General features: G+C 47.8%; 1 protein-coding gene across 1 annotated transcript; it reads right to left on the bottom strand.

Annotated features, from left to right (window-relative positions):
- Positions 1-49,549: 49,549 nt before the first annotated feature.
- nmur1 (neuromedin U receptor 1) lies at positions 49,550-53,800 on the bottom strand. Its single transcript, XM_033032242.1, has 3 exons — positions 53,687-53,800; positions 51,600-52,532; positions 49,550-49,893 (listed from the first exon to the last, which is right to left on the bottom strand). Exons 2-3 carry the CDS (start codon positions 52,510-52,512, stop codon positions 49,550-49,552), a joined length of 1,257 nt encoding a protein of 418 aa, XP_032888133.1. The 5' UTR covers positions 52,513-52,532; positions 53,687-53,800.
- Positions 53,801-72,089: the final 18,289 nt, after the last annotated feature.

Below are 72,089 nucleotides of genomic sequence, written 5' to 3'. Positions count from 1 at the left end.
TAAGACATGTTGCTGCTGGAGTAGAGATTTGCAGTGGAGGCATAGAGGAGTAGTGTGGAGCGATTGTAAGATGTGATTGTCGTCGTCACGGCTATCCTTCGAGGTCGAGGACGATGGTCTACATTCTGTTGTTTTTATGGACTCTCAGGTGGCTTATGAGTACAAGTTTTGTGCTGCTCACAGAACGAAGACGCCTGTGCATGTGTTTGCTTAACGTGTACTTGATGTTGCACTCCAAGAAGCACACGGTCCTTCACAAATCAATCAACTCATTCCAATGGCAAGGGGAACCAATACGATTGGAGCTGATAGATCTGTTGCAGCCTTCATCCGCCTTCACAGCCGTTGAGTTCAAGATCATTTTGTCCGCCTGGTCCGCCGTTGAGGTCTTGTAGGTTGGATCGTTCTTAGTCTGGACCCTCGTCCTCGACCTTACTGCCATGGGTGGCCCTACCAGTAGCTGGTGCTTCCGACAGCATCGCTCTCGGAATCATGGGGGCACGCAAGCTTCTTCACCACGACAAGGTAAGCAAAGAGGTATGTGATTGTACATCTGCGCCTGCGGCCAGCACGCAACTAGTTGTCTGGGTTGGGCGCCATCTTGGAAGTGTGATCCATACATCGGTCTTCCTCAATACCCAATGGTGGGTTACTCGTCACCACCATTAAAACGTCAGCCTCTCAGTCGAACAAGTACCCCTCAACTTCCTGTGATAGCCCATCATTTTTTTATTTTTTTTTTATGATGGCTTCTCTTAAATCTTTCCCCTCTCAACTTAAACCAATACCTGCTAGTTCTTGATTCCCATACCCTCTATGCCTCCACCCTAACCTACAAACCTGCACATCTTTGGAGTGTGGGAGGAAACCGAAGATCTCGGAGAAAACCCACGCAGGTCATGAGGAGAACGTACAAACTCCGTGTAGACGGCACTCGCAGTCGGGATCGAACCCGGGTCTCCGGCGCTGCATTCGCTACAAGGCAGCAACTCTACTGCTGCCCCACCATGACCGCCCCGTCTCCCCTGGTCCTTCTAAACTCCAGCGAGTAGAGGCCCAGTGCCTTCTTACGCTCACCATATGTAATTGTAATGCTGGTAGACACAAAATGCTGGAGTAACAGCGGGTGAGGCAGCATCTCTGGAGAGAAGGAATGGGCGACGTTTCGGGTCGAGACCCTTCTTCAATTGTGATGCTCATCCAATCATTCCTTGGACTTGTTTAAGAAAGAACTGCAGATGCTGGAAAAATCGAAGGTAGACAAAAATGCTGGAGAAACTCAGCGGGTGAGGCAGCGTCTATGGAGCGATGGAATAGGTGACATTTCGGGTCGAGACCCTTCTTCAGACCCTTCTCATTCCTTGGACTTGGATTCATTGGATTATATGAACTACATCTTTGGTTGCACTAACGACTGTGGGAAAAAGCTGAGGAAGAACTCATTGGATAATTTTGCAAACAAAATTGGCATTCTCAATGGGTCATATCATCCTTTTCTGTTTGATAAGATCCAATGATGAGGAAGCCAATGCAGTAGAAATGAAAAATGCGCCTTGTCTCTGGCAGAGACTGTGTGAGAATTAATCTAGAAGCAAGGGTGTTGTTTATGTTAGCCTGATGCAATTTCCAACTGCCTGTGATCATTTTGTCCATCAAAGTGAACAACTGTTAACTCAGACATGACTTCCACTGCATATTGTGTCAACAAGAAGTCATTTATATCCAAGATCCTTCCAAAAGCTACAGCAAAACAAAATGTCTCTGGTAGTTACAAGTATCTTTCAGGAATCCTTGCAGATAACTTTTCACTATATAATATCGTCAAGTCAAGAATATTTTTCCTTCACCCCAAGACTCAAGTCAAAGAACATCCAGGTTCAGGAACAGCTACTTCCCCACAGCCATCAGGCTATTAAACACAACATCAAATAAGCTCTGAACAATAAGAGTCTATTATTACTATTGCACTTTCATCTGTTTAGTTATTGTGTGTATATATGGTTTATGGTATATAGACACACTGAACTTTTATCTCCTGTTCTGTATTATGTTTACATATTCTGTTGTGCTGCAGAAAGCAAGAATTTCATTGTCCTATCTGGGACATATGACAATAAAACTCTCTTGACTTGGATATTTTTTTTACTTCCCACTATGGATGGCACGGTGGCGCAGCGGTAGAGTTGCTGCCTGACAGTGCCAGAGACCCGGGTTCGATCCTGACCACGGGTGCTGTCTGTATGGAGTTTGTATGTTTGCCCCTTGGCCTGCGTGGGTTTTCTCTGGGTGCTCCAGATTCCTCCCATACTCCAAAGACGTACAGGTTTGTAAGTTAATTGGTTTAGGTAAAATTGAAGGGCGGGAGAGTGCTAGTATATGGGGTGAGTGGACGGTGGGCCGAAGGGCCTGTTTCCACGCTGTATTTCTAAAGTAAAGTAAAAACATGTAAAACTGGAGCTGTAGGCATTTAGCATGATAAATTATTATTAAATTTGAATAAACATGTCTTACTACTAAACCCTCTGCATAACACACATCCCTGAGAACAGAGATATAAAGGTGGACAGAAAATGCTGGAGTAACTCAGCGGGTGAGGCAGCATCCCTGGAGAGAAGGAATGGGCGACCTTTCGGGTCGAGACCCTTCTTCAGACTGATGTCAGAGGAGGGGGCGGAACAAAGATAGAATGTAGGTGGAGACAGCAAGACTAGTGGGAGAACTGGGAAGGGGGTGGGGATGGAGCGAGAGAGAAAGCAATGGCTATCTGAAGTTAGAGAAGTCAATGTTCATACCACTAAACTACCCAAGCAAAATATGTGGTGCTGTTCCTCCAATTTGCGCTGGGCCTCACTGACAGTGGAGGAGGCCCAGGACAGAAAGGTCAGAATGGGAGTGGGAGTGGGAGTTGAAGTGCTGGGCCACCAGGAGATCAGGTAGGTTAAGACTGACTGAGCGGAGGTGTTCAGCGACATAGTGATATAAAACTATAGGCTGGAGACACAAGAGACTGCAGATGCTGGAATCATGACCAAAAACCCCTGTATGCACTGAAGTATGTAAACAGTTAGAGTTGTGTGGATGATGAATTTCATTGGACCCTGGTGTATATGTGGATGTGGAGAGGATGCTTCCACTAGTGGGAGAGTCTAAGACTAGAGGACATTATGGACGTTCCTTTAAGAAGACGAGGAGGAATTTTTTTAGTCAGAGGGTGGTGAATCTGGGGGTTTCTTTGCCACAGAAGGCTGTGGAGGCCAGGTCAGTGGACGTTTTTAAGGCAGAGATAGACAGATTCTTGATTAGTACGGTGTCAGCAGTTATGGGGAGAAGGCAGGAGAATGGGTTTAGGAGGGAGAGATAGATCAGCCATGATTGAATGGCAGAGTAGACTTGATGGGCCAAATGGCCTAATTCTGCTCCTATCACATATGAACATGTATATGACAATCAATTAAAGGTAGATACAGAGTGCTGGAGTAACTCAGGGGGTCAGGCAGCATCCCTGGAGAAAAAGGATGGGTGACGTTTCGGGTCAGGACACCACCTACAGATAAGTCTTTGTGTATATCTTTGGTATAATCACACAGAGAGTTGTGAGCCTGTGGAATTCTCTGCCTCGGAGGGCGGTTTTCTGGATACTTTCAAGAGAGAGTCAGATAGGGCTCTTAAAGATAGCGGAGTCGGGGGATATGGGGAGAAGGCAGGAACGGGATACTGATTGTGGATGATCAGCCATGATCACATTGAATGGCGGTGCTGGCTCGAAGGGCCGAATGTCCTACTCCTGCACCTATTGCCTATTGTCTCTTATCTATTGTCTAATCCAGTATCTGTGGTTCCTTGTTTCTACATACTGCCAATAAATTGATCTGAATGTGAATCTGTTTAGTTTATAACAATAATAATTCTGGATAAATATGATCAATGTTCTGTCAGCAACCGCAAGGCAGCAGTGAGATATTTTCAATTCCCACAATGTTAGCCCCAAGTTCGTGCCAAAGTGAGTGGCAAGTTCTCCCCATGACCTGCGTGGGTTTTCTCCAGGCGCTCCGATTTCCTCCCACATTCCAAAGATGTGCAGGTTTGTAGGTTAATTGGCTTTTGGCAAAATAGTAAATTGTTCCTAGTGTGCGTAGGATAGTGTTGGTGTGCGGGGATCGCTGGTCGGCACGGGCTCGGTGGGCCGGTTTCCACGCTGTATCTCTAAACTAATAAACTAAAGAGCAGAGATACGACGCAAGGTCTGGTACACTAAACAAGGTTGCAACCCAATGTGCATATTAATATCATTTAATTATTAAACTATTCTAATTTGAAAATTGAAAACAATCATGGAGATTTTTGCTAAATGAGAACACAAAAGTTAATTTAACAGCAAGGTTCGTCTTTGCATTGGGATGTTGTCAAGTGACGCACTTTTGCACTTTAATGGGCGGCAGGGTGGCGCAGCAGGTAGAGCTGCTGCCTCACAGCGCCAGAGGTCTGGGTTCGATCCTGACCTCGGGTGCTGTCTGCGTGGAGTTTGCTAGTTCTCCCCGTGACCGCGTGGGTTTCCTCCGGGTGCTCCGGTTTCCACCCACATCCCAAAGACGTGCGGATTTTGTAGGTTAATCGGCCCCTCTGCAAATTGTCCCCTAGTGTGTTGCGAGTGGATGAGGAAGTGGGATAACATAGACCTAGTGTGAACGGGCGATCGATGGTCGGCTGGCGAAGAGGTGATAACGAAGGGATGCGAACTAGCAGGAAGCCTAGAGGGGAGGGACTGCAAGGGTTACTTGAAACTAGAAAAATCATCATTCATACCACTGTGGTGTAAGCTGCCCAAGCGAAATATGAGATGCTGTTCCTCCAATTTGCGTTTGGCCTCACTCTAACAGTGGAGAAGGCCCAGGACAGAAAGGTCAGTGTGGGAATGGGAGGGGGAGTCAAAGTGTTTGGCAAGCGGGCGATCGTGTAGGTCAAAGCGGACATGGAGACACAGTTGCCTGACTTGGAGTTCAGCGCTGTTGCAACAGGGAAGGATTACAGTGTCGTCTCTGGTGCTGAAAGCCTTTCCAACCGCATACTTTCAGTATGTGCTCTGGGCTTTGTCAACTGTGCACACATCAAGCAGCGAGACACTTAAAGAGTATCTCAAGCTGTAGACACGCCTGACTTCCCCTTATCAGTGTTTGTGCCTTCTTCTCACTTCAGACTAGACAAGTGGGCTTCTCTTCATTGCAAGAAAGGGCAGTGCGTTCAGTCATTGCACTCAAGGCTGGGCATTGTCAGCATTGACACATCGAGTGCGTAGCGTTCACAGTAACAGGGTGTCACGGTGGCGCAGTGGTATAATTACTGCCTCACAGTGCCAGGGACCCAGGTTCGAACCCGACTACGGGTGTTCTCTGTGCCGAGTTTGTACGTTCTCCCCATGACCTGCGTGGGTTTTCCCCGCTATCTCTGGTTTCTTCCCACATTCCAAAGACGTGGAGGTTTGTAGGTTAATTGGCTTGGTATAAATGTAAATTGTCCCTAGTGTGTGATAATGTTAATGTACGGGGATCGCTGGTCGGTGCAGACTCGGTGGGCCGAAGGGCCTGTTTCCGCACTGTATGTCTAAACTAAAGCAGAGGTAGATAGATTCTCGATTAGTACGGGAGTCAGAGGTTATGGGGAGAAGGCAGGAGAATGGGGTTAGGAGGGAGAGATAGATCAGCCACGATTGAATGGTGGAGTAGACTTGATGGGCCGAATGGCCTAATTCTACTCCTATTCCTTGTGACCTTATAACTAAACTACAAAAGTAATCCTGGGCCCATGATCTGCTGTAGAACAATAGTAGACAGCTTTGGAAGCTGCCACCAGCCCCTTGATGTACAACAGACCCATGGAGGTCACATCAGCATTTGACATAACCTGTGGGTGAGTCTTTGTCGACTGATAAACAAATGAACCCTTCACCTTCTGAGAGGAGAAAAAAAAGATATTTTACAGTTCTGTTTCTCCCATGTCTACCATCTCTCCAGGAAAATACGTATCAACGGTAAACATCCACAGAGTTCTGCAGAGCTAGAATCTTGTGTAGAACACAGAGTGCTGGAGTAACTCAGCGGGTCAGGCAGCATCTGTGGAGAACATGGATAGGTGGCGTTTCATGTTTTGGTGGATTGAAAGATACAGCATGGAAACGGGCCCTTCGGCCCACTGAGTTCACGCCGACCAACGATCACCCGTTCATACTAGTTCTACGTTATCCCACTTTCTCATCCACTCCCTACACACTAGGCCACGAATTTACAGAGGGGCCGATAAACCTGCAAACCCGCACGTCTTTGGAGCGTGGGAGGAAGCCGGAGCACCCGGGGAAAAACCCATGCTGTCACGGGGAGAACGTGCAAACTCCGTACAGACAGCACCCATAGTCAGGATTGAACCCGGGTCTCTGGCGCTGCGAGGCAGCAACTCTACCGCTGCCCAGATGTACATAAGCCTCTGCTCGTTAAGTCTCTGTCACACACTGTTTCCTCTACGGTACTGTGCTGTGTTGCACTGCTGCTCCAATCTGCGGAGGCAAATAGCTCATCTCAGCTAGCTGAGGAAGGAGAGGAAGTCGCATTAATATACTTATCCCAGCATCTCGATTCCTTCAGGATATCCCCCTGTTTTATTATTGCTTCTGATCCTTCACAGCTCATTATAACTCTTCCTTTTCCAACCAACTTTCCCACTAGTTAGTTCCAAAAAAGGTTTCCTCTTGTTAAAATGTACATAATTGTTTCTGTCGAGAGGAAAGATATATTAACTCAAGTGCATATTTCTCAATGAGCTGTAAGCCAGCTTTTAAAAACATTTTTCCACCTCTGACTCAGACAAACTGTTTAGATTACGCAGCTCTTCTGATGAAGATAGAGTTAGGATCGGACAGGATTGGAGGGATATGGACTAAATGTGGGCAGGTGGGACTGGTGTAGTAGCTGGGACATGCTGGCCGTTGTGGGCAAGTTGGGCCGAAGGGCCTGTTTCCACGCTGCATCACTCTATGACTCTATAATACAGACTACTCTACATGTGACTGGAATTCAATTTCAGCTTCTGAAATATCAAGGCACAAAATGCTGGAGTATCTCAGCAGATCAGGCAATGGATAACTCACTGAATTACTCCGGCACTTTATGAACATATTTCTATACACGTAATATTCTACTTGGGCAACTTACAACCCGGCAGAATGAGGAATGTTTCCGATCTCAAATGTCACCCAATGTAGGCGGCACGGTGGCGCAGCGGTAGAGTTGCTGCTTCACAGCGCCAGAGAAGCAGGTAAGATTCTGACTGTCTGTACGGAGTTTGTACGTTCTCCCCGTGACCTGCGTGGGTTTTGTTCAGTTGTCTCCGGTTTCCTCCCACACACCAGAGACGTGCAGTTTTGTAGGTTAATTGGCTTGGTATAAATACAAATTGTCCCTTGCGTGTGTAGGATAGCGTTAGTATATGGGGTGATCGCTGGTCGACGCGGAAATGGTGGGCCGAATGGCCTGTTTCTGTGCTGAATCTCTAAACTAAACTTGTGTGAGGGGGATGGGGGTGATCGCTGGTCGGCGCGGAAATGGTGGGCCGAATGGCCTGTTTCTGTGCTGAATCTCTAAACTAAACTAAATTTAACCGAGGGTGAACTTCTAACTTCCTGAAACGTTGAATGTTTTTGAAAGTGTATTTCTAGCATTGAGCATTTGGCAAAATTAGTTTTCCTGCTAAAAGCATCTTGAAGTGCAAACAGCGTTTGCTTTAAGAAGCACTTCAAACCCGGTACAACCCATGGATAGTTCAATGTCGGCAGGGCCATTGTCCAGTTTGCCGGGGGGGGGATTAGGTGGAAAGACCACCGTGCATGTCTATAAGCCAGACATGGATCCTTCAGCGACGTGAGTGCCAAGACAGTTTAAATCAAAGACAAACATCGGAAATTTTTTTAAAACTTTTCCTGGGCTAATGGAAAGAAAGTACAAAAAGCTTCCAGAATCTGAATTATTTTGTGTGCAGACACTCAAGCCCTTTAAGAGTTCTTCTTTGTGATGTTGGCTCAGTGACAATTGTACCGAAATGTGCGGTTCGACCTCAGCTGACCTTTAGCAGAACGTTTAGTTTCACGCCACGTGGCTGTCGCTGCATCGTTCAACGGCCGTGTCGGATGCAAAAACCAGCGCGCGTCCTCTCTAGACACACCAAACTTTTATCTCCCGTTCTGTATTATGTTCACATATTCTGTTGTGCTGCAGCAAATATGAATTTCATTTGTCCTATCTGGGACGCATGACAATAAAACTCTCTTGACTCTGGACTCCCTGAGATGAGGGGGCGTGTGATGGGTTGCGAGAATCGAGGCGGGGTCCGTTGTCTGTCTGACTGGGCAGGAAGGTCACGGCGACTTCTCCCCCAGTATCGGCAAGCCCTGTCTCTGGCATGCCCCGCCGTGCAGAGGGAACAGAATGGGCCGGGCGACCATCGGCAGACCCAAACGCTGAGATACTGCAAAGGAAAGTGTCTTCTGTTTGTGAACTGGAGCCGAACTGAAAGGAAATGTAATCTCCACCTAGACATCCACATTGTATTCTAGCATGGTGAGCTCATGAGTTTTAAATGAGCTCGAGACTGTAAGCGAGTGCCTGAGGATTTCATGTAGAAACAAAGAATTGCAGATGCTGGTTTATACCAAAGATAGACACAAAGTGCTGGAGTAACACAGCAGCTCAGGCAGCATCACAGTTTAGTTTACCAAGGTACAGTGAAAAGATTTTGTTGCGTACAGTCAGCAGAAAGACTGTACATGATACTGTATATACTGTAGATATATGATTAGAGAATAACATTTAGTGCAAAGTAAAGCCAGCGAAGTCCGATCAAGGATAGTCCGAGGGTCAACAAAGAGGTAGATAGTAGTTCAGGACTGCTCTCTGGTTGTGGTGGGATATTCCGTTGCCTGATAACAGCTGGGAAGAAGCTGTCCCTGAATCTGGAGGTGTGTGTTTTCACACTTCTGTGTCTTTTGCCCGATGGGAGAGGGGAGAAGAGGGAGTGACCGGGGTGTGACTGGTCCATGATTATGCTGCTGGCCTTGCCGAGGCGGCGTGAGGTGTAAATGGAGTCAATGGAAGGGAGAAGGTACACAAAATTACTGGAGAAACTCAGCGGGTGTAGCAGCATCTATGGAGCGAAGGAAATAGGTGACGTTTCGGGCCGAAACCCTTCTTCAGACTGATGGGGGGTGGGGGGGAGAAGGAAGGAAAAAGGGGAGGAGGAGGAGCCCGAGGGCGGGCAGATGGGAGGGTGGGAGGAGACAGCTAGAGGGTTAAGGAAGGGGAGGAGACAGCAAGTGCTAGCAAAATTGGGAGAATTCAATGTTAATGCCATCCGGACGCAAGGTCCCCAGGCGGAATATGAGGTGCTGTTCCTCCAATTTCCGCTGTTGCTCACTCTGGCAATGGAGGAGACCCAGGACAGAGAGGTCGGATTGGGAATGGGAGGCAGAGTTGAAGTGCTGAGCCACCGGGAGGTCAGGTTGGTTATTGTGGACTGAGCGGAGGTGTTCGGCGAAACGATCGCCCAACCTCCGCTTAGTCTCCCCGATGTAAATCAGCTGATATCTAGAGCAGCGGATGCAGTAGATGAGGTTGGAGGAGATACAGGTGAACCTTTGTCGCACCTGGAACGACTGCTTGGGTCCTTCAATGGAGTCGAGGGGGGAGGTGAAGGGACAGGTGTTGCATTTCTTGCGGTTGCAACGGAAAGTGCCCGGGGAGGGGGTGGTGCGGGAGGGAATGGAAGAATTGACGAGGGAGTTGCGAAGTGAGCGGTCTTTGCGGAAGGCAGACATGGGGGGAGATGGGAAGATGTGGCGAGTGGTGGGGACACGTTGGAGGTGGCGGAAATGGCGGAGGATTACGTGTTGTATTTGCCGGCTGGTGGGGTGAAAGGTGAGGACCAGAGGGACTCTGCCCTTGTTGCGAGTGCGGGGATGGGGAGAAAGAGCAGTGTTACGGGGTATGGATGAGACCCTGGTGTGAGCTTCATCTATGGTGGCGGAGGGGAATCCCCGTTCCCTGAAGAACGAGGACATTTCCGATGCCCTGGTATGGAATGTCTCATCCTGGGAACAGATGCGGCGTAGGCGGAGGAATTGGGAGTAGGGGATGGAGTCTTTACAGGGGGCAGGGTGGGAAGACGTGTAGTCCAGATAGCCACGTGAGTCAGTGGGTTTGTAATGTATGTCGGTCAGGAGTCTGTCCCCTGCGATGGAGATGGTGAGGTCAAGGAATGGTAGGGAAGTGTCGGAAATGGTCCAGGTGTATTGGAGTGCCGGATGGAAGTTGGTGGTGAAGTGGATGAAGTCAGTCAGTTGTGTGTAGGCGCAGGAGGTGGCCCCAAAGCAGTCGTCAATGTAACGGAGATTTGTTGAGGGTGAGGACCAACTCCGCTAAGCGGAGGAGAGTGTCAGTGGCTGGGTATAGGTTGCTCCTCTGGTCGAGGAAGAACCGGAGGGCTCCGAGGCCATCCTGGTGGGGGATGGAGGTGTAGAGTGACCGGACATCCATGGTGAAGATGAGGGGGTGAGGGCCCAGAGAGTGGAATGCGTGGAGGCGGCGGAGAATGTCTGAGGTGTCTAGAACATAGGTGGGAAGGGATTTGACCAAGGGGGATAGGATGGAGTCAAGGTATGTGGAGATGAGTTCGGTGGGGCACGAACACGCAGAGACAATGGGTCTGCCGGGAGAGCCGGGTTTGTGGATTTTGGGGAGAAGGTAAAAACGGGCCGTGCGGGGCTGGGGAACGATGAGGTTAGAAGCTTGGTCGGGCAGGTCATGGCCTGGGCTGCTTCCACAATTCGCTGCATCTCTGGAGAGAATGAATGTGTGACGTTTTGGGACGAGACCCTTCTTCAGACTGAGCACAATATTACAATAACAGTAAGAGCAAAATGCACAGGTGATATTAGAAGTTTTGAACTGTGTGAAATGTTAACCAGGTCAAAAAATACCTTTATAAAACAGGTAAATCGTGCATTTAAATCTGATAATTCAGCAATATCTCATTCAGAGGTGAAACGCAGCAGATCTTCAACCGTGTTCAGCAAACAAAAGATGTTTTCACTGTAGAAACAAAGAACTGCAGATGCTGGTTAATACACAAAAAGACACAGAGTGCTGGGTCAGCAGTGGGTAACGCAGTGGGTAACGCAGTGGGTCAGGCAGCATCGAGAAGGGTCTCAAGCTGAAACGTCACTTTACAAGAGCAACTCAACTGCTGTTTTAAAGATAGCGGAGTCAGGGGATATGGGGAGAAGGCAGGAACGGGGTACTGATTGGGGATGATCAGCCATGATCACATTGAATGGCGGTGCTGGTTCGAAGGGCCGAATGGCCTACTCCTGCACCTATTGTCTATTGTCTATTGTTTTAACACAGCAGACAAAAATCATGAAGGTAGTTGGATCGGTACGTAGGTAGGAAAGGTTTAGAAGGATATGAACAAATGCAGGCAAGTGGGCTAGTGTAGATGGGGCATCTTGGTAATTTAACTTAGTTCAGTTTAGTTTAGTTTAGAGATACAGCATGGAAACAGGCCCTTCGGCCCACCCAGTCCCCGCCGACCACCGATCCCCGCACACTACAATCTAAGGACAATTTACAATTTTACCAAGCCAATTAACCTACAAACCTGTAGGTCTTTGGGATGTGGGAGGAAACCGGAGCACCTGGAGAAAACCCACGCGGGGAGGACGTACAAACTCCGTACAGACAGCACCCGTGGTCAGGATTGAACCCGGGTCTCTGGCGCTCTGAGGCAGCGACTCTACCGCTGCGCCACCGTGCCGCCCCATGTCGTTATGGACAAGTTGGGCTGAAGTCGTCATGGCGACCCCTCGAGGTCGAGGATGATGGTCTACGTTCCGTTGTTTTCATGGTCTCTCAGGTAGCTTATGAGTCCAATCCTGGCTTTGAAAGTTCTTCGGCAGTCAGGACAGGTAACTCCAGATGGCAGATCGGGCTTTCGTTGTTACTGCCTCTCTTTCCGTTTTCTTCTCTTTTCTTCTTAATTCTGCGTATCTCTTGGCTTCGAAGGTCGCTGTTCCTTCTAGGATGATGGTTCGCCAGAGTTTCCTGTCCTTGGCATTGGTTTCCCAATTGTCGATGTCGATTTCACATTTCTTCATGCTGGCTTTTAAGGGGTCTTTGAATCTCTTCTTAAGTCCGCCTCGTTTACGTGTGCCTTCTTTAAGCTGGGAGTAGAAGGTTTGCTTTGGTAAACGCTCGTTTTCCATCCGAACAACATGACCGACCCATCTTAGTTGGTTCTCGATGGCGACGACTTCGATGATTGATGTTTTCAGTTCATTCAACACGCTGACGTCGGTTCTTCTGTCTTCCCAACTGATATTTTAACTGCTTCGAAGACAGGTTCCATGCTGTATGGAAATGACTCTATGACAAGTTACAGGCCATTGGAACATTAAAACTTCATGCTGAATGAATTAATTTTTAAGAAGTCCTAAAAAATGTTGCCTGTGCAATATTCATCATCAGTACTCAGTTACAGTCGGCGCAGGATGGCTTATTGGGGCTGATTTTAAGTTCAAAGTTGGTTTATCTTTATGATGTTGAATGTGGTTACATTTTTAAAAAATAACCATAAAAAATAACAAGCAATAAAAAAAATAGCCATAAAAAATAACAGGCAGTAAAAATGTCTCAATAGCAGCAGGAACGAGTTCAGTTTTAACAGGTGTTAAAAATCTGTGCAATCCTATATGTTATAAAATTAAATTTATTGGAATTTAAGTTATGTCACAACAGAAGGAGGAATGTAAAGTTTAACGTGACACTTTGGTGCTGGAACAGCTGAGGTACTTGCCAATGGTATTTAGTTTAAGTTTAACTTAAGTATGTCAAATAGGACCTCCTCCACGTGCATCTGGAGTAGTCGTAGAGTGATACAGCGTGGAAACAGGCCCTCCAGCCCAGCTTGCCCACACTGACCAACATGTCCCAGCTATACTAGTCCCACCTGCCCGCGTTTGGGCCATATCCCTCCAAGCCTGTCCTATCCATGTACCTGTCTAACTGTTTCTTAAATGTTAGGATAGTCCCAGCCTCGACTGCCTTACTATGGGTGCTGTCTGTACGGAGTTTGTACGCTCTCCCCGTGACCTGCGTGGGTTTTCTCCGGGATCTTTGGATTCCTGCCACACGCCAAAGACGTCCAGGTTTGTAGGTTAATTGTCTCGGTATAAATGTGAATTACTCTGTGTGTGTGTGTGTGTGTGTGTGTGTGTGTGTGTGTGTGTGTGTGTGTGTGTGTGTGTGTGTGTGTGTGTGTGTGTGTGTGTGTGTGTGTGTGTGTGTGTGTGTGTGTGTGTGTGTGTGTGTGTGTGTGTTGATCGCTAGTCGGTGCGGACTCGGTGGGGCCAAAGGGCCTGTTTCTGCACAGTATCTCTAAACTAAACTAAACCTAATAGAGTTAAGCCCCTGTCCCACTTAGGCGATTTTTTAGGCGACTGCAGGCAACTAGGCTGTCGCCATGTGGTCGTCGGGGTGTTGCCTGTATGGTCGTGAGTCGTCTCCTCAGTCGCCCAAAGAATCGTAGCGTCTTTCTGGTCGCCGCTGGATTTTGAAATGTTCAAAACTTTTTGGCGACAGTTGGCTTGACGCCAATGAGCGTAGCTTGACTTCTCCTCAGTTAGGTGCTGTCGTAGGTTGTCGCCAGAATGACATTGGTTGTCGCCGGGTGCTGACTTTGGTGAATTCCATTGGCGACTACCTACGTCAACCCATGTCAACCGGCGACAGGTGCCGGCGACTGAACTGTCGTAGCTTGTCGCGGGTGGACACAGGTTGTCGTAGGTGTGGTCGTAGGTGGACGTCCTAATGGGTCGCCGGTTGTCGGTAGCTTGCCGTAGCTGGACGTCGACTAAGTGGTAGGTTGTTGTAGACATTGCCGTAGGGGGGTCCAGTCACCGGCAGTCGCCTAGAAAATCGCCTAAGTGGGACAGGCCCAATGCACCAGCATTTGGTGTCTCAGTAGTCAATAGTGTGTTATTTGTCACATATGCAGCTGCGTATGTTATACATGCAGGCACCGTCATGTTTTGGTGCCATTTCCAAAGTCCTGTCGGCCCGCGCGCTCGATATACTGGAGCAGTTCCCGGCAACCGGCTCTCCTCTCCTGTCCTCTCCTCGCCCTGCCCCGCCATCTTTGTATCCCAGGGGCGCCCCCTGCAGCTGACCTCGAAGGATCAGGAGGCATTACCCCAGTTCACCCTCCCACCGGCCCTTGCCCCTCACGTCCCATGTCTCAGGCTCCCTCCCGGTTAGGCAGGCCGACCGACCGGCGAACCATCGGGCGGGTTCCCGGTTACGCGGGAGACCACAGTGGGCGAGCCCGGCCTATCGGGTGGTTCCTCCAAGGCCCTTCGGTCCTTCAGTCCTTCTATCTTCAGCGGGATCGCTGGCCAGTACGGACCAGGTGGGCCGAAGGGCCTGTTTCCACTCTGCATCTCTAAAGTCTAAAAGCCTAAAGTTATGTAGAAGAGATACATGGGCATTCAGCAAAATAGAGTCATGGAGTGATACAGCATGGAAAATGGCCCTTCGGCCCAACTTGCCCACAGCAACCAACATGTCCCAGCTACACTAGTCCCACCTGCCTGCGTTAGGCCCATATCCCTCCAAACCTGCCCTATCCATGTACCTGACTAACTGTTTCATAAACGTAGGGATAGTCCCAGCCTCAACTACCTCCTCTGGCAGCTCGTTCCATACACCCACCACCCTTTGTGTGAAAAAGTTACCCCTCAGATTCCTAGTAAATATTTTCCCCTTCACCTTGAACCCGTGTCCTCTGGTCCTCGATTCGTTTCATTGGATTAATTTAAAATAGTTTCATTGAATGATTTATATATCTGATTGTTACTTAACAACCATTTAATGTCATAATATTCAAAGTGCAGAACAATATATATATTTTTGAAATACCTCCATCTAGATGCAGCGAGCAGTTAGGCACTAATGATCCATAAATACCCGGTGTAATGAGAGAAAATTACATTTAATGGCATTAACAAACAACCACTGAACTTCAACAATTGGGCTGTTATTCAATTGCTGCTTCAACGCAAAGGGAAGCCTTCACTATTTGTTGATCCTCAGTTTTCTCCACTCTTTCCCAGGGCTCGATCTGAATAGACAATAGGTGCAGGAGTAGGCCATCGGCCCTTTGAGCCAGCACCGCCCTTTTGCTCTTTGCCCTTCTGGACCAAGACATTTCTGTCAGTGATCCACGCACGTACGTCCTGCTATCACAGCTGATAGAAGCGACCTCTTGTTACACACAGGCAAATTGCTCCACACAACTCATGCCAAGCTTCCACCCTGCAGCCATCACCACGATTATTGTTTTTATATGTGTATATTTATATAAATGCGTGCATATAATATACACACACACACACAATATATACGTAAATTGTATATATAATATGTGTACAATATTATACACATATAATATATATAATATGTGTACAATAATAATAACTATAATGTACATATATAATTATATACATTATATGCTGGGACAAGTCTAAAATCAATGCACGTTACTGTTTGAATCACTATCTGAATGTATGTGTGCGTGTGTGTCTGTGTCTGCGCCTGTGTGCGACTGTGTATGTGTGGGTGTATGTGTGTGCATGTGTATGTGTGTGTGGGTGTATGTGTGTATGTGTGTGTGTGTGTGTGTGTGTGTATATATGTGTGTGTATATCTGTGTGTGTGTGTGTGTGTGTGTATATGCGTGTGAGTGTATACGTGTGTGTGTATGTGTGTGTGTGTGTGTGCGTGCGTGCGTGCGTGTGCGTGCGTGCGTGTGTGTATATGTGTGTGTGTGTGTGTATATGTGTCTGTATGTGTGTGTGTGCGTATGTGTGTGTGTTAGTGTGTGTATGTGTGTGTATGCGTGTGTGTGTGTGTGTGCGCGTGCGTGTGTATGTATGCGTGTGTGTGTGTGCGCGCGTGTATGTCTGTTCATAAGGTCATAAGCGATAGGAATTGTATTAGGCCATTCGGCCCATCGAGTCTACTCCGCCATTCAATCATGGCTGATCTATCTTTCCCTCCTAACCCCATTCTCCTGCCTTCTCCCCATAACCCCCGACACGCGTACTAATCAAGAATCTATCAACCTGTGTCCTCACCATAATTGGCCTCCACATCCGTCTCTGGCAATGAATTCCACAGATTTGTTTATTATGTGTCACTGCGTGTATATAAGAATTTGCAAAACCCTCTTTGACGCCACTATCGTATTTGCTGCAAGTTTGGAACATGAATGCCCGCGTCTGGAGTGTCAGAAGAAAGAGGATATTAAATACTCACAAGCAGCCTAAAATTGGTTCTCATCAAATTAAAACCTCTGATTTGTTTAGCCATGAAGAACCCGCTCTCCACACAAGATCCATTCCGCTCTGCAGTGCCTACGGGTCAAAGTTTAGGCCTCTGCCTCTTGAATCTCGAACACAAGGTCAACTTTGACATCGATGCACAATGCTGGGATCGTGAACAGAACACAAAGTGCTGGAGCAACTCAGCGGGTCAGGCAACATCTGTGGGGGAAATGGACAGGCTGATGCAGGAGGGTGAGAAAGTTGGAAAAGAGAGGTGGGGGTGGGACCCAAGCCTGGTGAGTGATAGGTGGATACAAGTGAGGGGGGTACAAGTGCGGGGAGTAAATGACAAAGGCTAGAGATTTAGTTTAGAGATACAGTACGGAAACAGGCACTTCGACCCACCGAGTCCGCACCGACCAGCGATCCCCGCACACTAACACTACCTTACACACTCCAGGGACAATTTGCATTTAGACCAAGCCAATTCACCTCCATGCCTGCACGACTTTGGAGTGTGGCAGGAAACCGAAGATCTCGGAGAAAACCCACGCAGCTCACGGGGAGAACGTACAAACTCCATACAGACAGCACCCGTAGTCGGGATCGATCCCGGGTCTCTGGCACTGCAAGCGCTGTAAGGCAGTAACTCTACCGCTGCACCACCGTGCTGCCCCTGGTGAAAAGGAGCCAAGAGGGTGTCAGATATGGTGAGGAGAGGAGGAGTGAAATGTTAAGGCAGAGAGAGAGAGAGAGATATTCTCCCCTCTACTACAATCAGTCTGAATAAAGGTCCCGATCTGAAGTCTGACCATTCCCTCCATAGAAGTTACCTGACCCATTCAATCCCTCACCATGCTGACAATAACATTAGTTCTTTGAATATAAAAATTGGCGCACGGGTACAGCGGTAGAGTTGCTGCCTCATAGCGCCAGAGACCTGGGTTCGATCCTGACTACAGGTGCTGTCTGTGTGGAGTTTGTACGTTCTCACCGTGAACACGTGGGTTTCCTCTGGGTGCTCCGGTTTCCTCCCACACTCAAAAAAGGTACGGTAAGGGATAAGGTTTGTAAGGTAATTGGTTTAGATAAAATTGAAGTGCAGGAGAGTGCTAGTATATGGGGTGAGTGGACAGTGGGTCGAAGGGCCTGTTTCCAGGCTGTATTTCTAAAGTGAAGTAAAAACATGTCAAACTGGAGCTGTAGGTATTTAACATGATAAATTAATATTAAATTCTAATAAACATGTCTTACTACTAAACCCTCCGCTTAACACACATCCCTGAGAACGGAGATATAAAGGTATAGACTGGAGACTAGTTGTAGGTTATTTGGGTTCTGTAAAATTGCTCCTCGTCACAGAGTCATGTATTGCGGAAACAGGCCCTTCAGCCCCATGTGCCCACACCGACCAACATGTCCCATCTACACTAGTCCCACCAGCCTGCATTTGGCCCATGAAAGTAACCATGCAGGTACAGCAGGCAGTGAAGAAAGCGAATGGCATGTTGGCCTTTATAACAAGAGGAGTTGAGTATAGGACCAAAGAGGTCCTTCTGCAGTTATACAGGGCCCTGGTGAGACCACACCTGGAGTATTGTGTGCAGTTTTGGTCTCCACATTTGAGGAAGGACATTCTTGCTATTGAAGGAGTGCAGCGTAGGTTCACCAGGTTAATTCCCAGGATGGCGGGACTGTCATATGTTGAAAGAATGGAGCGGCTGGGCTTGTATACTCTTGAATTTAAAGGATGAGAGGGCATCTTATTGAAACATATAAGATTATTAAGGGTTTGGACACACTAGAGGCAGGAAACATGTTCCCGATGTTGGGGGAGTCCAGAACCAGGGCCCGCTGATTAAGAATAAGGGGTAAGCCATTTAGAATGGAGACGAGGAAACAGAGTATCCTCTCCTATGGAATCCTGGTGTGGTTTGCTAGCTGTACTGTGGCTGAGAGGAGGGCGTTGCAGGGAATTATAAAAACTGCGCAGAACATTACAAACGCCCAACTGCCCTCCTTGGATGACATATATAGGGCCCGATGCTTGCGCCGGGCCACAAATATCAAGCAGGACACATCCCACCCTGCCAACCACCTTTTTACTCTGCTACCCTCTGGGAGGCGATTCAGGACTCTGAAGGCTCGCACCGGTAGACTAAAGAATAGTTTCTACCCATGTGCGATAAAAGAGCTAAATTCCAACAGAGAATGCTGGGGAAGCAAAATGTAATTCTAAGAAATGCCGCCAAATTCTTTTAAATTCTTTTAAATTCTTTTAAATTCTTTTAAAATACCTATGTATTTTTTACTAATAAGTGTACATATGTGTCAATGGTTGTCGTGTTTGTATTTTTTTAACCGGAGGAGATGTAATGGAATTTCGTTGCACAGTATTGTGCAATGACAATAAACGTATTCATTCGTATTCATTCATTCATTCATTATTCACACAGAGAGTTGTGAGTCTGTGGAATTCTCTGCCTCAGGCCGGTTCTCTGGATACTTTCAAGAGAGAGCTAGATAGGGCTCTTAAAGATAGCGGAGTCAGGGGATATGGGGAGAAGGCAGGAACGGGGTACTGATTGTGGATGATCAGCCATGATCACATTGAAGGTTTGTAAATTGATTGGGTAGAAATGTAAAATTGTCCCTAGTGGGTGTAGGATAGTGTTAGTGTGTGGGATCGCTGGTCTGCGTGGACCCGGTGGTCCGAAGGGCCTGTTTCCGTGCTGTATCTCAAAACTAAACTAAAGAAACTCTTGTCGCAGAAGAAAGGATGTTGCTGAACGCTGGCCGGAGTAGGGAGTAGAGTTCTCCAGTCTGAAAAAGGGTCTCGACCCGAAACTTCACCCATTCCTTCTCTCCATAGATGCTGCCTGACTCGCTGAGTTAGACAATAGACAATAGGTGCAGGTGTAGGCCATTCGGCCCTACGAGCCAGCACCGCCATCCAATGTGATCATGGCTGATCATCCACAATCAGTACCCCGTTCCTGCCTTCTCCCCATATCCCCTGACTCCGCTATCTTTAAGAGCCCTATGTAGCTCTCTCTTGAAAGTATCCAGCGAACCGGCCTCCAGTAGCGAATTCCACAGACTCACAACTCTCTGGGTGAAAAAGTGTTTCCTCGCCTCCGTCCTCCAGCATTTTGTGTCTGCCTAAAGAAACTCTTTCCAGCTTTACATTTCACTCCTTTGCTGAGCCCGTAGCTGCGCTGTTCACCACACGCCACTTTAAGCAAAACTAGATTAAAAAATAACATAGCTAAATAGTCCCTCCACTTATACAACGAATAAGGGGTAAAATTGGAGCTGAGGGTTGTGAATACAAGGAGTGAGTTACAGTATAATCAGCCCTGGCTAATTTAAAGGCTGCACCACATGCTGGCACCTATCCTTGCTCATTACGTATGGTAATTACACAAATTATACTTTCTGTACCCAGCTCTTTCAGAGTAAAATAACTATGCTGGAGGACTTCTTTTTCAATCAGTAGAAGGCTTGAACAATGTCCTGTGGCAACCCCAGTGTGGGCGGGAAATGCCACTGTTCTTTTATAACCAGTTTCCTCATTTACATTCCTATCAAAATAGAGGGTTGTTCTGAAAGAGTCACAGGAACATGTAATTCATTTCATAAATGATCACGAGCTCGGCGGAGTGTTTGGGGCTAATGAAGGCATTGTTGGCAAGGCCAAGATAAAGCATTCACCCCCACGCATTGTTCATTCATTGTAATATACGTCGGTGTTGCAGGCACTGTCGGTGTTTATACCTGCGCACGTACCAAAGGCACTGCACGCCCACACACCGCCCTGCACAGCTACTTGAGTTGAGTTGAAGACAGGCACACAAAGCTGGAGTAACTCAGCGGATCGGTCAGCATCCCCGGAGAAAAGGAATAGGTGACGTTTCGGGTCGAGTCCATTCGTCAGACTGAGAGTCGAGAGGGGAGAGGGAAACGAGAGACGTGGGCGGCAAAGCCGAGAGATACAGAACAAACGAATGAAAGATGTGCGAAAAAGGAACGATGATAAAGGAAACAGGCCATTGTTGGGGACGATCAGCCATGATCACATTGAATGGCGGTGCTGGCTCGAAGGGCCGAATGGCCTACTCCTGCACCTATTGTCTATTGTCCATTGTTAGCTGTGCGCTAGGTGAAAACGAGTTATAGACAATGAGACGACTTTGAAGCTGGTACAACTTGGGTGGGGGAGGGATGGAGAGAGGGGATGCAGGGGTTACTTGAATTTAGAGACATCAAGATTCATTGAGTTGAGTTGAGTGCAGTTTAGTTTAGGTACTATTAAAACACAAGGTATTTGTGCTATAACACCAGGATAAGCTGTTGGCTCGAAGGGCCGAATGGCCTCCTCCTGCACCTATTTTCTATGTTTCTGACAGAATTAGACCGTTCGGCCCATCAAGTCTACTCAGCCACTCAATCTTGGCTGATCCATCTCTCCCTCTTAACCCCATTCTCCTGCCTTCTCCCCGTAACCTCTGACACCCGCACTAATCAAAGGCATACGTTTTCACACTTCTGTACCTCTTGCCTGATGGGAGAGTGACCGGGGTGAGACTGGTCCTTGATTATGCTGCTGGCCTTGCCGAGGCAGCGTGAAGTGTAGTTGGAGTCAGTGGAAGGGAGGTTGGTTTGCGCGATGGTCTGGGCTACGTCCACAACTCTCTGTAATTTCTTGCGGTCTTGGATGGAGCTGCTCCCAAACCAAGCTGTGAGGCTTTGTGTTTTACTCAAGATTCCCACACCTGCAGTTCCTTGTGGCATCTATTTCCTTCCTCTCGGATTAAGGGTACATTGTTGTGGCCAGCCCAGTCCAGGGCTGTGATTTCCATCGGTTTGGAACTAACTTTTCCGTAAATATTATCACGAACGTTGGCTGCAGTTCATAAGTTCCTAAGTTCTTAGAGCAGAATAAGGCCATTCGGCCCAACAAGTCTACTCTGCCATTCAATCAAGGCTGATCTATCTTGCCCTCTCAACCCCATTCTCCTGCCTTCTCCCCATAACGCCTGACACCCGAACCGATCAAAAATTAGTATGGGTGTCAATCTCCACCTTGTGATAACAATTCAAGGAAAGACGAACAATGTTGAGAGCCTTTAGTCCCTGGAGTTCGGATGCCTGGTCCCTTTTGGACGTCGGGAAGCAGCTGTTCTTGAACCTGGAGGTCACGGTTTTCAGGCTCCTGTACCTTCTTCCCCGATGGTAGCAGCGAGATGAGAGCGTGGCCAGGGTGGTGTGGGTCTCTGATGATGCTGGCTGCCTTACTGAGGCAGCGCCTCCTGTAGATCCCTTCGATGGTGGGGAGGTGAGTACCCATGATGGAGAGGCCAGTGTCCACCATTCCTTTGAGTCGCTGAAGCAGGCCATTGATGCAGCATTTATTAACAAATCTAAAACCATTAGTGCAAACATTTTGTTTAAAAAATCACGGAGAACTGAACGTTCACGAGAAGAAGAAATACTCGTTTTAATTTTAGGTTTAGTTCTAGAGATGCAGCATGGAAAGAGGCCATTTGGCCCATCGAGCCCTCGCCGACCAATGGTCCCCGCACACTGACACACACTAGGGACAATTTACAATGAGACCAAAGCCAATTAACCTACAAACCTGTACGTCTTTGGAGTGCGGGAGGAAACCGAAGATCTCGGGTAAAACTCACGTGGTCACGGGGAGAACGTGCAAACTCCATACAGACAGCACCCATAGTCGGGATCACACCCGGGTCACTGATGCTGTGAGGCAGCAACTCTACTGCTGCGCCACTGTGCCGCCCTATATAAGTAGTTTTTAAGAAATGACAGAATGAGGCAATTAACAATATGCACATGATGAATTGCTAACCTAATATCTAGTTATCTAAGCAATCAAAAGACAAAATTACTCAGCCAGCCCACGTGCAATTAATTTAGGACGAAGTGAATAATGTGTAATTTTCTGATTAAAATTCATTTAGTGAAATGAACACTTTCTAATAAAAAAGTTACTGAAATAATTAATTTGAATATAAATAGAACCTAGCAATCCATCTGACATTGATTGGCAAACATGTAAAGGAGCAGCCAGCCATCTGCATAGTTTGCCAGTGGAGTTCCAATAAGTGTTTATCTGAGTTAAAGGGCCTGTCCCACTTGGGCGACATTTTCGGCGACAGCCTGAAAAGACGTTGTCGCGGCGCGGTCGGGTCGTGACGCTGGGTGACGCGGGTAGTGACGCGTGTAGTGTCTCCCAGCCGCCCCTGGATTTTGGAATGTTCAAAATCTTCAGGTGTCATCTGGGTGTCTCATCATGTCGTGCGCCCTGTCACACGCTGACGTACGCTGTCCTGCGGGTGACGCGGGTATCTAAATCGCCGACTTATCCATTAAAAAGTTGTTGATCCTTAGATTTATTGTAGATAAGTTCATTTCCAACGTGATTATTATACTTCAGTGTAACCTTCTTTGTGTTGTGAAGGCGGGTGACGCAGAGTGTCGTAGCTGGACGGGACGGTGGTACAACTTGACGGTTTTTAGGCGCCAGTCACTGACGTTCGCAGTCGCCAAAAAAATCGCAAAGTGGGACAGGCCATTTAGACACAAAAAGCTGGAGTAACTCAGCGGGTTAGGCAGCATTTCTGGAGAAAAGGTTATTCCTTCTGAAGGAGGGTCTCAACCCGAAACGTCACCGATCAGTCAGAAGAAGGGTCTCGAGCCGAAACGTCACCCATTCCTTCTCTCCAGAGGTGGATGCTGCCTGTCCCGCTGAGTTACTCCAGCTTTGCGCATGCGGCGGAAATCCTAGGGGAGACGGGGGGGTGGCACGTCCCCCCCAGCTTTGAGAGGTGGGGGACAATCCCCCCCCCCCCATGTTTTGTAATCCGGACTTTACCAGACGCTTTCTGAGGGCTGAATCGGCCCGTTCGCAGGGCCTTTCAGCGCCCAGCGTGGCATAAAATCAAAAACTGCTGCATCGAGGCGATCGAGGCGATCGAGGCTCCTGATGTTGAACAGTGAAAGCTGGCCGATGAAAGACCCCGTGAAAGGGCCGATTCAAGGCCCCACAATTCGGGGCGGACGAAGCTGCTGTTGCTGGAGTTGCTGGTCACCAACCAGGTCAGCTCCCATGTCCCCGTCTACAGGGCCCACGGCCGAAGCCTTGCGTGTGTGCGCATGCGCTTGCGTGGCTGCCAAGAAATCGTGTGGCCCCCATGTTTTGATAGCGATTTCCGTGCCTGGCTTTGCCTGTCTATCTTCGGTTTTAAAAACCAGCATCTGCAGTTCCTTCCTGCACAGGTGTACCTGAGTTGTTTATTACTACCTAATATCCCTCAGTCCATGCCTCTGGTTATTCCTCTATCAAGCTTCAATGTATTCAGTGGTTGACACCTTCATGAGTGAAGCTCAGAATACACGATCACCGTAGCCCTTAAACGTATCTTCGGCAGAAGGGGCAAGCTGGTTTTGCTGGTCCATTGAGTTCTGTGGCCAGAGACTGTGGCTGTAAACAAGGGCAGGCCTCAGGCGATGTAATGAGGAGATGCGTGTGGCTCAGAATACAACCTGACCACAAAGACCCATCCCGGGAACTTTGGCAGATGGCACAGTCTTGCCCACAGCACTGCCATCTGTCCAAACTATCAGACGACCAAGGTTCTCATTTGCCCTGGCTGCCTCCGACATGTTAACATTTCAGAAAATAAAGATTTAAAATCAACGAAAATGTTGAGAAAGGGTAGTAGCCAGTAACTCAAGTCATTCTATGCACATACGCAAAAAATAATGTTTTTTAAAGACACAAATTGCTGGAGTAACTCAACGGGTCAGGCAGCATCTCTGCAGAACATCCCTTGATTAGTACGGGTGTCAGGGGTTATGGGGTGAAGGCAGGAGAATGGGGTTGAGAGGGAAAGATAGATCAGCCATGATTGAATGGCGGAGTAGACTTGATGGGCCGAATGGCCTAATTCTGCTCCTTATCACTTATGAACCTATGAACATGGATAGACGACGTTTCTGAAGAAGGGTTCTGACCCAAAATATCACCTATCCATGTCCTCCAGAGATGCCGACTGACCCGCTGAGTTACTCCAGCACTCTGTGAAACGTCACCTATCCATGTTCTCCACTGATGCTGCCTGTCCCGCTGAGTTACTCCAGCTCTTTGTGTCTATCCTGGTGCATGTCTGGTGAATTATATGGGCCAGGTATCTTCTCCCTGTTTGGTGGCTAACGTAGACTGTGCTCCATCTGAAATGATCTGAACATACCAATCTTTCAAACCTCTCTCTGAACGTAACCCTAGCTTATATGAGGATCGATCAATAGTTTAGTTCAGAGATAAAGCGTGAAAACAGGCTATTTGGCCCACCGAGCGATCCCCGCACATTAACACTATCCTACACACACTAGGGACAATTTACATATATTTACATATACTTACAATTTACATATATTTAACATATATTTACAGATGCAGGAAGATTGTTCCCGATGTTGGGGAAGTCCAGAACAAGGGGTCACAGTTTAAGGATAGAGTGGAAATCTTTTAGGACCGAGATGAGAAAAACATTTTTCACACAGAGAGTGGTGAATCTCTGGAATTCTCTGCCACAGGAGGTAGTTTAGTCCAGTTCATTGGCTACATTTAACAGGGAGTTAGATGTGGCCCTTGTGGCTAAAGGGATCAGGGGGTATGGAGAGAAGGCAGGTACGAGATACTGAGTTGGATGATCAGCCATGATCATATGGAATGGCGGTGCAGGCTAGAAGGGCCGAATGGCCTATTCCTGCACCTATTTTCTATGTTTCTATGTTTCTATAACACTAAGCCTTCTTCTTCTTGTGAATGAAACATAAACCAAAGGAATAGTTAGATCTCAAGTCGGGTGTTGAGCAGCCAGGTTGTTATCTCAGTTGGCGTCAATGTCTGCCAGGCCCTGAGCTCCATTTGGTGGGTGGTAGAGCGGCACCCAGAGATGACACCAAGCCAATTAACCTACTGCACGTCTATGGAGTGTGGGAGGAAACCGAAGATATCGGAGAAAGCCCCCGCAGGTCACGGGGTGAACGTGCAAACTCCGTACAGACAGCATCCGTAGTCAGGATCGAACCCGGGTCTCCTTCGCTGCAAGCACTGTAAGGCAGCGACTCTACCGATTCACCACGATGCCGCCTAGTAGCCTGATAACAGAGAGGAAGTTGTTCCTGAATCTGGTGGCAGGCTCTTTCAGATTTATTGCATCTTCTGCCAAACAGGAGAGGGGAGAAGAGAAGATGACTGGGGAGAAATGGTCCTTGATTACAGTATGTTGCCTGCATCGCTGAGGCAGCCTGCAGTGTAGATGGAGTTGATGGTGGGGAGTGTGGTGTGTGTGATGGACTGGGCTACATCTACAATGGTGGCGAGTGTGGTCTGCGTGATGGACTGGGCTACATCAACAATGGTGGGGAGTGTAGTCTATGTGATGGACTGAGCTACATCCAAAACTCTCTTCAATTTCTTGCTGTCTTGGGTAGAGCTGTTCCCAAACCAAGGCGGTGAGGCATCCTGATAGTATGGTTTCTGTGGTGCATCTGTAGAAGTTGGTTAGAGTCATTGGAGACGTGCCAAACTTCCATAGCCTCCTGAGGAAGCTGAGGCACGGTGTGCTTTCTTGACTCCAGCTTCAATGTGGTTGGCCCAGGCCAAATTGTTGGTGATCTTTAGTCAGAGGGCAGTGAATCTGTGGAATTCATTGCCACAGACAGCTGTAGAGGCCAAGTCAATTGATATTTTTAAGGCAGAGATAGATAGATTCTTGTGTTCAAGAAGGAATTGCAGATGCTGGAAAATCGAAGGTACACAAAAAAGCTGGAGAAACTCAGCGGGTGCAGCAGCATCTATGGAGCAAAGGAAATAGGCAACGTTTCGGGCCAAAACCCTTCTTCACACTGAAGAAGGGTTTCGGCCCGAAACGTTGCCTATTTCCTTCGCTCCATAGATGCTGCTGCACCCTGCTGAGTTTCTCCAGCTTTTTTGTGTACCTTATATAGATTCTTGATTAGTACGGCTGTCAGGGATTGAATGGCGGAGTAGACTCGATGGGCCGAATGGCCTAAATTGCTCCTTTCACTTATGACCTTATGATATTCACTCCAAGGAACTTTGAGCTCTCAACTATTTGCACATCTGCATCATTGATGCTGATTGGGACATGTACTCCACCACGCTTCATGAAGTGGAGCACTAGCTGCTTCACTTTGTCAACATTGAGGGAGAGGTTGGTGGCTTGATTCCATGTTACTAACGGACAAGAGCTTCAAGGAACCCCCTCCCTATCTCATTCCTGTACTCCGTCTCCTCATAGATCAGAAGGTCATAAGTGATAGGGGCAGAATCAGGCCATTCGGCCCATCAGATCCACTCCGCCATTCAATCATGGCTGATCTATCTCTCCCTCCTAACCCCATTCTGTCTTCTCCCCATTACCCGACACCATACAATATGATATGATAGAACTTTATTTATCCCAGGAGGGAAATTTTTTTGGGGGGGAGGGAGGGGGGGAGGGAGGGGGGGAGGGGGGGGGGGAGGGGAGTCAGCCTCAGTCGACCCCACGACAGAAGGGGGAGGAGTTGTACAGTTTGATAGCCACAGGGAAGAAGGATCTCCTGTGGCGTTCTGTGCTGCATCTCGGTGGAACCAGTCTGTTGCTGAAGGTGCTCCTCAGGTTGACCAGTTTATCACGGAGGGGGTGAGCCGTATTGTCCAGGATGCTCCTAAGTTTGAGGAGCACCTCCCATCCCGCGAATCCAACTCCAACTCCGCCCCCAGGACAGAGCCAGCCTTCCCGGCGAGCTTGTTGATCCGACACCCGCACTAATCAAGGATCTATGTATCTCTGCCTCAAAAATACATCCATTGACTTGACCTCTGTGGCAAAGAGTCCCACAGATTCACCACCCTCTGACCCTCTCACACCTTCCTTCGTCGTTCGAGACCCGGCCCACCTCAGCGATGTCATTTGCAAATTTGCAAATTTGCAAATTTTGCCACATAGTCGTGAGTCATTGCAGACACCATTCCAAAAACACCATCTGTTCTTGAGTGTAAAACAACAGAAATGTGAGCTTTCTCTGCTAACAAAAGAATCATTGCCATTTTCTCTTCCTTAGAAATTTGGGAATATACTTTGGAGTGTTGTATTTTACTTCAATTTCCTTCTGATTCTTTTTATGGAATGGCTAGGGGGGTTTACAATATACGACTGGAATGTTGCTTACTATTATATTCAGTATCAATTCAGTTTAGGTTATTGTCAAGTGTACCGAGGTACAGTGAAAAGCTTTTTTCTGTCACGTGCTAACCAGTTAGCGGAAAGACAATACATGATTACTATCTATCTATTTACAGTGTACAGATACATGATGAGGGATATTCAAATATGTCTTCAAAATATCATCATCATCATCGGCGGTCACTGGAAACGAACGTGACTGTCCCTCTCCTCTCCATAGGGTCGTCTACTTGTGGGTCTGCAGATGTCTGTAGAGGCCGATCCGCGATCCACACACCTTGGTGCAACGTGGGCAGTGGAGACTGGCGGTGGTTGGTAGTCGTCGAGCCCCCTTCTCTCTCTCCTTACGGTGCTGTCGTTTAGTCTCTGCGACACGGCGTAGCTCAATTTCGTGACGTGCAGCTCCTTCCTGCACTTATTTCCTCCAGGAGCGCCTGTCCAGTGCAATGTGCACCCAGTTGCTCGATGTGATGTGGAATTTCTTCAGACAGTTCGTGATGTTGTCCTTGAAGCGTTTCTTTAGCCCGATATACAAATACATCCAGTAGTGACTCCAAGTAGAAACTGCACATGTGCAGTCAGTATATGCATTCCAATGTCAATTTTCCAAGCCCCAATGTTAAGTAATCCTTTTACTAATGTAGCTGACTCCAAAGCTCAGGGCATCTGGCACGGTTTATAAACTTGCAGCTGGAGGGAGGTGGGAGGTTTAGTTGTGTTGGGAGACCAGTGCAAAACTTTAAACCACGGTGGCGCAGCGGTAGAGTTGCTGCCTCACAGCGCCAGAGACCCGGGTTCGATCCCGACTACGGGTGTTGTCTGTACGGAGTTTGTACGTTCTCCCCGTGACCCGCGTGGGTTTCCTCCGAGATCTTCGGTTTCCTCCCACACTCCAAAGATGTCAAGTCAAGGGAGTTTTATTGTCATGTGTCCCAGATGGGACAATGAAATTCTTGCTTGCTGCAGCACAACACAATATGTAAACATACTGTAATGCAATTTCAAAGGCAGACAAAAATGCTGGAGAAACTCAGCGGGTGAGGCAGCATCTATGGAGCGAAGGAATAGGTGACGTTTCGGGTCTCCCGAAACGTCACCTATTCCTTCGCTCCATAGATGCTGCCTCACTCGCTGAGTTTCTCCAGCATTTTTGTCTACCTTCGATTTTTCCAGCATCTACAGTTCCTTCTTAAAGATAAAAGTCCAATGTGTATATATTGAACTGTAGGCCTACAGTCTGTCCGCTTTTTCCATCTTTTTTTAATTTTAGTTTGTCTAAACAGTTTTGTTTTGGGGATTCATTAGTTTTTCTATGTGGGGGAGGGGTAAGGGGGAAACCGCTTCCCAGTCGCTTCCTGGCGAACTATTTCTCCGAGTCGCGTCCTCGCCCCCCCCTCCAGCTGGATCGGAGCGGCCTTTCCTACCGGAGACCGGGGACCGGACCAGAGCTTCGGCAGCGGCGGCGCGGCATTGGATTCACCGCGGAGCAGGCGATACCCACCTGGATCGCCGTTTGGAGCTCCGGAGCGTTGGGCCCGCTGTTCCAACATCGCGGGGCTGTGGTGGTTGGGGGGCGGCGCTGACCGACATCGCAGAGTCGAGGGGCTCTTTGCCGAGGGCCGCCAGCGCGAATCTCCACCTGGGGACGCCGGGAGCCGCGGACTCTGGTGGGATCGGCCGATTTGGAGGTCCAAAGCCGCTGAGGTTAGCCTCCAGTCCCGACGTCGGAGTTCCAACATCCCGGCGAGCGGGCCTGAGTGGCGAGCTGCCCATAGCGGCAACTGCAGAGGACTGCGGAGGCCCCATCCACCGGTGAACATCAGAGGAAGATGACTGACTTTGGTGCCTTCCCTCACAGTGGGAAACTTTGATTCTGCTGTGTGGGGATGTTTTATGTTGAACTCTATCGTGTGTTGTGTCCTTCATTTTATTGTATGGCTGATCACATTTCACTGTGCCAACTGGCACATGTGACAAATAAGTGTAGCTTGTATCTTGTATAGACCATAGACCATATATACACAATAAATAAACAGATGTACAGGTTTGTAGGCTAATTGGCTTGGTATAAATGTAAAAATTGTCCCAAGTAGGATAGTGTACAGGTTTCACTGGTCGGCATGGACTCGGTGACCTGAAGGGCTCGTTTCCGCGCTGGATCTCTAACCTAAACTAAACTTGTGTCAACACCCATATTAGCCATTGTGTCCATTTCCTTTTGTCTAACAGAGATGAAACAGCATCTATTGCAGGGGTGGGCCTTGACTGGTTAAACGCTCCAGGCTTCATTGAACCAAGCTTGAAGTTCAACAAACGTTCCACCGTTCAAACAACACACACTCCAGACTTTAACTAAGAGAAGGAATTGGGGAGACAGACACGAAGGTCAGCGAACTCTTTACGAGCTTTGTTGCGAGCAGATCATTTGTGATTTTTCTCCGAAGATTATTTCCGTGGCACTGGGAGACATCGAGTGAAGAGAAAACCAGAAGTCCAGATCTTCCTTGTGGGCTCCCTCTTCTCACGCACACGAAAAGTGATAAAGAACAGAGAAAGGGCTATTAGGACCATGACTCTTCTTGCTGCTAATGGGTCTACTTGGAGACACAAGAAACTGCAGATGTTGGAATCTTGATTAAACCACAAAGTGCTGGAGGAACTCAGCGGGCCAGGCAGCATCTGTGGAGGGAATACACAGATGACGTTTCAGGTCGGGACCCTTCTTCAGACTCAGATGAGGCTTAGGAGAATGATCCCAGGAATGAGTGGGTTAACATCTGATGAGCGCTTGTCGGCACTGGGCCTGTACTCGCTGGAGTTTGGATGGATGAGGGGCGAGACTTCATTGAAACTTACCGAACAGTGAAAGGGCTGGATAGAGTGGATGTGGAGAGGATGTTTCCACTCGTGGGAGAGTCTAGGACCAAAGCACACAGCCCCAGAATTACAGAACGTTCCTTTAGAAAGGAGATGAGGAGGAATTTTTTTGGTTAGAGGGTGGTGAATCTGTGGAATTCTTTGCCACAGAAGGTTGTGGAGGTCAAGTCAATGAATATAGATAGATAGATAGATTCTTGATTAGTACGGGTGTCAGGGGTTATGGGGAGAAGGCAGGAGAATGGGGTTGGGAGGGAGAGATAGATCAGCCATGATTGAATGGTGGAGGAGACTTGATGGGCCGAATGGCCTAATTCTGCTCCTATCACTTATAATCTTATGAACACAAATATTTTAAGATATATTTTTCAGTGTACTCAGCATGAATAGCACTTCAATTGAGTCATTCTGCTTTGGGGACCATTGTGTTTTGGTCCACGTGACCGTGTTATGTGTGTCCAAAGTGCTTCACTGATTATTTTTTACAGTTTAAGCTTTTCCTTTTCCCCTTTATTATTTCCATGGCCATGAGTCTGGGCTTCCTCCCAGCGATAGGAGAGGCTTGTATTATCAGTCACTCACCAGCCAGCCATTGTGAATATTTCTCATTTCCTCCCCGGCTGGATTTAACCTCAAATAATCATGTTTCCCATTCCTAATCACACTGGAGTCCAAGAACTAACACTGATCTAGTGACCTCCAACATGCTTCATTCCAGCAAAGAACTTTCATTTGTGAGTGTGTGTGTGTGTGTGTGTGTGTGTGTGTGTGTGTGTGTGTGTGTGTGTGTGTGTGTGTGTGTGTGTGTGTGTGTGTGTGTGTGTGTGTGTGTGTGTTTGTGTGTGGGTCTGTTTGTGTGTGCGTGTGTGAGTGTGTGGGTCTGTTTGTCTCTGTGTGTGTGTGTGTGTGTGTGTGTGTGTGTGTGTGTGTGTGTGTGTGTGTGTGTGTGTGTGTGTGTGTGTGTGTGTGTGTGTGTGTCTGTGTGTCTGTGTGTGTGTGTGTGTGTGTGTGTGTGTGTGTGTGTGTGTGTGTCTGTTTGTCTGTTTGTCTGTGTGTGTCTGTTTGTCTGTGTGTGTGTGTGCACATGTGTGTGTGTGTGGAATGTGTATGTGTGTGTGTGCCTGTGTGTGTATGGAGGGTTTGTGTGTGTCTCTGTCTGTCTGTGTGGGGTGTGTGTGTGTCGGTGTGAGGTGTGTGTGTGTCTATGTAGAGTGTGTGTGTGTTGCTGAGTGTGTGTGTGTCAGTGTGAAGTGTGTGTGTGTCTATGTGTGGGGTGTGTGTGTGTGTGTCTGTGCAGAGTGTGTGTGTCGGTGTGAAGTGTGTGTGTGTGTGTGTGTCTGTGTGTGTGTGTGTGTGTGTGGAGTGTTTGTGTGTGTCTCTGTCTGTGTGGGGTGTGTGTGTGTCAGTGTGTGTGTGTGTGTGTCTATGTGTGGGGTGTGTGTGTGAGTCTCCGTGTGTACGATGGCCACAAGACTTTCACGATGTACATGTCGGTCTATTCTGGATGATGAGCAGGGTCCTGGGGCAGTGCCTCTGTTATTGAACAGAACCGACATGTTCTATATTGGTGCGTAATGCTGAAGGGGAGGAATTTCAAGTGCCTGGATTCTCCGTGACCTTGCAGGGTGGACATGTGGAGACTGGCTGGCCAGTGTCTTGTACAAAACCGGTTTCCTGCATCAAAAGCCGTTTCCCAGTGATCGTGAGGTCAACCTACAGAACGGCAGGCTGGGCGTGTTGTTCATCTGTGGATCTGTCACAATATTATCCCACTAATGAACTCTCTCTGCAGCTGACAGACATTTATCCTTCCATTGTGCAGGAAGGAACTGCAGATGCCGGTTTACACCGGCGACAGGCACAAAATGCTGGAGTAACTCAGCGGGTCAGGCAGCATCTCTGGAGAATCAAGAGAGTTTTATTGTCATGTGTTCCAGATAGGGCAATGAAATTCTTGCTTGCTGCAGCACAACAGAATATGTAAACATAATACAGAACAGGAGATAAAAGTTAAAAGTCATAGACCATATACAGAGAAAGAATGGGTGACGTTTTGGGTCGAGACCCTTCTTCAGACTGAGGCCCTGTGTCCCTGGTTACATTTTATCTCTGTATGCTTCATTGACTGCTTGTCCAAGCTAAACAGTGATCTATTCGATATTCTCCTTAATCCTCATTGCTCTTTGATGTCTCATTTTCAACACCTCACCGTTCCTTATTGCTCTCACATGACTCAGTCTGAAGAAGGGTCTCGACCCGAAACGTCGCCCAACCCTTCTCTCCAGAGATGCTGCCTGTTTCGCTGAGTTACTCCAGCATTTTGTGTCTATCTGAGGAATGCAGATGCTGGTTTAAAACTGAAGAGGGACACATAATGCTGGAGCTCGATAGGGCTCTTAAAGATAGCGGAGTCAGGGGATATGGGGAGAGGGCAGGAACGGGGTACTGATTGGGGATGATCAGCCATGATCACATTGAATGGCGGTGCTGGCTCGAAGGGCCGAATGGCCTACTCCTGCACCTATTGTCTATTGCCTATTGTCTATTGTCTATTGTAACTCAGAGGGACAGGCAGCTTCTCTGGAGAGAAGGAATTGGGGGACGTTTCAGATTTGAACCAGGATCTCGACTCGAAACATCACCCATTCCTTCTCTCCAGAGATGCTGCCTGTCCCGCTGAGTTACTCCAGCTTTTTGTATTTATCCTCTATTAATCCCCGCAGACTGTTTTATTTTAAAACAGAAGTAGCCCTTCAAGATATGAAAATTCAGGTTTCAGCCCGAAACGTTGCCTATCTCCTTCGCTCCATAGATGCTGCTGCACCCGCTGAGTTCCTCCAGCACTTTTGTCTACTTGGAGAATGTGCCTTCCACAAACACATTCTGGATCCGACTGTAAGGGTGTTGATGTACTGCCCCCTACTGGCAGTAGATGCCTCAACTACATTTATACCTCTCAGTCAGACTGAGTCTGAAGAAGGGTCTCGATCCAAAACGTCACCCATTCCTTCTCTCCAGAGATGCTGCCTGTCCCGCTGAGTTACTCCGGCATTTTGTGTCTATCTTCCGTTTATAATCTTCTCTTCATTTTTATCGTTAACTTCAGTAAAGAATGCTTTTAAAATGGATAGTCTGAAAACAGTTGGGCGGCACGGTGGCGCAGCGGTATAATCGCTGCCTCACGGCGCCAGAGACCCGTGTTCAATCCCGAACACGGGTGCTGTCTGTACTGAACTTGTACGTTCTTCCCGTGACCAGCGTGGGTTTTCTCTGGGTGCTCCAGTTCCCTCCCACACTCCACAAACGAATGAATGAATACGTTTATTGGCCAAGTATTCACATACAAGGAATTTGCCTTGGTGCTCCGCCCGCACGTGACAACATGACATACAGTGACAGTGATACATGAAACATTAAACATTAATAATAAAATTATTGATTAAACATGTGAATTAAATAAAATACCAGAGGAAAAGGAGGCTACAGATGTTTGGTTACTCAGAGTAGAACGTGCAGGTTTGTAGGTTAATTGGCTTCATGTCCCTGGTGTTTAGGATAGAAATGGAATGAGAGATAAGTATGCAATGGAGGGGAAAGGACCAGTGCGACTGGGGAGGGGGGGAGAGAGGGGGGGAGAGAGAGGATGCTTTGACGGGGATATTACTTGCAATTGGAGATTTCAATGTTCACTCCGAAGATAGACACAAAATGCTGGAGTAACTCAGCGGGACAGGCAGCGTCTCTGGAGAGAAGGAATGGGTCACATTTCGGGACTGGGAGACTGAGAGTCTGAGAAGAGGGAAACGAGAGGCAGGAAAAGAATAAGGGGTTAGCCATTTAGAACGGAGATGAGGAAACACTTTTTCACACAGAGAGTTGTGAGTCCGTGGAATTCTCTGCCTCAGAGGGCGGTGGAGGCCGGTTCTCTGGATACTTTTAAGAGAGAGCTAGATAGGGCTCTTAAAGATAGCGGAGTTCGCGGAGAAGGCAGGAACGGGTACTGATTGGGGATGGTCAGCCATGATCACATTGAATGGTGGTGTTGGGTTGAAGGGCCGAATCGCCTACTCCTGCACCTATTGTCTATTGTCTAAAAGGTTCAGAACAAACCTTTCTGATCCTTTTCATCCTTCTCATTTCTCTCTCCCTTCCCTTACCCTCTCAGACAGCATCCCTCAGTCTGAAGTTTTAGCTTCTAGAGACACAGCGTGGAAACAGGCCCTTCGGCCCATCGAGTCTGCATCGACCGGTGATCCCCACACACTCACACTATCCTTGAGACATAGAAACATACAAACAGAGACAATTTACATTTATGCTAAGCCAATTAACATACAAACCTGTAGGTCTTTGGAGTGTGGGAGGAAATCGAAGATCTCGGAGAAAACCCACGCAGGTCACGGGAAGAACGTTCAAACTCCATACAGACAGCGCCCGTAGTCAGGATCGAAACCGGGCCTCCAGCGCTGTAAGGCAGCAACTATACCGCTGTGCCACCCTGTTGCCCCAAGAAGAAGGGTCCCACCCGTTCCTTCTCTCCAGAGATGCTGCCTGTCCCGCTGAGTTACACCAGCATTTTGTGTCTATCTTCAGTGTGAACCAGCATCTGCAGTTCCTTCCAACACTCAAAGTTCATACTGTTGGGATGTAAAGACTAAAACTGACGGCTAAAACTACAGCAAAAGTCCACTGAACATTATTTACTGCATTTTCCCACATTTAGTTTTGGTTTAGTTGAGAGATACAGCGGGGAAATAAACCATTCGGCCCAATGAGTGCGCGCCGACCATCGATCCCCGTACACTAACACTATCCGACACACACTGGGGCCACTTTACAATTGTGCCCAAACCAATTAACCTACAAACCTGTGGGTCTTTGGAATGTGGGAGGAGACAGAAGATCCTGGAGAAAGCCCACGCAGGTGACGGGGAGAACGTACAAACTCCGTACAGACAGCACCCGTAGTCAGGATGGAACCCGGGTCTCTGGCGCTGCGAGGCAACAACTCATGAGCCTTTCTGAAGCTCAATACGGTCCAAATGTTTGATTCCACCAATGTCCTGTGTTGTGGATTTCTAAATGCATTTGAAATTAGCAACAGATGTGTGTAACTCTACACCTGAAGTGAGGTAACCACATCACTTAACCTTCTTCTTGTAGAAATATCACATCCGCCATAATGTATTCTGAAACTATTTTTTACAACCAATTCTAATAAGATCCATTCAAGATGTTGTAATTAACTACATGGCGTGCTGAAAACCCATGCATCAAATTGTAAACTGTCCCTTGTGTGTAGGACAGCGCGAGTGTACGGGGTGATCGCCAGTCGGCGCGGACTTGGTGGGCCGAAGGGCCTGTTTCTGCGCTGGATCTCTGTCGTCTAAAATCTAAAAAACTAATTGAAAGCTCTTCTACCTTGATAATCCTATCATAATTGCATCTAATAGAATCCATCAGGGAACCACACATTCTATGGAATGCTGATGCTTAACAATCATCCATCTCTATAGAAACATAGAAACATTGAAAAATAGGTGCAGGAGTAGGCCATTCGGCCCTTAGAGCCAGCACCGCCATTCAATATGATCATGGCTGATCATCTAAAATCAGTACCCCGTTCCTGCTTCTTCCCCATATCCCTTAATTCCTTTAGCCCAAAGAGCTAAATCTAACTCTCTCTTTAAAACATCCAGCGAATTGGCCTCCATATTCTTCTGTGGCAGAGAATTCCACAGATTCACAACTCTCTGGGTGAAAAAAAGTTTCTTCATCTCAGTCTTGAATGATCGTCCCCTTATGCTTAAACTGTGACCCCTGGTTCTGGACTCCCCCAACATCGGGAACATATGATTGATCACCCACTTATGTTTTTAGTTTTAACCCGAAAATAACTCTGGCAATCAATGCACAGACATTTTTATGTTTCTGTTTCGTTTTTTCAATGCATTCCCACAACAAAAGAAATACACAAAATGACACAAAGTGCTAGAAAACTGAAGAAGGATCTCGACCTGAAACGTCACCTATCCATGTTCTCCACAGATGCTGCCTGATCCACTGAGTTAATCCAGCACTTAGTGAAACGTCACCTATCCACTTTCTCCACAGATGCTGCCTGACCCGCTGAGTTACTCCAGCACTCTGTGAAACGTCACCTATCCATGTTCTCCACAGATGCTGCCTGACCCGAGGGTTACTCCAGCACTTCAGTGTCCTTTTGTATATTAACAGAGCGGCACGGTGGCGCAGCGGGTAGAGCCACTGCCTCACAGCGCCAGAAACGTCGATGCTGACCTCAGGTGCTGCCTGCGTGGAGTTTGCACGTTCTCCCCGTGACCATGTGACTTTTCTCCGGGTGCTCCGGTTTCCTCACACATCCCAAAGACGTGCGGGTTTGTAGATTAATCGGCCCCTCTGTAAATTGCCCCCTAGTGTGTAGGGAGTGGATGAGAAAGTGGGATAGCATGGAACTAGTGTGAACGGGTGATCGCTGGTCGGCATGGAATTGATGGGCCGAAGGGCATGTTTCCGTGCAAGTTTATGATCTCCAATAATAATATCCTGCACGTGCAGTTCTTTGTTTCTACATAAAAGATATACGCCTACTCTCCCAGGCTAGTCATTATTTGAATGTACTATTAGAGTATATAAACACAATTCCCCAGGTTTTAAACAGACCCCTTCAATATAACCAATAAAATTACCACTCGTTTAAGTTTTAAAATGCCCTGTTGGAATAAACTTACCACCTGCAGTAAACAGTGGTGTTAACTAACGTAGCTCCTCGCAGTAACATTAAAATGCTCACGTTTATCTTGACTGGTCTTCAGGTAGTTTAACACTCAATAAAGATCACTGCCGATGGAACAGGGACTGAGAGACAGGCACAAAATGCTGGAGTAAAGGGGCTGTCCCACTTGGGCGACCTAATCCGCGAGTTCTGGCGAGTTTGCCCTCGACTCATACTCGTAGCATGGTCGACACGAGGTCTTGGGAGGTCTTCGTAACTCTCCTTCACGCTCGAGAGTGGTCTCCGCGTACTCGAGGCCTCAGCGAGATCGCGGCGTTTTTCTCAATATGTTAAAAAATGCCCGCGAGTAAAAATAGGTCGCCACGGAAAAAATTGATATTTTTTTACTCGTAGGTTTAGTCGTAGTAGGTCGTAGTAGGTCGGCATGTTAGTCGCAGGTAATCGAGGGTAGTCGAAGGTAGTCGTAGATAGTCTTCATCATAGTCGAAAGGAGGTCGGCTTCATTCTCCACTATTCGGTGTCCAATTTTCCCAAAGTTAGTCGTAGCTAGTCGTAGCTAGTCGAAGCTGGTCTTCTACACAGTCGAAGGAGGTCTTCAACATGTCATTTTTTCAAACTCTTCTAAACTCGCCAATTAGGCCGCCCATGTGGGACAGCCCCTTAACTCAGCGGGACAGGCAGCAACTCTGGAGAGAAGGAATGGGTGATGTTTCGGGTCGAGCCACTTCTTCAGAGTGCGAGTCGGGGAAGAGGGAGGCACGGAGATATGGAAGGGCCAGGTGTGAAAACGAGACATCTAAGAGGAAGAAGGTCAAGGAAAATGTAAAATAGATCATTGTTGGCAGGTCAGGACACAAGTTGCAGTCTGTTGCTGGAACCCCGACACCTCGACTGAAAGGATCTCAGAACCGCTGAAATGTTACAAGGAAATCAGCTTCAGTGGCTAATCAATGTAAGTATGAATATTAATATGCAGGGAATGGAGGATATGAGTTGTGTGCATGTAGATAAACAATATAATCATGGCTGATCATCTAAAATCAGTACCCCGTTCCTGCTTTCTCCCCATATCCTTTGATTCCTTTAGCCCTAAGAGCTAAATCTAACTCTCTCTTGAAAAGATGTTGTTTTTTTACCGAAAATAAACGCAAAGCGGGCAGGTGGGACGAGTGTAGCTGGGACATGTCACAAGGTCATAAGGTCATGTGATAGGAGTAGAATTAGGCCATTCGACCCATCAAATCTACTCCACCATTCAATCATGGCTGATCTATCTCTCCCTCCTAGCCCTATTCTCCTGCCTTCTCCCCATAACTTCTGACACCCGTACTAATCAAGTTTCTATCAACCTCTGCCTTAAAAATATCCACTGACTTATTAGCCTCCACAGCCTTCTGTGACAATGAATTCAACAGATTCACCATTCTCTGACTAAAGAAATTTCTCCTCATCTCCTTCATAAAAGAACATCCTTTAATTCTAAGGCGGTGACCTCTGGTCCTAGACTCTCCCTCTAGTGGAAACATGTTGGCCGGTGTGGGCAAGTTGGGCCGAAGGGCATGTTTCCGAGCTGTATCACTCTATGAATCTATGATTCTAAATGCTGGAGTAACTCCGCAGGTCAGGCAACAATCGTGGAGAAAGAGAATGGGAGACGTTACGGGTAGGGACCCTTCTTCAATGAAAGTAGAGGGGGGAACTGGAGGTAGGAAAAAGCCAGTTCTTGTGCTGTACTGTTTGATGTTCCATGTTCTATGTTCTATGTTCTATGTTCTATGTTCTATGTTCTTTGTTCTATGTTCCATGATCTATGTTCTAGGTCCTATGTTTTGTTCCACGATCTACATTTTAGGTCCTATGTTCTATGTTCTATGTTATAGGTCCTATGTTCTATGTTCTAAGTTCCATGTTCTATGTTCTATGTTCTATGTTCTATGTTCTATGTTCCATGATCTATGTTCTATGTTCCATGATCTATGTTCTAGGTCCTATGTTCTATGTTCTAGGTCATATGTTCTATGTTCCACGATCTATGTTCTAGGTCCTATGTTCTATGTTCTAGATTCTATGTTCTACTTTCTAGGTCCCATGTTCTATGTTCTATGTTCTAAGTCCTATGTTCTATGCTCTAGGTCCTATGTTCTATGTTCTATGTTCCATAATCTATGTTCTATGTTCTATGTTCCATGATCTATGTTCTAGGTCCTATGTTGTATGTTCCATGTTCTATGTTCCATGATCTATGTTCTATGTTCCATGATCTATGTTCTAGGTCCTATGTTCTATGTTCTATGTTCCATGATCTATGTTCTAGGTTCTATGTTCCATGATCTATGTTCCATGTTCCAGGTTCTAGGTTCTATATTCTATATCCCAGCGGCTAACATGTCAGCCAGTGTACAAAGGCTGAATGTGTAGGAAGGAACTGCAGAGGCTAGTTTCTACTGAAGATATTCAGAAGATTTACAAGGATGTTGCTGGGACTAGAGGGTGTGAACTATAGGGAGAGGTTGAGTAGGCTGGGTCTCTATTCCATGGAGTGCAGGAGGATGAGGGGAGATCTTATAGATGTGTACAAAATCATGAGAGGAATAGATCGGGTAGATGCACAGAGTTTTTTTCCCAGAGTAGGGGAATCGAGGACCAGAGGACATAGGTTCAAGGCGAAGGGGAAATGATTTAATAGGAATCTGAGGGACAACTTTTTCACACATGTAAAAGGTGGGTGTATGGAACAAGCTGCCATAGGAGGTAGTTGAGGTTGGGACTATCCCATCGTTTAAGAAACAGTTGGACAGGTGCATGGATAGGACAGGTTTGGAGGGTTATGGACCAAGCGCAGGCAAGTGGGACTAGCGTAGCTGGGACATGTTGGCCAGTGTGGGTGAGTTGGGCCGAAGGGCTAGTTTCCACACTGTATCACTCTATGACTCTATGACTCTATGAGAAGAAGGGACTCGACCCAAAATGTCACATATTCCTTTTTTCCAGAGATGCTGTCTGACCCACTGAGTTACTCCAGCTTTTTGTGTCTACAAAGGCTAAATGATAGGAAAGAATTGCAGGTGCTGGTTTAAGCCGTATGTATAGACACAAAATGGTGGAGTAACTCAGCGGGACAGGCAGCATCTCTGGAGAGAAGGAATGGGTGACGTTTCGGTTTGAGGATCCTTAATCCTCATTGCTCTTTGATGTCTCATTTTCACACCTTACCATTCCTCATCGCTCTCACCCGTCTCAGTCTGAAGAAGGGTCTCGACCCGAAACGTCACCCCATCTTTCTCTCCAGAGATGCTGCCTGTCCCGCTGAGCTACTCCGCCATTTTGTGTCTGTCTAATGAAAACATGAACTGTAGTGGAGATGTTGAAATATCTGGGTCCTACCCAAAACGTCACCCATCCACGTTCTCCGGGATTGCTCCTTGACCAGCAACTTGTGTTTTTTTTAAAAATAAACAGGAAGTTTTATATTGGCAGAGCCAATTCCTGGTAGCTTTCCAGCGGTTCTGAGATCATCTCAGTCGATGTGTCAGGGTTCCAGCACCAGCCTGTAACTTGTGTCCTGACCCGCCAACAATGATCTATTTTACATTTTCCTTCGAGCTTTGTCCCCTTTGATGTTTCGTTTTCACACCTTACCCTTCCATATCTCTCTGTCTCCCTCTCTCCCCTGACTCTCACTCTGAAGAAGCGTGCCGACACGAAACGTCACCCATTCCTTCCCTCCAGAGATGCTGTCTGACCCGTTGAGTTACTCCAGCATTTTGTGTCTGTCTTCGATGTAACCAGCGAGGTGAGCTGTCGTATACGACAGCTAACAAACAACGATAAGAAGGGTCTTGACACAAAATGTCAAAGAAAAGGCCTGTCCCACTTGCCGATTTTTTCGGCGACTGCCAGCATCATTGACTGACGTATCAGGTCACCGAAAAATTTGCGGCCTGATGCGGCGTGAAGCGGCGTGTTACGGCATGATACGGCGTGATGTGGCGTGATGCGGCGTGATGCGGCGAGATGACGTACTGACGCGCGGTGATTTTTCAAGCCTCGCAACATTTTTTTTGTCGCCGCTGGGTTTTGAAATGTTCAAAATCTTTTGGCGACCCTGATATGACGCCGGCAGTCGCCGAAAAAATCGCCAAGTGGGACAGGCCCTGAAGGCTGTCAACCCGGAACGTCACCTTTGTATCTACGAAGGCTGAATGGTACATCCACCTGTCCAAGCCTCCATCTCTCCATTGTCTTTCCCCTTACAAAGGCAGAGCCATTCATCAGGACCGACGGAACATTAGCAGCCTCAGTAACAATGCCTGATCTGCTCGATCAATGCTTAAGTGGGCGACTGAATAGCTAAACTATGATTGGGCTCTTCAATACAGAGTATCTGAGTAATGATAACCCTAGACACTCAACTGTGTTTGAAAAGACAGGGAATTGATTTTTACAACAATCGTGTATTTACCAGGAAACACATTTCACTAAGTGCAACATTATACAGACAAGAGTGAGAAAATATCTATCAATTTCTCAGTGGTTCATGTCACACCATTGTAAGATCAGAAGATCATGTGATAGGAGCAGAATTAGGCCATTTGGCCCATCAAGTCTACTCTGCCCCTTCAATCATGGCTGATCTATCTAACCTCATTCTCCTGCCTTCTCCCCATAACTTCTGACACCCACACTAATCAAGAAAATTGTACTGATTATTCCCAGGAGTTTGGAGTATGTTTCTGTGATTTTAACTATTTTTCTGCCATTCTGATTGTAAATTAGAAGCTGCTCGACAGCTGAAAGCAAATTTGAGAGGGGTGTTTTGGTTAAAAGGTCGTTTTACTGTAACTTGTGGTATAGAAACAAGGAGCTGCAGATGCTGGTTTATGCCAAAGATGGACACAGAGTGCTGGAGTAACTCAGCGGCTCAGGCAGCATCTCTGGAGAAAATGGATGGGTGACGATTTGGGTCAAGTCAAGAGAGTTTATTGTCATGTGTCCCAGATAGGACAATGAAATTCTTGCTTGCTGCAGCACAACAGAATATTTAGGCATAAATACAGATCAGATCAGATCAGTGTGTCCATATACCATAGAATATATATATACACGCATCAGTAAACAGATAAAGTGCAATAGGCTGTTAAAGTTCAGAGTTTGTTTGAAGTTGTGTTCAATAGTCTGATGGCTGTGGGGAAGTAGCTGTTCCTGTACCTGGATGTAGCAGATTTCAGGCTCCTGTGCCTTCTACCTGCGAGGAGATGAGTGTGTGGCAAGGATGGTGTGGGTCCTTGATGATGCCAACAGCCTTTTTGAGGCAGCGACTGCGATCGATCCCCTCGATGGTAGGGAGGTCAGAGCCGATGATGGACTGGGCAGTGTTTACTACTTTTTGTAGTCTTTTCCGCTCCTGGACGCTCAGGTTGCCGAACCAAGCCACGATGCAACTGGTCAGCATGCTCTCTTCTGTGCACCTGTAGAAGTTAGAGAGAATCCTCCTTGACATCCCGACTCTCCGTAATCTTCTCAGGAAGTAGAGGCGCTGATGTGCTTTCTTTATGATTGCGTCAGTGTTCTGAGACCAGGAGAGATCTTCAGAGATGTGCACGCCCAGGAATTTGAAGCTCTTGACCCTTTCCACCATATAACGGGATATAAACGGGATTGTGGGTTCCCATCAGACCCCTTCCGAAGTCCAAAATCAGTTCCTGGTTTTGCTGGTGTTGAGGGCCAGGTTATTGCGCTGGCACCATTTCGTCAGTCGGTCGATCTCGCTTCTATACTCTGACTCATCCCCATCAGTGATACGTTCCACAACAGTGTTGGCGTCGGCGAACTTGATGATGGAGTTCGCACTATGTCCAGCTACGCAGTCATGAGTATAGAGTGAGTACAGCAGGGGGCAGAGCACACAGCCTTGAGGTGCTCCCGTGCTGATTGTTGTCGAGGCTGACACATTTCCACCAATACGGACAGACTGTGGTCTGTGGATGAGGAAGTCAAGGATCCAATTGCAGAGGGATGCGCAGAGACCCAGTTCTGAGAGCTTGGTAACCAACTTGGAGGGGATGGTGGTATTAAACGCCGAGCTGTATTCAATGAATAACAGCCTGACATAGGAGTTTCTGTTGTCCAAGTGGTCAGAGCGGAGTGGAGAGCCAGTGAGCCATTGATCTGTTGTGGCGGTAAGCGAACTGCAGTGGGTCGAGGTTCGTGTCACGGTAGGAGTTAATTTGCGCCATAATCAACCTCTCAAAGCACTTCATCACCACAGACGTTAGTGCTACTGGTCGATAGTCATTGAGGCACGTCACCTTGCTCTTCTTGAGCACCGGTATTATTGATGCCCTTTTAAAGCAGGTGGGAACCACAGAAGTGAGAGGTTGAAAATGTCCGTAAAAACTCAAAACACATTTTCAAAACACGCCCGGGTATACCATCAGGTCCAGGCACTTTCCAAGGGTTCACCACTCTGAAGGGTCTTCCGACCCTTCTTCAAACTGAAAGTAGAGGGGAGGGGGGGGGGGGGGGGGGGGGGATGTGAAGAGATGGAGGGGGGAAATGACCCGGACTAATTGGCCTTGAATCCTGGCAACATCCTTGTAAATCCTCTCAGGCCCTTTTGCAGCTTAACAACATCTTTCCTATAACAAGGTGACCAAAATGAACACAATACGCCAAATGCATCCCCACCAATGCCTGGCGCAGGAAGGAACTGCAGACGCTGGTTTAAACCGAAGCCAGACACAAAAAGCTGGAGGAACTCAGCGGGCCAGGCAGCATCTCTGGATAGAAGAAATGTGTGACGTTTCGGGTCAAGACCTTTCTTCACACCGAGAGTCAGGGGAGAGGGAAATGAGAGATATCAACGGTGATGTGGAGAGATAAAGAACAACGAATGAACAATAGCCGAAAAAGTAACAATGATAAAGGGAACAGGCCCATTGTTAGCTGTTTGTTGGGTGAAAACGAGAAGCTGGCGGGACTTGGGTGGGGGAGGGATGGAGAGAGAGAGGGAATGCCGTGGTTACTTAAAGTTAGAGGAATCAATATTAAAAAAAATATTGCAGCAGATGTAATGGCGCAGTGTTGGCACCAGATGGCAATGTCCACCCAGATTTTGTCACCAACTAATTTCAGACAGAATATAGTGTAGGAAGGAACTGCAGATGCTGGTTTAAACTGAAGACAGACACAGAAAGCTGGAGTAACTCAACGGGTCAGGCATCATCTCTGGCGAGAAGGAACGGGTCAAGTCGAGACCCAAAGCGTCACCTATTCCTTCTCTCCAGAGATGCTACCTGATCCACTGAGTTACTGCGGCTTTTTGTGTCTAACTTCGGACAGAATATTATAGCATATGAAGCAGGTCAAGCAATTGTATGTAGGTGTTATTGGCCTGCATATAACTTTGAGTAAGGTTGTGAGTACACGTAACATAGTCATGGAATCATACAGCGTGGAGGGGGTGGGAGATTGCAACCTTCACGTGGTCCGCCCTGTTTCGACGAATGCAATCAACCCGGCGTGCACAATCAAATAAGATCAAATAGAACAAGTTGTCCTGCAACTTTAGGCTGTGCATGCCATACGCAAGAAGAAGATGATACAGCGTTGAAACAAGTCCTTTGGCCCAGCTTATCCATGCCAACCTAGATGCCCCATCCACACTAGTCCCATCTGCCCGTGTTTGGCCCATATCCCTCTAAACAAGAGGAGTTAAGTATAGGACCAAATAGGTCCTTCCACAGTTGTATAGGGCCCTAGTGAGACCACACCTGGAGTATTGTGTGCAGTTTTGGTCCCCTAGTTTGAGGAAGGACATTCTTGCTATTGAGGGAGTGCAGCGTAGGTTTAAGGGCCTGTCCCACTTGCCCTGGACTCAAACTCGCAGCATGGTCGACACGAGGTCCTAGGAGGTCGTATGAGGTGGCTGGAACTCTCCTTCATGCGCGAGGGAGGTTCCCGTCGACTCGCAGCCTCTGCCAGTATGGGTCGGCATGGGCCTTTGTCACCCGTATACAGTGGAGTGGGGTCACTATTTACTTACAGGCACTCGAGGGCAGCCATAGGCCATCTCCTTCGCTGACCGGGCATTTTGATTGGCTCATTGGAGTTTCACAACCAGTAGGTAAAATGCCCGCTAAACTTTATTAAACTTCTTAAAAATGTCTCCACTCCTCCCCCCCCCCCCTTCTCTCCCCTTCTCCCCCCCTTCTCTCTCCCCTTTGTCTCCCTTCTCCCCCCTTCTCTCTCCCCCTTCTCTCCCCTTCTTTCCCCTTCTCTCCACCCCCCCACCCCCCCCCTGCGCACTCTCTAAAGGACTTACCGTTACTGTGGCAGCTGTATACCTTCCTCTTCATCGCACAGACAGCGCTCCTCCGCTTCTCTAGATTCTTTCAAGAGAGACTTAGATAGGGCTCTTAAAGATAGCGGAGTCAGGGGATATGGAGAGAAGGCAGGAACGGGCTACTGATTGTGGATGATCAGCCATGATCACATTGAATGGCGGTGCTGGCTCGAAGGGCCGAATGGCCTCCTCCAGCACCTATTATCTATTGTCTAATGTCTATAAACCTTTCCTATCCACCTACCCATCCCAGTGGCTTAGACTCTGCTTAAAGAGGATGCCAACATCACGGATCAGTCAAATATTAGTCTCAGAAAAATTGCAATAATACAAATGTAACAATCCTAAACACAGATACAAACTCCCACCGGCATTATACAAATAAATAGATATATTTAATCAATAATTTTATTGGGGAATGAATGAATTAATAAACATTTGCAACTACGACAGCACCATCAGTGATTCACTAATACATGAGCAACACATTGAAGAGGAGCTGAAGATGAAGAATGAAGTCCCTTGGAATCTAAAAGTGTTGCCACAACTGTTCAACCTGTTGTCAGCAATGCGAACATCACAAAGCTCCACATATACAACTCAACCAATGTCAGCAGTTAGCATATTAACAGCCTTGAGCAAGATGAGTCCGTGCAAAATGAAATGTAGCAGGTTGGAATAATGTTCATAAGTTCATAAGTGATAGCGGCAGAGTTAGGCCATTTGGCCCATCAAGTCTACCCCGCCATTCAATCATGGCTGATCTATCTCTCCCTCCAAAACCCATTCTCCTTCTCAAGTTCAAGTTCAAGTTCACATTTATGGTCACATGCACTAATTGTTACAGTGAGATTTGAGTTACCATGCAGCCATATGATTAAAAAGAACACAGCACATGATAGAGTTTAACATGAATATCCCCACACAGCGGAATCAACGTTTCCCACTGTGAGAGAAGGCAATAAAGTTCAGTCAACTTCCTCTTTGTTCGCCCGTGGTCGGGGCCTTTGAACCCTCCGCAGTCGCCGCTACAGACGGCCCGATGTTCAGGCCCTGTCGCCAGGATGATCAGAACTCCGACGTCGGAATGGATCGGAACACACAACTCATAGCCCATAACCTCTGACACCCGTACTGATCGAGAATCGACCTACCTCTGCCATAAAAATATCCCATGGAGTTGCTTATCTCTCTCTCCCTCAATTTAATTTGTTGAAATTAATCCACATTGTCAGAAGGAACAGGAGTAGAATTAGGCCCTTCGGCCCATCATGGCTGATCTATCTCCCCCTCCTAACCCCATTCTCCTGCCTTCTCCCCATAACCTCTGACACTCATTCACGCAGCCAACATTAACATAATATTTTTAATTTTAATTTTCGTGTTTTGGCTACTTCTGACTTCAACATTTAGTTTGGAGTTTTTATTGCTTTTATTGTTATAATTATGGTGATTAATATACTTGTAAAATTACTTTTATTACAACTGAAATGGATTATGGACCTCTATAGGTTTTTAAAAATTCTCTTGTGACATTTTCACTCTCATACTTATGGAACATTATCACTGCATACAAAACAAATTGGTTTTATTCCCACACAAGATACAGGAGCAGACTTGGGAAGCTACAATAGACCCCACTCACCCTGGTCACTCCCTCTTCTCCCCTCTCCCATCAGGCAAGAGGTTCGCACACCTCCAGATTCAGAGACAGTTTCTTCCCAGCTGCTATCAGGCAACTGAACCATCCAAGGGAGCGGTCCCAAAAGGTGCAGGAGTCCCATCTACCTCACTAGAGACCATTGGACTATCTTTAATCGGACTTTACCTTGCACTAAACATTATTCCCTTTATCATGTATCTCTACACTTGGTTTCGTGGTTTCTTGGTCCTCCAAAATATTCCAAATGGATTTTAAACTGGAGGTGGTGAAGGGAGGGCTTAAGCCAGAAAGGGTTATTGGGAAGAAAGAGCTACTTTAAATTTAGTTGCATCTGGTTGGGTAACTATAGTTGGGTGGAGATTATTCCATGCTTTAATTGTGCGGGGGAAGAACGAATTGCTGTACACATCTGTCTTTGTAGCTGGGATCACAAATTGGATCGAATGCCCTCGTCTGCTCCTAATTGGTTTGGGTTTGGTGTAGGTCTTGTAGTCTATGTCGAGCTGACCATTTAACATTTTGTAAAAACAGGTCAAACGGTGAGCTTCACGTCTGTCTTGGAGAGGGTTCCACCCCAGAGAATTCAGAAGTTTGGTGACACTCGCTTCTCTCTCATAGGTGTTAGTAACAAATCGAGCTGCCTGTCTTTGGACACATTCGATGGAAGAAATGTTTTTATTTGTGTATGGGTCCCATGCTGCAACTGCGTAGTCCAAATGAGGTCTAACGAGGGTGAAGTATAGCTTCTCCTTGACAGAAGTTGAACAATGATGAAAGTTGCGCCTCAGAAAGTTTAGGACACCTGTTGCTTACCTGTTGTGAATTGCTCGATTGTAATCATGTACTGTCTTTCCGCTGACTGGATAGCACACAACAAAAAAGCTTTTCACTGTACCTCAGTACATGTGACAATAAACTATGCTAAACTAAACCAAACTATATAAATGATTCAATTGGATGCATCTTAGATGAAGCTAGTGAAATGAATCCATTCAGTAGTCAGGAGCTAACTCAATCAACTGCACTTGAATTCTCTGCCTCAGAGGGCGGTGGAGGCCGGTTCTCTGGATACTTGCAAGAGAGAGCTAGATAGGGCTCTTAAAGATAGCGGAGTCAGGGGATATGGGGAGAAGGCAGGAACGGGGTACTGATTGGGGATGATCACATTGAATGGCGGTGCTAGCTAGAGCCGAATGCCCTACTCCTGCACCTTTTGTCTATTGTCTATTGAATATATATCTATACCTTAAACTCAGAACGTTGCCTAATGTCCGAGAAATCATGCTCTGTAAAGTTCTGACAACATAGTTGCAATTTTATGCAGCTTATGAAGCTTAATGTGGAATTTATGGGTTGGAATCTCCAGCAGTGTATTAGTGGGGTAATGTTGCAATAGCTGTGCAGTGGTAGAGTCACTACCTCACAGCGCCAGAGACCCGGGTTCCATCCTGACTACGGGTGCTGTCTGTACGGAGTTTGCACGTTCTCCCCGTGACCTTTCTCCGAGATATTCGGTTTCCTCCCACACTCCAAAGATGTCCAGGTTTATAGGTTAATTGGCTTGGTATGAATGTAACTTGCCTCTATTGTGTGCAGGGTAGTGTTAATGCGCGGGGTGAGCGCTGGTCAGCGCGGACTCAATAGACAATAGACAATAGGTGCAGGAGTAGGCCATTCGGCCCCTCGAGCCAGCACCGCCATTCAATGTGATCATGGCTGATCATCCCCAATCAGTACCCCGTTCCTGCCTTCTCCCCGTATTCCCTGACTCTGCTATCTTTAAGAGCCCTGTCTAGCTCTCTCTTGAAAGTATCCAGAGAACCGGCCTCCACTAAGGCAGAGAATTCCACAGACTCACAACTGTCTGTGTGAAAAAGTGTTTCCTCGTCTCCGTTCTAAATGGCTTACCCCTTATTCTTAAACTGTGGCCCCTGGTTCTGGACTCCCCCAACATCGGGAACATGTTTCCTGCCTTCAGCGTGACTCGGTGGGCCGAAGAGCCTATTTCCGCACCGTATATCTCTGATCTAAAACTAAACAGTAAGGCTCGTCATGCCTGTTATATGAGATATGTGAAACCGAGAGCAGATCTAAGCAGTAGTCATGAATTTGGCCTTCTCTTTGACTGTCCAGGTGGAATGAAAGGTTGCTGGGCAGAGATGGGTGAAATCCCCTTGAGGTGCGTCTCCACATTCAAGGGGGTAACTCAGTCGTCAATGTGGAGCATGGGGATACCATTGCAGGAGGTGTATTCCAACGCTGTGCTCTGGGCCGTTGCCCGGGTCGTGCTGGCCGAACAGCACGCAGGCTTGTAGCGCGGAGACTGACGGCCACACATCACCTCCTTGAACATCTCCCTGAATCGTGTGGACAGCAGGTTGTAGAGGACCGGGTTGACCGCGGAGCTCAGGTAGAAAAACACACCTGAGACGACGTGGACGCACTGGTAGAGGGTGAGCATCTGTCCATTCCAGTAAGCTATCTGGACCCACAACAGGCGGTCAGTGTGAAACGGTGCCCAACACACTCCAAACACGATCACCAATACAACTGCGGGGAACAGAATGGTACAGGAGAAATAATTTACACATGCTGGAGTCCTTCATTGCTGCAACATAGAGTCTAATGTAAACACAATTACAAATCAGTACTGAAATGGACACTCTGGAATCCTGAGCCAAACACAAAGGGCGGCATAGAGGTAGACACAGAGTGCTGGAGTAACTCAGCGGGTCAGGCAGCTTCTCTGGAGAAGTGACAGTTCGGGTTATAGAACCCTAGATAATAGGTGCAGGGGTAGGCCATTCGGCCCTTCGAGCCAGCACCGCCATTCAATATGATCATGGCTGATCATCCAAAATCAGTACCCCATTCCTGCTTTCTCCCCATATCCTTTGATTCCGTTAGACCTGAGAGCTAAATCTAACTCTCTCTGGAATATATCCAGTGAATTAGCCTCCACTGCCTTCTGTAGACCCGAAACGTCACCCATTCCTTCTCTCCAGAGGTCACGGTGGAAAAGCCGGTGGAGTTGCTGCCTTACAGCAAATGCAGCGCCGGAGAACAGGGTTCGATCCTGACTACGGGTTGCTGTCTGTACGGAGTTTGCACGTGACCTGCGTGGGTTTTCTCCGAGATATTCGGTTTCCTCCCACACCCCAAAGGCGTACAAGGTTTGTAGGTTAATTGTCTTGGTAAATGTTTAAAATGTCCCTAGTGTGTGTAGGATAGTGTTAATGTGTGGGGATCGCTGGTCGGTGCGGACTCAGTGGGCTGAAGGGCCTGTTTCCGTGCTGTGTCTCTAAACTAAACTAAAACGCTGCCTGCCCCGCTGAGTTACTCCAGCATTTTGTGCCTATCCTCAATTTAAACCAGCATCTGCAGTTCTTTCCTATGAACTTTGAAGCTGGTACGACATGGGTTGGGGAGGGATAGAGGGGTGGGGGGGGGGGGGGGGGGGGGGGGGGGGTGGACGATGCAAGACAACAGACAATAGGTGCAGGAGTAGGCCATTCGGCCCTTCGAGCCAGCACCACCATTCAATGTGATCATGGCTTATCATCCACAATCACTACCCCGTTCCTGCCTTCTCCCCATATCCCATGACTCCGCTATCTTTAAGAGCCCTATCTAGCTCTGTCTTGAAAGTATCCAAAGAACCGGCCTCCACCGCCCTCTGAGGCAGAGAATTCCACAAACTCTTAATTCTCTGTGTTTCATCGTCTCCGTTCTAAATGGCTTACCCCTTATTCTTAAACTTTGGCCCCTGGTTCTGGATTCCCCCAACATCGGGAACATGTTTCCTGCCTCTAGCGTATCCAAACCCTTAATAATCTTATATGTTTCAATAAGATGCCCTCTCATCCTTCTAAACTTCAGAGTGTACAAGCCCATCCGCTCCATTCTCTCAGCATATGACAGTCCCGCCATCCCGGGAATTAACCTTGTAAACCTACGCTGCACTCCCACAATAGCAAGGATGTCCTTCCTCAAATTAGGGGACCAAAACTGCACACAATACTCCAGGTGTGGTCTCACTAGGGCCCTGTACAACTGCAGAAGGACCTCTTTGGTCCTATACTCAACTCCTCTTGTTATGAAGGCCAACATGCCATTCGCTTTCGTCGCTGCCTGCTGTACCTGCATGCTTACTTATTTGAAGTTGGAGAAATCTGACTTACTCCAGCTTTTTGTGTGTGTGAACTGAATGGTGACTTAGTTGAGCGACAGTAAGCGAGGCAAGACTTGGGACTTACACAGCATTTTGGTGATCTGCCGATTTTTCAGCTTCTCCTCGTGTTTGCGGGCGATCTGGTAGCTCCCGGCTCCTGACTCCAGCTCGCTCTGGGAGAATGCCCCCTCTCGCCTGAGCTGCAGGCCGATGAGCAGGTGTAGGGCGCTGAGTGTGACCATAGGGAGCAGGTAGAAGACCAGGGTGGTGGTCTGGATGACCAGGTTGTAGAGCCAGAGAGGTCGGAGCAAGACGCACAAAGCAGACTCCAACATCAGCTCGCCAGACCGCGTCTTCAGGTAGTGGATGCCGTGTAGACTGGTGTTGGGGACGGCGAGGATACAAGACAGCGCCCACAGCGCTATGATAACCCGCCTGGCGTGAGTTCTGGTCACGATGTACTTGGCTTTCAACGGGTGCAGGACAGCGATGTACCTCTCCACGCTGAGAGCGGTCACGTTTAGGACCGATGCGAAGCACACCGTTTCGAAGAGGAAGGTCTTGAAGTAGCAGCCGGCTTGTCCAAAGAGAAAGGGGTAGTTCCTCCACATCTCGTAAACTTCCAAAGGCATCCCGATGGCCAGCACCATCAGGTCCGACACGGCCAGGCTGAACAAGTAGTAGTTGGTCGGGGTCCTCATCACCTTGTGCTTGGCTATAACGAAGCAAGTCAAGGCGTTGCCGATGAAGCCCACCACGAAGATGCCCAGATAGATGCCGCAGGCGGGCGTGAAGAAGGACCAAGTGCGGGGTCCCAGGTGATGGAGGAGGTAGTCACCTCTGGTCCAGTGGTCCCCATGGTCGCTGCCGTTGGCCGACAGGTTCTGCTGAGGGGAGGTTGAGTTGCAGAAGGTCCACTGGAGATCTTGGGTCAGGTGGTCTGGAGAAGCCACCTCGCCGCAGCCGTCCGGCAGTCCCTCGCTCAGCCCCAAGTCCATGCTCGCCGGCCGCCCTGCAACTGCACGGTGTGAATGTGTAAAAGCATGGTCACGACAACAAGATCACGACAAAGAAACATCGCCCATTCCTCCCCTCCACAGATGCAGCCTGCCCCCGCTGAGTTACTCCAGCATTTTTGCGTCTATCTGCACTAAAGATGATAGATGTTGCCCCTTTCCAAACTCGCAATGTTCTCACAGTAATTTGCAAGCTGGGCTTTACAAATGAATAATATTGTGAAACGCTGTGAGATAATATAGTTTTACAAGCACAGCTTACAAATTAGGTTCCAAATTACCTCCTATTATCTGGCATTATCTCACAGAATTTCGCTAACAATAAGAGTTATGTTCAACTAACAAACTTTACAAATTACTGACAAATACTGTGAGATAATATCGTTTTACAAGCAGAAGCTTCCAAATTATGGTGAAAATATTGTGAGGTAATATTATTTTACAAACAAAACATCCAAATTACTGTCAAAAATTGTGAGTTAATAGACAACAGACAATAGACAATAGGTGCAGGAGTTGGCCATTTGGCCCTTCGAGCCAGCACCGCCATTCAATGTGATCATGGCTGATCATCCCCAATCAGTACCCCGTTCCTGCCTTCTCCCCATATCCCCTGACTCCGCTATCTTTAAGAGCTCTACCTAGCTCTCTCTTGAAAGTATCCAGAGAACCGGCCTCCACCACCCTCTGAGGCAGAGAATTCCACAGACTCATCACTCTCTGTGAGAAAAAGTGTTTCCCCGTCTCCGTTCTATATTATTTAACATCTCCAAATTACTGTGAAATATCGCAACAGGAAAGGAACCTGAGATGCAACTTGTTGACACCTCGGCTCGTGAGGGATTTCCACTCTCATTTATTGGCAGAAAATAAGATAAAAAACACCTCCAGAGAAACGCGCATTGTAAAAATCAGAGGCTGAGTAAGAAAAATAAAAAATGAGGAAGGTTGAATATTTCTGCTGTAAGACTCAATGAGCAAATGAGCAAAGTCTATGCAATCTGAAGAAGGCTCTCACTCATTCCTTCTCTCCACAGATGTTGCCTGACCCGCTGAGTTACTCCAGCATTCTGTGAAACTCTGTGTGTCTATATCAGAGTATGTGTATGACGGATTGTTGCAATCTAAACCCTGAGTATGAAGGAAATCTACTCACAGCGGCTTGAAGTAGTGCTTGTCTTTTTCGAGCTGGGGTTGACTCTCTGTCAGTCCTGAAGTCCTGGTGTCCTTCAAGCCGCCTCCAAGCCAAGTCAGACGCGAGGAACTGCAGATGCTGGAACCTTGGGCAAAACCACAAAGTGATGGAGGAACTCGGCTGGTCAGGCAGCAGCTGTGGAGGGAATGGACAGATTATGTTGTAGACCCTTCTTCAGACTGACAGGCGCACAACTTCGCAGTAACACCGACTCTGGAGCTTGAAACAATGAACGCTGTTCTCTCTCTCTCGCTCTCTCTGGCGCTCTATCCCACCACTGATGCGCGGACACACACCATCAAACTGCACAGCGTTCCTATCGCCCGGCAAGAACAATTCAGTGTGGCGGGAGGAACTAACTGCACTGGTTGGTTTAAAACCGAAGACAGACTCTATATAAAAAGTCTTGATTGTTTAAGAAAGAACTGCAGATGCTGGGGAAATCCAAGGTGGACAAAAATGCTGGAGAAACTCAGCGGGTGAGCCAGCATCAATGGAGCGAAGGAATGGGCGACGTTTCGGGTCGAGACCCTTCTTAAAGTCTGAGGAAGGGTCTCGACCCCCCAAATTCACCCATTCCTTCTCCCCAGAGATGCTGCCTGCCCCCCGCTGAGTTACTCCAGCATTTTGTGTGTATCTTCGATTTAAACCAGCATCTGGAGTTCTTTCCTACACAATAAAAAGTTGGACTAACTCTGCGGGTCAAGAGTCAAGAGTCAAGAGTGTTTTATTGTCATGTGTCCCAGATAGAACAATAACATTCTTGCTGGCAGCAACTCAACACGATATGTAAACATAGCACACTGTAAAGGATATCATAAACCAGAGAGAGATTTGTGTACCTTCGATATTCCAGCATCTGTAGTTCCCTTTTGAACAGAGAGAAAGGTTCAGTGTGTGTATATATACATGTACATACTTTTACATATACCCATATTATTTATACATATATATATATATATATATATATATATATATATACACACACACACATTTATATATATATATATGATTGATATAGATGATAAAACACTCTTGACTTGACTCTTGATATGGGTGCCTGTGAGTCTGTGTGTGTATATATGTAATATAATGTATATATACATGTATATGATGAGCTTTTGACAGCACTGGGCCTATTCTCGCTGGAGTTTAGAAGAATGAGGGGGATCTCATTGAAACTTACCGAATAGTGAAAGGTGGATGTGGAGAGGATGTTTCCACTAGCGGGAGAGTCTAGGACCAGAGGTCACAGCCCCAGAATTAAAGGACGTTCTTTTAGGAAGGAGATGAGGAGGAATTTCTTTAGTCAGAGGGTAGTGAATCTGTGGAATTCATTGCCGCAGAAGGCTGTGGAGGCCGTCAGTGGATATTTTTAAGGCAGAGATAGATAGATTCTTGATTAGTACGGGTGTCAGGGATTATGGGGAGAAGGCAGGAGAATGGGGTTAGGAGGGAGAGATAGATCAGCCAATGGTGGAGTGGACTTGATGGGCTGAATGGCCTCATTCTGCTCCTATCTCATGATCTTATGATCATGATGAGAGAGTAATTAGCTTAAGTTAGCATCATGATTGGCAGAAACACCATGCATGGGCCGAAGGATTTGTTATTGTACAATGTTGAACAGAAACATTTAAAACATTTAACAAATTAATAAAAATTAACAAAAAAAAAGATGGACACAAAAAGCTGGAGTAACTCAGTGGGACAGGCAGCATCTCTGGAGAGAAGGAATGGGTGACGTTTCGGGTCGAGATCCCTCTCCAGAGATGCTGCCTGTCCCGCTGAGTTACTCCAGCTTTTTGTGTCTATCTTCGGTTTAAACCAGCATCTGCAGTTCCTTCTTACACTTTTTAAACAAAAAACAATGAATGGCTGATGTTAAGAAATATTTTCATAAAATTAAATAACACATAGACATTATTTCTGTGTAAACACAGGTTCCAATTATGGAAGGATTTAAGAAATTATTTTTGTGGGGAAATCAAAAAATACAGAGGATATGGGTTTAAGGAGAGAGGGGGAAATGTAATGGGTTCCTGAGGGGCAACCTTTTCCTACAGTGGGTATAGCTAACAAGCTGCCGATGGAGGTAGTTGAAGCAGGTACTATAACATACACTTGGACAGGTACATGGAAGAAAAGGTTTAGAGTGAAATATACTAAACACAGGAATGTTGGACTAGCATAGATGGGGCATATTGGTCAATAGACAATAGGTGCAGTAGGCCATTTGGCCCTTCAAGCCAGCACCACCATTCAATGTGATCATGGCTGATCATCCCCAATCAGTACCCCGTTCCTGCCTTCTCTCCATATCCCCTGACTCTGCTATCTTTAAGAGCCCTATCTAGCTCTCTCGTGAAAGTATCCAGAGAACCGGCCTCCACTGCTTCTTCACACAGAGAGTTGTGAGTCTGTGGAATTCTCTGAGGCAGAGAATTCCACAGACTCACAACTCTCTGTGTGACGAAGTGTTTCCTCGTCTCCGTTCTAAATGCATTACCCCTTATTCTTAATAATGAAGTCAGTAAGTAAGTAAGTTTATTGGCCAAGTATTCACATACAAGGAATTTGCCTTGGTGCTCCGCCCAATAAGAGGGAAACTAGAGACAGGAAAAGGTGCAGAACAAACCCTTCTGATCTTTTTCATCCTTCTCATTTCCCTCTCCTTTCCCTCACCCTCTCAGATGACAAAAAGTGTTTCCTCATCACCGTTGTAAATGTCGCTCAACATGGATGGGTTGAACCGGCAGGCTTGGCTCCAAGGCTCAAGCACTAAACCATTGAATACAACAATTAAAGGATTGTAGAGTTTTTTTCTGGAAGGGTGAATTAAAAAATGCCATGCGAATTTCAACATCCAAAATCCACATGTAATTTTGAGACACATGTTTGCCAATTTTTTCAGTGGAGGTGGTATACTAATCTCTGGTTGCTAGCAAACATAATTGCTGAGTTCTGGGCTACAATAGCAATTCTTGAGATAATCATTATTTTTGTTTAAAATCCTCATGTTTGCAATTGTAATTATGCTGCTGAGTTACGCTACCACTAAAGAACATTTTTTATTTTAAAGTCTCTCCGGATGGTTAAATTCCTTTATTAAATGAGCATATATTATAATTTCCAAATTCCCTGCCCCCGGTGTTTAATCGATAACTGGTTAAATAAATTCCAAAACCGATTACAACCTGATTTATTCTCTACCAACATGGAATTATCTGTGGATTAGCAACAATTGAATGCACATTTACACAGAATTAACAGATGCCAACTTTGCATACAAATTAGTCAGTGAAATTTAACATCATGAATAAAAGCACTCATTAACCCACATCTGCAGAAAGCTACCACATTGAAGGCTGCAACCATTCCGCACATCTATTGTGGTGGTTAAGAAAGAACTGCAGATGCTGGAAAAATCTGAGGTAGGCAAACATGCTGGAGAAACTCAGCGGCTGGGGCAGCATCTATGGAGCGAAGGAAATAGGCAACGTTTCGGGTCGGGGCCCTTCTTCAGAGTCTGAAGTCTGTGTGATGTCAGCTCGGGCAATAATCACTTCAACTTCAGCGGCCGGCCCAATGTCCGACAATTACATCGAATCATTCAGATATAACCATGGTTACATTCGCTCAAGCCTAAAAGTGGCTTCTGTTTCCTTGTTTAAGAACAAACATTTACAGTGCCCTCCATAATGTTTGGGACAAAGACCCATCATTTATTTATTTGCCTCTGTACTACACAATTTGAGATTTGTAATAGAAAAAAAAAATCACATGTGGTTAAAGTGCACATTGTCAGATTTTATTAAAGGCCATTTTTATACATTTTGGTTTCAACATGTAGAAATTACAGCTGCGTTTATACATAGTCCCCCCCCATTTCAGGGCACCATAATGTTTGGGACACATGGCTTCACATGTGTTTGTAATTGCTCAGGTGTATTTAATTGCCTCCTCAATGCAGGTATAAGAGCACCTAGTCTTTCCTCCAGTCTTTCCATCGCCTTTGGAAACTTTTATCGCTGTTTATCAACATGAGGACCAAAGTTGTGCCAAAGAAGCCATTATAAGACTGAGAAACATCAGCCAAACTTTGGGCTTACCAAAATCAACTGTTTGGAACATCATTAAGAAGAAAGAGAGCACTGGTGAGCTTACTAATCGCAAAGGGACTGGCAAGCCAAGGAAGACCTCCGCAGCTGATGTCAGAAGAAGTCTCCCTATATTAAATAAATGATGGGTCTTTGTCCCAAACATTATGGGGGGCACTAGAAATAGCTCAAACAAGGCCACAGGGAACTTGCAGAGAATTCCACCAATCGGACACCAATCCTGACCCTCACACTATCTTTGACAGGCTTTAACTTGCACTAAGCGTTATTCACTTTATTCCCTTTATCCTGTATCCATACACAATGGACGGCTCGATTGTATTGTCTTTCCGCTGATGGATACCAAAAAAAACCAATTCATGGCTGATGTCAAGAAAGATTTTCACAGGTTCAAATTCTGGAACGATTTAAGAAATCATTCTTGTGGAGAAATCCATAAACCGGAGGATATGGGTTAAAGGAGAGAAGGGGGAAGACTTAATGTGATCCTGAGGGGCAACCTTTTTCACAACGAACGCTTTTCACTGTACCTCGGTGCACGTGACAATAAACTAAAACTCAACTCTAAAGTTTCAGTGGAGGGTTCGAGGACTCTTGGAGTAAATTCTGTCTCCAAAACTGTTCTGTCGATCCAAGATATCGGTCAACATCACCACAGGGGCACGCTGTTAGGCTGGGACGTGTCCAATGAAAGTTCATTCAGTTTGCAGCTTTAAGGGCCTGTCCTACGAGCATGCGACCTGCATGCGGCAAGCGCGACCAAATAGGAAGCGAGGGCCACGCGGGGGCAGCTCGGAGGTCGAGTGATCCCCGTACAGTGCCGGTCCCAACCAGCATGCGGCGAGCGCGACCAAACCGGAAGCGGGGGCCGCGCGGAGGTCGAGTGAGTGACATGGAGTTCGAGCGAAGTCCGCGGGAAGTTCGCACGTGACGAACGGCGTCAAGACGCTGCGCACGCCCGTCTCGGTCAGGTTTTCGGAGCCCCGCGCGATGTCGGGACCAGCTCCGCACAACTCCATACGGCTCCGGCGATCGCAGTGGGACCGGCCCCGCGAGGCCGTACGGCTCAAGCGACCACGTTAGGTTGTGCTTGCCGCATGGAGTCGCATGCTCGTGGGACAGGCCCTTTAGACTTTACTTTAGAGGAACAGACCCTTCAGCCCGCCAGGTCCGTGCCGACTATCGATCACCCGTTCACACTAGTTCTATCCTACACCCTAGGGTCAATTTTACAATTCACAGACGCCAATTAACCAACAAACCTGTAAGTTGTTGGAATGCGGGAGGAAACCGGAGCAAACCCACACAGGTCACGAGCAGAACATGCAAACTCCGTGCAGACAGCACTAGTAGTCATGATCGAAGGCAGCAGCTTATTGAAACATATAAGATTATTAAGGGTTTGGACACGCTAGAGGCAGGAAATATGTTCCTGATGTTTGGCGAGTCCAGAACCAGGGGCCACAGTTTAAGAATATGGGGCAAGCCATTTACAACGGAGATGAGGAAACACTTCTTCACACAGAGAGTTGTGAGTCTGTGGAATTCTCTGCCTCAGAGGGCGGTGGAGGCAGGTTCTCTGGATACTTTCAAGGGAGAGCTAGATAGGGCTCTTAAAGTTATCGGAGTCAGGGGATATGGGGAGAAGGCAGGAATGGGGTACTGATTGGGGATGATCAGCCATGATCACATTGAATGGCGGTGCTGGCTCGAAGAGCCGAATGGCCTACTCCTGCACCTATTGTCTATTGCTGCACCACCGTCCCCAAAGGCTCTAAAAAGTTATAGAAAATCGATGAACAGGCAGCATAGAAATCCCTTATAACATGCTGGGGTCAAATGGCCACCAAAAATAACATTCCATCAAAACAAAATCTCTAACCCAAGAATATGAAATGTTATTCATGTATAACAATGGAGAATATTACAAATTCACCAAATGTCCATAGAGTGATGTTTGTGCGTAATGCCAAATGCCCTTATTGATCCTAATCTAGTTTTCATCAACGACAACTGAGGCACCAGAATAAATAACACTTCCCAGTAGCGACACACTCTGTGGCTGTCACGAGATACAGACCACTTTCATCCTTACAATCCCACTATCAGAGAAAATAAAAAGTTAATTTACGTACACGATAACCACCCCGGATCGTTGCTCCAAAGACAGAATAGGTACCGACGAAATATTAGGTCTTTGGAATCGGTAGGATGATGAGATTAGATTTCTATGCAGTTTAACAAAATTTCATTACACATTGCAGAACCTGGAAGCCCACAGAAACAGTAATGAAAATATGTTCCAATCAACGCATGGAGCCAAACACTTTTATAAACATAATTATGCCGCCCCCACTCACACAGGCAATGAGATTACCCCAGATGAAATATCTTCAATACACTTTCAAGGCAATTCCAGAGAACAACATATGATGCATAAAGTAAAAGCATGTATAAGAAACATGATAACAAAGAGGGCGTTCACGGTGGCGCAGCGGTAGAGTTGCTGCCTTACAGCGAATGCAGCGCTGGAGACCCGGGTTCGATCCCGACTATGGGCGCTGTCTGTACAGAGTTTATACGTTCTTCTCGTGACCTGCGTGGGTTTTCCCTGAGATCTTCGGTTTCATCCCACACTCCAAAGACGTACAGGTTTGTAGGTTAATTGGCTTGGTAAATGTAAAAATTGTCCGTAGTGCGTGTAGGATAGTGTTAGTGTGCGGGGATCGCTGGTTGGCGCGGACCCGGTGGGCCGAAGGGCCTGTTTCCGCGCTGTATCTCTAAACTAAACTAAACTAAACTAAACTAAAAATAACAATATCAAGACGGTGTCCAAACAAGGCGACTCTCTGCACGCTGGTCCCAGAAGCAGATCTACAATCACTCATTACAATCGCTCCGTACACAGTGAACGACTCGATTGTAATCATGGATAGGTGACATTTCACAGAGTGCTGGAGTAACTCAGCGGGTCAGGCAGCATCTGTGGAGAACATGGATAGGTGATGTTTCACAGAGTGCTGGAGTAACTCAGCGGGTCGGGCAGCATCTGTGGAGTGAAGCAATGCATGCCGCCATGTATCAAAAAGAATTACAAATAAACAGTGGCTGCTGAGATGAATAGACATTGTTGACTGTTTGTTAGTGAAGAGATACAGAGAAGGGGAATTAGTGTCTGGTGTTCATAGAAAATAGAGCACAGCACAGGAACAGGCCCTTCAGCTCACAATGTCCGTGACAAACATGACGACAATTGGAGATAGGTGCAGGAGTAGGCCACTCGGCCCTTCGAGCCAGCACTGCCATTCAATATGATTTTGAATATTCCAAAATCCAGGGGCGACAGGGAGACACCGCGCGTCACTACACGCGTCAGCACGTGTCACGACAACGACCACGACACGACAACCTCTTTTCAGGCTGCTGACCTAAATGTTGCCCAAGTGGGACAGGCCCTTTACTTGTCCCCTGCCGACTGACAACCCCGATCCCGACAGTGAAGCCCAGACACAGAAGGTGCGCAGTGGGCCGTGCCGGCGGCTTTGCGCAGGACACACGGTACAGCCAAATCACCTTCCAGGTTACCGGAGGTAGCAAAAAATGCTGGAGAAACTCACTCCAGCATTTTTTCCCACCATAGATTTTTCCAGCATCTGCGGTTCTTTCTTTAACATTCCAGGCACCGGAGATGACAGAATTCTGCGGGCCGGATGATTGAGGGAAAAAAACGCCCGCAGGCCAGATGATTTCGGGTTAAAGGGCCGAATTCGGCCCGGGGGCAGTAGGTTGCCGACCCCTGCTCTAGATTTTGACATTACCAATTCTTGCTTAAAGTTCTGACTGGTCTATGCTACTCATAATTTTATGTAATAAGGTCTCTCCTCATCCTCAAAAAGGATGATAAAATGGATGAGTTAGAGGTTAGGAGAAGTTAAATTTCTTATATTCAGTCGAGAGATACAGTGTGGAAACAGGGCCTTGTTGGCCCATGCCAGCCTCAATCAGCCATGAACCAGTCTACCCTACACATCACAGATGCCGATTAACCTACAAACCTGCATGTCTTTGGAGTGTGGGAGGAAACAAGAGCACCCGGAGAAAACCCACGCAGGTCACGGGGAGAACGTACAAACTCCGTACAGAGAGCACCCGTAGTCAGGATCGAACCCGGGTCTCTGGCGCTGTGAGGCAGCAACTCTACCGCTGCGCCACCGTGCTGGCACCTACTCAGCCTGTTTTCCCCCCACACAACCAGTGAGTCGTTCCAGGTGCGACAGAGGTTTACCTGCATCTCCTCCAACCACATCTATTGCATCCGCTGCTCTAGATGTCAGCAGATCTATATCGGTGAGACCAAGCGGAGGTTGGGCGATCGTTTCGCCGAACACCTCCGCTCGGTCCGCAATAACCAAGCTGACCTCCCGGTGGCTCAGCACTCCAACTCCCCCTCCCACTCCGTATCCGACCTCTCTGTCCTGGGTCTCTTCCATGGCCACAGCGAGCAGCACCAGAAATTGGAGGAACAGCACCTCATATTCCGCTTGGGGAGTCTGCATCCTGGGGGCATGAACATCGAATTCTCCAAATTTTGTTAGTCCTTGCTGTCTCCTCCCCTTCCTCAGTCCCCCTGCTGTCTCCTCCCATCCCCCAGCCTTCGTGCTCCTCCTCCTTTTTCCTTTCTTGTCCCCTCCCCCCCCACCCCCAATCAGTCTGAAGAAGGGTTTCGGCCCGAAACGTAGCCTATTTCCTTCGCTCCATAGATGCTGCTGCACCCGCTGAGTTTCTCCAGCTTTTTTGTGTACCTTCGATTTTCCAGCATCTACAGTTCCTTCTTAAACAGTGAGGATGAAATATGTGGGAAGGGACTGCAGATGCTGGAAAACACCGATGATAGACACAAAAAGCTGGAGTAACACAGCAGGACAGGCAGCACCTCTGCAGAGCAGGCGTGGGTGATGTTACAGGTCCAGACCCTTCTTCGAACTTGTTAGCTGTCTGGGGGAGAGGGGCGCTGTCCTGTGCATGGCTGCCCAGCCAGCAGCTGTCCGTTTTTTCATCTCTTTTTTTTTATTTTCGGTTAGTTAAAGTGTTTTTGTTCTGGAGGTCTAGACTTTTTTATGTGGGGGGTGGGTGGGGGGGGGAAGGGGGAAACTATCTTTCAGGGTCCCTACCTGGTCGGAGAGGCAGCTTTTCTCCAGGCTGCAGTTTCGACCCGTCCTCGCGGCCTACAAGCGGGCCTGGAGCGGCGTTTCCTGTCAGGGACCGCCCAGAACCACGGCTTCGGCAGCGGCACAGCGCTGGAGCGCTATCGCGGAGCGGAGCGGGCGATGCCTTGCCCGGGTCGCCGCGCTGGAGCTCCGGTATGCTGGGACCGCCGATAAAAAACATCGCGGAGCTGCGGGTCTGTGGAGCGACCAGCTGCGGGCGGCGGCGTTGACTTTAACATCGGGAGCCTGGGATCTCTCGATGAGATCGCCAGTAGTGGAGCTCCATCCGGTGCAGCCTTGTTGGCTTTGGAAGCCGCGGCCTCCAGTACAGAAGCGGCCGTTCCAGGTGTCCCAAGCCGCTGTGAGGACTCTCCCGACGCCGGAGCACCATCACCCGGCGAGAACGGCCTGGAACATCGGGTCTCCGTAGAGGCAACTGTGGAGGCCTCAATAGGCCCGACTATGGGTGAACTGGGGTTGGGGGCTGGACTTTGTGCCTTCCCTCATGGTGGGAACCATTGTGGGGGGATGTTCTTTATGTTTAAATCTCTTATTAATGTTATGTCTGTATTCTTGCTTTATGTGCTGCATTGGCAAGAAACATTTCACTACACTGCACCTAGGTGTATGTGACCATTAAAATATATTCTATTCTATTCTATTCTGTTAGGCGGAAATGAGAAGCTGGTGCGACTTGGGCGGGAGAGGGATGGAGAGAGAGGGAATGCCGGGGTTAAATGTTGGCTTTGCACTCACGAGGTGCCTGATCAATAAGTGCGAAGGCTGAACCATTCATCAGGACCGACTGAACATTAGCAGCCTCAGTAACAATGCCTGATCTGCTCGTTCAATGCCTAAGTGGGCGACTGAATAGCTAAACTATGATTGGGCTCTTCAATACAGAGTACCGCAGTAAAGATAACCCTCGACACTCAACTGTGTTTGAAAAGACAGGGAATTGATTTTTACAACAATCGTGTATTTACCAGGAAACACATTTCTCTTAAGTGCAACATTACACAGTTCATGTCACACCTTTACGCTGCAGATTGCAGCTTGATTCTGTGATTTTAATAATTGCTCTGCCCGACCGTTGAGTTACTCCAGCACTCTGTGAAACGTCACCTATCCATGTTCTCCACAGGTGCTGCCTGACCCACTGAGTTACTCCAGCACTTTGTGTCTTTTTTTTACACGTAACCCTCTTGCGACTCCTGTGTCTCCCCTGGGGTGAACCTCCCTTCCCTTGTTTAAGGGGTGTCCCCACTGGATGGTGAATCTCTGGAATTCTCTGCCACAGAAGGTAGTTGAGGCCAGTTCATTGGCTATATTTAAGAGGGAGTTAGATGTGGCCCTTGTGGCGAAAGGGATCAGGGGGTATGGAGAGAAGGCAGGTACAGGATATTGAGTTGGATGATCAGCTATGATCATATTGAATGGCGGTGCAGGCTCGAAGGGCCGAATGGCCTACTCCTGCACCTATTTTCTATGTTTCTATGTTTCTATGCCCATTGACTTGGCCTCCACAGCCCTGTTGTTGTTATAGCTGCCTCAACTACTTCCTCAGGAAGCTTATTCCATATATCCACCACCTTAAGTTTCTCCTCCGATACCTATTCAATCTTTCCCTTAGGCAGGTTCTCTGGATGCTTTCAAGAGAGAGCTTGATAGGGCTCTTAAAGATAGTGGAGTCAGGGGATATGGGGAGAAGACAGGAACGGGGTACTGATTGGGGATGATCAGCCATGATTACATTGAATGGCAGTGCTAGCTCGAAGGGCCGAATGGCCTCCTCCTGCACCTATTGTCTATTGTCTATTAAACCTATGTCCTCTAGGTCATGATTAGTAGATAGACACAAAAAGTTGGAGTAACTCAGCGGGTCACACAGCATGTCTGCTCTGGTCTGATGCTGCCAGTCCCGCTGTGTTACTCCAGCTTTTTATGTCTATCTTCGGTGTAAACCAGAGTTGCTGCATTTCAGCTCCAAAATCCCAGGTTCGATCCTGACTACAGGTGCTGGCTGTACGGAGTTTGTACGTTCTCCCCGTGACCGCGTGGGTTTTCTCCAGGTGCTCCGGTTTCCTCCCACACTCCAAAGGCATGCAGGTTTGTAGGTTAATTGGCTTCGGGTAAACATTGTAAATTGCCCCTCGTGTGTGTGGGATAGTGCTAGTGTACAGGGTGATCGCTGGTCGGCGCGGACTCGGTGGGCTGAAGGGTCTGTTTCCGCGCTGTATCTCTAAAGCTTAAACTAAAGCTAAAACAAAAAACTGTACATAAATGCAATCGGGCCAAACCCAATTACTTAGAGCTAAGAGCCTGTCCCACTTGCCGATTTTTTCAGCGACTGCCGGCGTCATATCAGTGTCGCCAAAAGATTTTGAACATTTCAAACTCCAGCGACGACAAAAAAAACGTTGCGACACGTGAAAAAACACCGCGCATCAATGCGTCGTCACGCCGCGAATTTTTCGATGACCTGATACGTCAGTCAATGATGCCGGCAGTCGTCGAAAAAGCACCAAGTGGGACAGGCCCTTTAGTTCCTCCCACAATGTTGAGTGCATTGGGTAGCAAGCTTTCACCATTCTGTTCAGGCATGTGCGACGTCTTCCACCCTCGTTAGGTTAGTGTCCCGGGCTTCCAAATCCTTCTGGAATGTTCGCCTCCATGTGAGTTGTGGTCGGCCTCTTTTCCTTCGTCCGTCAGCTTGCCGTGTCATTGCTAACTTAGGTGCAGGTTCTGGTGACATTCTGAGTACATGTCCTGCAGATTTCATCCTGCTCCCCTCTATGTCCTGGCTGAGAGGCTTTGTTACAGTTTCCCGGTAGAACTCCTCATTTGTGATGTGGTCTCTGTAGCTGGTCTTCAGGATCTTCCTCAAGCAGCGTTGTTGGAATGCATCCCATTTATTTTTCATCTTCAAATTGATTTTCTATGTCTCACTGGCCTAGAGGGCTGTAGGGAGGACTACAGGACTGGAAGAGCTTGACCTTTAGCACCTTGGATATCCCGCCACTAGACCATATTGATAATAGGTAGACACAGATGACACAGAGCTGGGTGGCAGTGTGAACTGTGAGGAGGATGCTATGAGAATGCAGGGTGATTTGGACAGGTTGGGTGAGCGGGCAGATGCATGGCAGATAGTTTAATGTGGATAAATGTGAGGTTATCCACTTTGGTAGCAAAAACAGGAAGGCAGATTACTATCTAAATGGTGTCAAGTTGGGAAAAGGGGAGGTACAACGGGATCTGGGGGCCCTTGTTCAACAGTCAATGAGAGTAAGCATGCAGGTACAGCAGGCAGTGAAGAAAGCGAATGGCATGTTGGCCTATATAAACAAGAGGAGTTGAGTATAGGAGCAAAGAGGTCCTTCTGCAGTTGTATAGGGCCCTAGTGAGACCACAGCTGGAGTATTGTGTGCCGTTTTGGTCCCCTAATTTGTGGAAGGACATTCTTGCTATTGAGGGAGTGCAGCGTAGGTTTACAAGGTTAATTCCCGGGATGGAGGGACTGTCATATGCTGAGAGAATGGAGCGGCTGGGCTAGTACAGTCTGGAGTTTAGAAGGATGAGAGGGTATCTTATTGAAACATATAAGATTGTTAAGGGTGTGGACACGTTAGAGGTAGGAAACGTGTTCCCGAGTGTTGGGGGAGTCCAGAACCAGGGGCCACAGTTTAAGAATAAGGGGTAAGCCATTTATTGAATTGAATTGAATTGAATTGAATCCTTTATTTGTCATTCAGACCTTTCGGTCTGAACGAAATGTTGCTGCCTGCAGCCATACATATAATAATAACAACACACAATAAACACAAATTAACATCCACCACAGTGAGTTCACCAAGCACCTCCTCACTGTGATGGAGGCAAAAGTCTTAGAGTTACTGTCTCCTCCCTCCTCTTCGCCCTCTGCGCCGAGGCGATACCCCACCGGGCGATGGTAAGTCAGTCCCGCGGTTCAAGCTCCGCGGCCCGGGGGTGGTCGAAGCTGCCGCCCTCCAGTCCAGCGGACGCAGCTGTTGCCACGGGAGCACCGGAAAACAGGCACCAGCCTGTGACCTGCGAGCTCCCGACGATGTCGTCCACTGGCCCGCGGCCGAGCCTCGGATTCAGGTCGCTGCCGCCAGAACGCCGCCTCAGCCACCGGAGCACCGTCTCCGCCCCACACCGGGCCGCCCACACGAGAATGTCTCAGCCCCGCCCCGGAGGACGGAAACGAGGAACCACTTTTTCTCACAGAGAGTTGTGAGTGTGTAATTCTCTGCCTCAGAGGGTGGCAGAGGCCGGTTCTCTGGATACTTTCAAGAGAGAGCTAGATAGGGCTCTTAAAGATAGCGGAGACAGGGGATATGGGGAGAAGGCAGGAACGGGGTACTGATTTGGGATGATTAGCCATGATCACATTGAATGGAGGTGCTGCCTCGAAGGGCTGAATGGCCTACTCCTGCACCTATTGTCTATTGTCTATTGTAGACCAAAGGGAAAAGTACAGAGTGCAAGATATAGATCTCAGCATTATAGCTAATCAGTTCACACAATACACAATACAATTTATTTGTCACTTGAACCTCATGGAGGCTCAAATGAAATGTTGTTTCTACAGTCATACACACAAGAAAAAAAGACCCAAGACACAACACAATTTACACAGACATCCATCACAGCGCATCTCCTCCTCGCTGTGATGGAAGGCAAAAAACATATCTCTCCCCTGCACTCCCCATTCCCCTCCCGATGTCAGAGTCAAAGCCCCCGGCGGGCGATGGCAATTGTCCCGTGGCAATTAACGCCTCGCCGGGTGATGCAAGGCCGCGCTCCGGGTCTTGTTGTTGGATCCCCCAGCGGGCTCTAGCAAAGTCCCGCAGCCGTTGAAGCCACGCCGGGCGGTGATGTAAGGCCCCGCTCCAGGTACTCCTCGACCCCGCGACTCGGGCAGGAGAAGTCGCCGTTGCGGAAGCCCCGAAAAGCGGTCTCCCAGCAGGGACCCGCGGGCTCCCGATATTACTGTCTGCCAGACCTGCGGTCGGAGCCTCCGAAACTCCGGGGGTCGGGTCGCAGCAGCGCGCCACCACCGCTCCTCCCGCTCCGAACTCGGCCAGCTCCGCGATGGTGAGTAGGTCCGCAGCTCCGCGACTGGAGCCCCAGGTCGTTCCTGCTGGAGGCCGCTCCACATTGCTCAGCCCCAACGACAACGGAGACCCGACAGGGAAAAGGTCGGGTTCTCCGTGCAGGGGATAGATTTTAAAAGTTTCCCCCGCCCCCCCCACACACACACACATACACCATCAAAAATAAAATAAAAACTACATTAAAACGGGACAAAAAATAACAAAAAGACAGACGGACTGCAGAGGCCGCTGCGACATGAGTCACGCCGCCCACCGGAGTTCTGGAGACAATGTCCGCAATGGGGTAGAGGTGAATGTCTAAATATCTTTCTGAGCTCCTCCAGCAGTTAGTGTTTTGCACTTTAAAAGGATTTCTGAAACCCATTAGCAACAAATGTGTTACGGACTAAAGATAAATGATTTATCAGGCAAAGGAAAAATTGAGAATTAGGAGCATAATTAAAAATGTCATTCATAATAATGTGAAGAAGACTTTTAAATTGAAGGATTTACCAGCTATAAAGTTTATTTGCATTAATATTTATCTTTTCAACGTGGATTCTGACTTGGGTGTGAAGGTTGTGGAAAGCACTGGATTTTCTCTTGTTTTAATAAGTTAGTAGGAAGATTTTGCCAATGCCAGAGAAACTGGAACTGCCTCTGTTCAATACGGCCTTTGTAGGTCGTATTGAATAGAGGTCCTTTGGGCAATTCCATGAACATAAGATCATAAGTGACAGGAGTAGAATTAGGCCATTCGGCCCATCAATCCTACTCCACAATTCAATCTTGGCTGATCTTTCTCTCCCTCCTAACCCCATTATCCTTGCTTTCTCTCCACAACCCCATGTAAAAACTGTCCCTAGTGGGACCCAAGCAGTCGTTCCAGGTGCGACAGAGGTTTACCTGCATCTTCTCCAACCTCATCTATTGCATCCGCTGCTCTAGATGTCAGCAGATCTATATCGGTGAGACCAAGCGGAGGTTGGGCGATCGTTTCGCCGAACACCTCCGCTCGGTCCACAGGAACCTACCTGACCTCCCGGTGGCTCAGCACTTCAACTCCCCCTCCCACTCCGTATCCGACCTCTCTGTCCTGGGTCTCCTCCATGGCCAGAGCGAGCAACACCGGAAATTGGAGGAACAGCACCTCATATTCCGCTTGGGGAGTCTGCATCCTGGGGGCATGAACATTGAATTCTCCCAATTTTGTTAGTCCTTGCAGTCGAGGAGGAGGGCCCTTCCTCAGCCCCTCCTGTTGTCTCCTCCCATCCCCCAGCCTTCGTGCTCCTCCCCCATTTTCCTTTACTCGCCCCCCCCCCCCCCCTATCAGTCTGAAGAAAGGTTTCGGCCCAAAACGTTGCCTTTTTCCTTTGCTCCATAGATGCTGCTGCACCCGCTGAGTTTCTCGAGCCTTTTTGTGTACCTTCGATTTTCCAGCATCTGCAGTTCCTTCTTAAAAACCTAGTGGGTGTAGGGTAGTTTTAATGTTCGGGGATCGCTGGTCGGCGCGGACCAGCTGGGCCGAAGGGCCTGTTTCCGTGCTGTATCTCTACACATAACCCCTGACAACTGTACTAATCAGAGCAGATGGTGTACACCCAAACAGGTTTGGCTCAAGACTGTTAAGGGACAATCTTCTCTTCTCGCTCTCCCACAAATCTACCCTGCCGCGGTCTGACACACAGGCCGCAGTCAGACCACAGGTAGAGAAGCGAGGCAACAGCCCCCCCCCCCCCCCCCACATCTACCCTGCCACTGTCTGACACACAGGCCGCAGTCAGACCACAGACGTTGAGGAGAGACAACAGCCCCCCCCACCCACCCATCCCCATCCACGCGCCCTTACCCTCCCTACCATCCCCCACTGCTGATGCTGGCTTGGAGAGGAACGGCCACCACCCTCCTCTGCACTCGCCCATCGACGATGACCTCCACCCTCATCTCTCCCATAGCCATAACAACACCAGCTCCACTGTTTCCTCCCATTATGATTTTCCATATGAATTGAAGAAACAGGAAAAAGGTGGCATTAAACTTGCATCTCTGTCTATGATGCTCAGCCCACGCCCCATATCAGTACCATTGCCACGTCACGGCCGCAGGGAGATAACAACCAAGCGGAGGGCGCCACAGCCCCCCTCCTGTATTGATAGCAGTCCTGAATATTACTGAGACAAGAAAGGGTTCAGCCGTACACACATTACAAAGGAAGTTCCGCATAATCAGCTGAACCCAAGGTCGCCTACGTCAAACTATGGCACCTTCTGCATTCCTGTTGTGACTACTCAGAGAGTAAACAAAGGGAAACTTAGACACACTGCTAACCTAACAAACCTAATACCTATTACCTCCAAACCTAAACCAACCATAAAGCCTATCAATAATACCATCAGGATGGGTCTGCTTAATGTTAGGTCTCTTAATAACAAATCATTTTTAGTCAACGATTTTATTACCACCTCTAAACTGGATTTTATGTTTTTAACTGAAACATGGCTAGAACAAAATAACAGTGCAACCATTCTGATCGAGACAGCTCCTCCAAACTATAACTTTTTGATGTATGTAGATCTGGAAAAAGAGGTGGAGGGGTTGCTGCTATATTTTAAAATGTATTTCAGGGGAAACAGATGTCACTTGGTGATTTTCCATCATTCGAATACCTTTGTGCTGTATTGAAATGTTCCCCCAGAGTTCTCCTATTAATTATTTACAGGCCTCCTAAATATTATGCTAATTTTTTCGATGACTTTACAGAATTACTGTCTAGCATCTCCACTGACTTTGACTGTCTAGTTATAACTGGTGATTTTACTTCGGAGTCACGTGAGTGACTACGTGAAGAACCCGCTCAGTGCGCAGGCGCGGCATTACGCCAGCAGTGCAACAGCGGCTTGCAACGGGAGCTAGGCACTCTCGTTACAGCATGAACCGGACCGTCAGGTGAGTATCCTGAGGTCGGGTTTTCTTTTACAGGTGAGCCTTTTTCTGCTTGTGTTTTTACAGGCAGAGAAAAAGGCTCTGGAACAAAACTGTCCCCCGTTTTCCCATTGGGGAGGGGGGCAGCAACGGCGGTAGGAGCGACCCGGTGTTCCGTAATTCCCCGACACCGTGCCGAGGCCAGCCCGCTAGTACCTGAGCAGCGGGCTGGACGCATAGCCACTCGAGAGGCATCCGGCAGGTGTTCCCGATGTTGGACGGGACGTCTCTCCACCCGCACGGGGGGAGAGAGAGCCGCCTGAGCCGCTGGAGCGGCTCACGGAGCAAGTGCCTGCGAGACGCGCTGCTTGAGGGGCGCTCTCGCATCTACAAGGCAAAAGCTCCAGAAGAACCTGTCCCCCGCTCGACTCCAGCGAAGGAGCGTTCCATTGCAGGGGGGGCAGCAACAGGCGGTAGGAACAAATACCGGTCGCCCCGCTATCCCCATCACCGCGCCGAGCCCAGTCCCGCTAGTGCCTGAACTGCGGGCTGGATGTCTAGCCATCCGAACAGGCATCCGGCCGGTGGCGTCCGATTCGTCGGACGGGGACATGTCTCAACCTAAATGGAGGAGAGACAGCCGCCTGAGCTGCATCCAACAGCAATTGGAGCAGCTCCAGCGAGATGCGCAGAAAGAGCGATCTCGCGGAGGGAGGTCAGGCACCCCCTCCACAGTGCCTCATGCACTGCCCTTTGCTCCCTCATTACTGGAGGCTAGCATTGGTGACCAGGGCTGGGCTGGTCTGGAACAGGGGCAGGCGGACGAATTCGGGAGTATGCCAGGGGTGCAGGAACATGAAGAGCTGTTGGGTGTGATGGACCGCTTGTAGCAACCCCACGGGCTGGAGCACCGCTGGAACCAAGAATGGCCAGCATCAACCATTACTGGAAAAGGTGCTCGCTGAGGTGCTGAAACAACACAGCACCAGAAAAC

The sequence above is a fragment of the Amblyraja radiata genome, chromosome 13 (genome assembly GCF_010909765.2).
Source record: "Amblyraja radiata isolate CabotCenter1 chromosome 13, sAmbRad1.1.pri, whole genome shotgun sequence".
In the NCBI taxonomy this organism is placed as follows: domain Eukaryota; kingdom Metazoa; phylum Chordata; class Chondrichthyes; order Rajiformes; family Rajidae; genus Amblyraja; species Amblyraja radiata.
Note: the sequence above shows the minus strand (reverse complement) of the source record. Positions and strands in the feature narration are given on the sequence as shown.

What these genes read in the sequence shown, in the direction of transcription:
- nmur1 (XM_033032242.1), bottom strand. Translation starts at nt 52,512, where the DNA reads ATGGACTTGGGGCTGAGCGAGGGACTGCCGGACGGCTGCGGCGAGGTG. An exon ending in GCAGATCACCAAAATGCTGT is followed by an intron (nt 49,894 to 51,599) that starts GTAAGTCCCAAG and finishes TGTTCCCCGCAG; the next exon opens with TTGTATTGGTGATCGTGTTT.